The 58,623-nt window shown below is 34.5% G+C and overlaps 1 protein-coding gene, 1 long non-coding RNA gene and 2 pseudogenes across 2 annotated transcripts; 3 read left to right on the top strand and 1 right to left on the bottom strand.

Annotated features, from left to right (window-relative positions):
- The first annotated feature begins 27,654 nt into the window (after nucleotides 1-27,654).
- On the top strand, nucleotides 27,655-42,319 carry LOC131631460 (equilibrative nucleotide transporter 3-like; annotated as a pseudogene).
- LOC131631462 (uncharacterized) lies at nucleotides 30,497-32,104 on the top strand. Its single transcript, XR_009292710.1, has 2 exons — nucleotides 30,497-30,655; nucleotides 31,251-32,104. It is a non-coding gene; the product is annotated as an uncharacterized LOC131631462 (long non-coding RNA).
- Nucleotides 36,246-41,842, bottom strand: LOC131631461 (probable protein phosphatase 2C 2; annotated as a pseudogene).
- A 2,235-nt stretch (nucleotides 42,320-44,554) lies between the features above and the next one.
- On the top strand, nucleotides 44,555-46,070 carry LOC131631453 (protein FAR1-RELATED SEQUENCE 5-like). Its single transcript, XM_058902250.1, has 2 exons — nucleotides 44,555-44,840; nucleotides 45,532-46,070. Exons 1-2 carry the CDS (start codon nucleotides 44,555-44,557, stop codon nucleotides 46,068-46,070), a joined length of 825 nt encoding a protein of 274 aa, XP_058758233.1.
- The last annotated feature ends 12,553 nt before the right edge of the window (nucleotides 46,071-58,623 follow it).

The raw sequence follows: 58,623 nt of genomic DNA, 5'->3' as shown, positions 1-58,623 counted from the left end.
TGTTGCATGCTGAACCCTTTTGAGACAAAGCTTCTGAGCGCTGAATTTATGCATACTCTTTATATATTTCCTGAAAAGGAAATTGCATTGGATTAGAGTACCATATTATCTTAAGCAAAATTCATATTATTGTTATCATCAAAACTAAGATAATTGATCAGAACAAATCTTGTTCTAACAATCTCCCCCTTTTTGATGATGACAAAAACATATATAAATGATATGAATTTGCGATCAGAAAGAGCAGACGGCAAAAGACAAATTACACAGCTATAGCATAAGCATATGAATATGTCTCCCCCTGAGATTAACAATCTCCCCCTGAGATAAATAATCTCCCCCTGAAATAAATACTCGAAGAACTTTAATAAAAGACTTCCCTGATTATTTCGGTAGAGACGATCACATAAGCTTCTGTCTTCAGAGAATTCATAGCTTCTGACTTCTGCTTCCATTGGACAGCTTCAGAACTAGAATTTCTTTAGATCCTTAGAACACTCACAGCTTCTGATTCCTGCTTCCATCTAGGACAGCTTCAGAACTTGAATTTCTTTGATCTTCAGAACATTCACAGCTTCTGATTTCTGCTTCCATTTAGGACAGCTTCAGAACTTGAATTTCTTTGATCTTCAGAACATTCACAGCTTCTGATTTCTGCTTCCATTTAGGACAGCTTCAGAACTTGAGTTTTCTGGATCTTTAGAACATTCACAGCTTCTGATTTCTGCTTCCCTCGGATAGCTTCAGAGCTTGAATTTCTACCAACATCACTTCATGCTAGATTTGTATCAGAACATTGTTGAATGTACCAGAGCATCATCAGAGCATCTCTACATCCTGAAATGTTACAGAACAAAAACTAAACGACAAAAGTCAGCATGAACGAGTCAAAACATAAAATGTATATGAGAACACATGATATGTATCAGAGCCATATAGGCTAAAATAATGTATCAGAGCAAATAGAATTTTGTCAAAGCCAATAGACAAATATGGATCAAATTCTATTATCAGTGCTTCTGATTCATTCTTCTTTCTTGCTTCTGATTTCTGAAGCTTGACAGCACTCAGCTTGCTTCAGTTTCCATGAGCTTATTCTGTTTACAGAATAACACTTCTTATGGTTTTGCTTCTGTGTTTGCTTTGAAGATTCTCTTCACTTCTTTATACCTGCAAAACACTTGAACCATATAGAACTTGCAGTTCTTGTTAGAAAATGTGTGGGAGCTTTACCCAGCAACTGATAGATTAATCAAATCATTTATCATTTATCTTCTCCCCCTTTTTGTCATAACATCAAAAAGAATATTTCAAAAGATTCAGATGAATAAAACGACAAATAAAATCACTGGAGTGTAAAACAAAGAAACTTTTCATTGATAATCAAAAAAGATTACAAGAGAGGAATGCAGGAAAACAGATGCAACAAGGAAAGAAAACTACAAAGACAAAAGGACTAAGATCCTAGCCTACGCAAAATCCGCGCCAGAACATCATGAATCCCGTCAGTGCTTGTAGCTTGCCTTGCCATGAAGGAGCGAAACTCAGCATTTGCTACTTCTTGCGCGTCCAAATGAGAAGCCAGCATAGCTTGATTCTGATGAAGGACTTCCAAGGTCTCCATCAGAGCTGAGGTTTCACCAGAAGAAGAGGCACCTGAATTTCTGCCAAAAGAGACAGCAATCTCAGCAGGGTGATCTTCTGGGAGATCTCCAGCTTGTGCATCTTCCATTTCCTCATCTGAGTCTGACTCAGAATTAGCCTTAGCATATTCTGGTTCAGGCAGCTCAGAAGTTCCATCTTCCAACGCTTGAAGAATAGCTGCAAGGTTTGTTGGAGGAGTAGGACCAGCAACTTCAGCAGGATAAACCACTACTGGAAAGACCATGTGAGGTGCTTTTTCAGACGGGTTCATTCTGAACCAGTTAAACAACCACTGAAAATCTCCAGTCAGCACAGGAAACCATGGTTTCCACACCACGATGTCTCTGCAGAGATTTTCTTCTTCCAACTCATCTGCAGGTATCTTCTTCTCAAGAACACTTCTGTTCCTGATGAGATGGTGATAGCTGCTTTCACCAGCTTCCAACCGAAGACCACGAATACCAGGAGCTTCAGACATGATCCTTCTCTGAGTGTCTGTAGCCCTAACCAGAAAATCCTGACGAAAGGTATCCCAAAGGTTGCTTGTAGCATACTCATCCAGATGGTTAAGGTGAGCAGCACCTAGAATCTCCAACCAGCCATTTACATCAGAATGTAAAAGCTCCAGATATGATTGAGTGGTAGGGGTTGGAGGGTTGACAGTGAACCTGGAGTCGGGAAGAACAACACTATAGGGATTAGGTGTTCTGGTGGGAAAAGGGTGTGAGAGAGATGAAGAAATATCTGATGGATGGGTTGAAGGAGAGGAGATATCAGATGGTGAAGACGGTGGTTCCGAGAGGATGAATGAGGAGGAAGAGGTGGTGGAGGTCTATGAAGAGGAAGTGATCCTTACTCTTTTTGGTTTGGTTTCTGGTTCAGCAGTTGCCTTTCTCTTTTGTTTCCGATCATTATCTTGATTCCCAGAGCTTGACGATGGATTCATGATGAAGTTGCAGATATTGGAAACTGCTAGGGTTTATGATATGAATGTAAAGAGAGAGAACGAAAAAGAAACTGAATGCAAAGTGAGAGAGATATAAGAGGGAAAAGAAACGTTTGAATAATATAAAAAGAAAACTGAAAGAGAGTAAATGATGAAAAGCATTTAATGTTACGTGACGTGAGGAGAGATAGTAATGACACAAGACGTGATTTGCACAGTTACCTAAGTAGACGTCCCCTCAACTGCACGCACGCTTGTCCAGGAATAGTGAACACGTGTTTACCATCTGGATAGCCAGTTACAGCTGTTTTGCTTTTAAAGAGATTCTGAATCAACTTAGACAATGAAACGTTAGTAATAACTGAATCACAATTCTAATTGATTTCAATCAGAGCTTCTTAAAAAAAAAATTCATTTCAGAAGATACCCATACATAAGAATTTCTCATCTTCTCATTCTGGGCTTGTTTCTGAAGACCCATTTTGTACCTATTATATTGAATCCATCTGGTCTAGGAACAAGATCCCAAACATCATTCCTTGTAAACTGATTCAGTTCTTCTTGCATAGCAATTATCCAGTCTGGATCTTCTAGAGCATGATCAACAGAAGTTGGCTCGATCAAAGATACAAGGCCTAATTGACAGTCTGCATTGTTCTTAAGGAATGCTCTTGTTCTGATTGGATCATCCTTCTTTCCAAGAATGACATCTTCTGAATGATCAGAGATGAGTCTGGATGATCTTCTGACAGATGGTTCTTCAGAAATGCTTAGATTCTCCAGAGAAGCTGATACTTGATCTTCAGATTCTTTGCTTCTGAGAAGCTCTGCTTCTGATGCGTTGCTTCTTGGCTCAACAACTTCTGATATATCAATATCCCAATCTGCAAAATTATCAAACTGCTTTGGTTTTTCAGAACCAAGCTTATCATCAAACCTGATATTGATTGATTCTTCTACAATCAATGTTTCAGTATTGTATACTCTGTAGCCTTTTGAGCGTTCAGAATATCCAAGAAGGAAACATTTTTGTGCTTTGGAATCAAACTTACCAAGATGATCTTTAGTGTTCAGAATAAAGCATACACATCCAAAAGGATGGAAATATGAGATGTTGGGCTTTTTATTCTTCCACAATTCATAAGGAGTCTTATTTAGAATAGGTCTGATAGAGATTCTATTCTGAATATAGCATGCAGTGTTTATTGCTTCTGCCCAGAAATGCTTAGCCATATTGGTTTCATTGATCATGGTTCTGGCCATTTCTTGCAGAGTCCTATTCTTTCGTTCTACAACTCCATTTTGCTGTGGAGTTCTAGGACAAGAGAAATCATGGGCAATACCATTTTCTTTGAAGAATTCTTCAAAGAATCTGTTCTCAAATTCACCACCATGATCACTTCTAACCTTTATGATTTTACACTCTTTTTCAGATTGAATCTGAATGCAGAAATCAAAGAACACTGAATGAGACTCATCCTTGTGTTTCAAGAATTTTACCCACGTCCAGCGGCTATAATCATCTACGATGACTAATCCATATTTCTTCCCTCTGACAGATGCTGTTTTGACTGGGCCAAACAGATCAATGTGCAAGAGTTCTAATGGCCTTGAGGTAGAAACAACATTCTTGGACTTGAATGCAGGTTTGGAGAACTTGCCCTTCTGACATGCTTCACAAAGAGCATCTGATTTGAATTTCAGATTAGGGAGTCCTCTGACAAGATCCAGTTTGTTAATCTGAGAAATCTTTCTCAAACTAGCATGACCTAATCTTCTGTGCCAGACCCACTGCTCTTCAGAAACAGACATAAGACAAGTCACCTTCTGACTCATAAGATCTTGCAGATCTGTCTTATAAATGTTGTTCTTCCTCTTGCCTGTAAATAGGATTGAGCCATCCTTCTGATTTACAGCCTTGCAAGACTCTTGATTAAAGATTATATCATAACCATTGTCACTCAATTGACTGATAGATAAGAGGTTATGTGTTAATCCTTTCTACAAGAAGTACATTAGAAATGGAAGGAGAGTTACCAGACTTTATAGTTCCAGAGCCAATTATCTTGCCCTTCTGATCTCCTCCAAACTTGACTTCTCCTTCAGACTTAAGCACCAGGTCTTGGAACATAGACCTTCTTCCTGTCATGTGTCGTGAGCATCCAGAGTCCAGGTACCACGACATGTTGTGCTTTGTCCTTTTTGCAGCCAAGGATATCTGCAATAGGAATAATCTTATCCTTAGGTACCCACATTTTCTTGGGTCCTTTCTTGTTAGATTTTCTCAAGTTCTGATTGAACTTGGGTTTAACATTGTAAGCAATAGGAGGAACAGCATGATAATTTTTAATGTGAGTTTCATGATATTTCCTAGGTTGTGTCACATGCTTTTTGGTGTGTGTTATGTGAAAACTTTGAGCATGTGAAGTGTGCCTAATATCATGGGAGTGGCCATACTTGAACTGATCATACAATGGCTTGTATGTGAATTTCATTTCATCAACAGGTTCAAGTTTGTATGGGGTTTCACCCTCAAAACCAATGCCGACTCTTTTGTTTCCAGACACAGCATATATCATAGAAGCTAGCTGACTTCTGCCAATACTTCTAGATAAGAACTTCCTGAAACTTAAATCATATTCTTTCAGAATATGGTTTAGACTAGGAGTGGATTTTTCTGAATCAGAAGGAGATCCAACATTATTGGATAATTTTAAAAGTTTTTCTTTTAATTCAGAATTCTCCATCTCAAGCTTCTTTGTTTCAAATTCAAATAGCTTTTTCAGCTCTTTGTATTTGAGACTAATCTGAGACTTGAATTCCAGAAGTTCAGTTAGACCGGAAACTAACTCATCTCTAGTAAGTTCAGAAAATACCTCTTCAGAATCTGATTCTGATGTAGATTCTGATCCGTCATCTTCTGTCGCCATCAGCGCACAGTTAGCCTGCTCATCTTCAGAGTCTGAATCATCTTCTGACTCATCCCAGGTTGCCATAAGACCTTTCTTCTTATGAAACTTCTTCTTGGGATTTTCCTTCTGAAGTTTTGGACATTCATTCTTGAAGTGTCCAGGCTCATTGCATTCATAGCACATGACCTTCTTCTTGTCAAATCTTCTGTCATCAGAAGATTCTCCACGTTCAAATTTCTTTGAACTTCTGACGCCTCTGAACTTCCTTTGCTTGTTCTTCTAGAGTTGATTTAGCCTTCTGGAGATCAAGGACAGTTCATCTTCTTCTTCAGATTCTGATTCTTCAGGATCTTCTTCTCTAGCCTGAAAAGCGTTAGTGCATTTCTTGATATTGGATTTTAATGCAATAGACTTACCTTTCTTTTGAGGCTCATTTGCGTCCAGCTCTATTTCATGGCTTCTCAAAGCACTGATAAGCTCTTCCAGAGAAACTTCATTCAGATTCTTTGCAATCTTAAATGCAGTCACCATAGGACCCCATCTTCTGGGTAAGCTTCTGATGATCTTCTTTACATGATCAGCCTTGGTGTATCCCTTGTCAAGAACTCTCAATCCAGCAGTAAGAGTTTGAAATCTTGAAAACATCTTTTCAATGTCTTCATCATCCTCCATCTTGAAGGCTTCATACTTCTGGATTAAAGCGAGAGCTTTAGTCTCCTTGACTTGAGCATTTCCTTCATGAGTCATTTTCAAGGACTCATATATGTCATAGGTCGTTTCCCTGTTAGATATCTTCTCATACTCAGCATGAGAGATAGCATTCAGCAAAACAGTTCTGCATTTATGATGATTCCTGAAAAGCTTCTTCTGATCATCATTCATTTCTTGCCTTGTCAGCTTTACGCCACTGGCATTTACTGGATGTTTGTAACCATCCATCAGAAGATCCCATAGATCACCATCTAGACCAAGAAAGTAACTTTCCAGTTTATCTTTCCAGTATTCAAAGTTTTCACCATCAAATACCGGCGGTCTAGTATAACCATTGTTACCGTTGTGTTGCTCAGCAGAGCCAGATGTAGATGCAGGTGTAGACTTTGCAGATTCATCAGCCATCTTTTACTGAAGCGTTTTTCTCTTCCTGAATCTTTTCTAAACACGGTTAAGTGCTTGCACCTTAGAACCGGCGCTCTGATGCCAATTGAAGGATAGAAAAACACTTAGAAAGGGGGGGTTTGAATAAGTGTAGCTTTAAAAAACTTGACAGATAAAAATAAATTGCACAGTTATTTTTATCCTGGTTCGTTGTTAACTAAACTACTCCAGTCCACCCCCGCAGAGATGATTTACCTCAACTGAGGATTTAATCCACTAATCGCACGGATTACAATGGTTCTCCACTTAGTCAGCAACTAAGTCTTCCAGAGTCTTCTGATCACACACTGATCACTCCAGGAACAACTGCTTAGATACCCTCTAAGACTTTTCTAGAGTATTCTGATCCACACGATCACTCTAGTTACAACCTGCTTAGATAACCTCTAAGACTTCCTAGAGTATTCTGATCCACACGATCACTCTAGTTCCTTACAACTTAATGTAATCAATTCTAAGAGTATTACAATTGCTTCTTACAAGCTATAATCACAAACTGTGATATTTCTCTTATCGTTTAAGCTTAATCTCACTAATATATTACAACAGCAATGTAGTGAGCTTTGATGAAGATGAAGATTCTGAGCTTTGAATAGAACAGAGTTTCAGCAAGTTAATAGGCGTTGTTTTTGTTTAGAATCGTTAACCTTGCTTCTCATCAGAACTTCATATTTATAGGCGTTGGAGAAGATGACCATTGAGTGCATTTAATGCTTTGCGTGTTCCGTACAGCATCGCATTTAATGTTATACGCTTTTGTCAACTACCTCGAGCCTTGTTCACGCTGTGTCTACTGACGTTGCCTATAATAGCTTTTAACGTTCCTTTTGTCAGTCAGCGTAGCTTGCCACTTGTACTTCCTTCTGATCTGATGTTTGTGAATACAACGTTTGAATATCATCAGAGTCAAACAGCTTGGTGCAAAGCATCTTCTGATCTTCTGACCTTGAAGTGCTTTTGAGCGTGATACCATCAGAACTTCAGTGCTTCTGGTCTCATGTTCTTCTGATGCTTCCATAGACCCATGTTCTGATTCTGCTTCGACCATGTTCTGATGTCTTGCCAGACCATGTTCTGATGTTGCATGCTGAACCCTTTTGAGACAAAGCTTCTGAGCGCTGAATTTATGCATACTCTTTATATATTTCCTGAAAAGGAAATTGCATTGGATTAGAGTACCATATTATCTTAAGCAAAATTCATATTATTGTTATCATCAAAACTAAGATAATTGATCAGAACAAATCTTGTTCTAACATTATACTCCATTCATTCTGAAGCATCATGATACCATGACTAGTGAAGTAACAGATGAAGAGCATATTGCATTTCTGGCACTTTGGCTCTCGAGATGTTGGAAAGAAATTAAATTTAAGCCAGCTAATTTTAGGGTACCTTTATGAAAATCTTGGCGAAGCAACAGATCTCGTCAAAGATTACAAAACTGGATCTCTTCTCTTCGCTGGACCCTTCTGGCTACTACAGCCATGGCTCAACGCCACCTTTGAAGCTTATCTTCCACGTAAAGGCATTATGGATGAAGAAGATACGGCCATTCGAAATCGAACAGTCGAAGGGACTAGACTAGCCCGTCTAACTCCCATAGAAGAACCAGGAAAACTGCGTGAAACTTTTCGAGCATACATGATGATGTTTGCTAAACGTTATCACTTCAGTCCTTCTATGGCTCCATTTGTGAAAACAGAGGTGGGTCCTGAATGGTTCATACGAGAATTTCCTGCAACCTCTCCAGATCAACAAGCTGAATCTATGATTATCTGGGAGGCTTTCTTGACGCCTAAACTGTTGTACCATCGACTATGGTCCCCAAAGAGTCACTATTGTCTTCTTTGTTATCAACCTAATCTCGTATCAAGACAATTTGGGTTGGTTCAACTCAAACCTAAATGTATGTACGAAAAGAGGATTCACATCTGTCTGCACACTATGAACTCGTCTGAAAAAGATTACGAGTCTAAAATCTCCAAATATGTTGGCATCACGACTCTCTCTCCCATTTCCTTCGAACCTGCTTTCTATTCCACTATAGATTTCCATCAGTGGTGGACAGAATACTATAACAAGTAAATCTTCGATGCTGATAGTCTTTTGCAAGAACTAACTAAAGCTTTTGCTGATGTGCAGGCGAACTTCAAAAAAGGTACTTCAACTCATATTAAAGAAATTCAAGATTTTCAATTTTTTTTGAAACTATCTATAGGCCTGATGATCTTAGTCGAACCGTTCGTGAAGCTGCGGTCACTTTGCGTAAAAATTTTTCCAACAAACTAGATAAGCTGAAATTGCCCACGTATGTTCGACCTAAACAACGTTATGAAGTGGCTTTTAAGCTCTATCCTCCAAAATTCCCTCCATTACCTAGTGCTGAGTTTGGTGTGGCTTTAAGCCCTCCTTTCCCATACTGGTTTGTGTGTGGGAATGTCCCTTAAATCCTTTGTGAACAATCCAAAAAACGCGCTGAATGAGAGGTTCCGACTAAGCATACCTTGGATAATTTCAAAGGACATCTTCATATAAGTCTCGAGCACATTCGTGTTTTGACTCAAATACCTGAAGGTTGGGGCTTGGATAATCTTTCGATTAAAATCCTTTCTTCGTCTGTGTACTGACTTTTATTTTGTTCACAGCTCAAGGTCGAAAGAAAGTTATCAAGGAGGCGACTGCATAAAAGGATGTTGAAGCTTCGAGAAGCAACAAGGCAAGTGGGGATGATTCTGTCACCACTGGCAAGAAACCAACAGTATATACTCTCACACTTTAACTTGTACTTTTATTTTGAACATTACTCAAGTTCTTTATTATAAATATTTCCAGAGTTCGAAACCCCCACAAACTCCCAAGCGGAAACCTTCAACTACTAGTGCTACCAACGCTTCAGATGATGAAGACAGATCTCCCCCTCATACCAGACAAGCTACAAAGAAAAGATAGAAGGCCACCATTTCTTCAGCTAAGGGAAGAGGATTTGGGACTTCAAAGCCCACCTCATCAAGTGATAAAGTACTTTCCGAAGAACAACTTATGAAGACCACTGGTAACGCCCCTGTTGTCGAAAGTCATAATTCGAGCCCAGATAATGTCCCACCCAAGGTATCGAATCTTGGACTCTAACAATCCATTATGCTTAACTTTTAATGCTAAGTCTATATCTTACCTGGCGTTGTAGGACGATGCAGGCACAGCTACTTCTGATCTCAAGGCTTCAGATCTCAACCTTGACCTTGATAATCCCCAAGGTATATCTTTATATGCCTTGAATCTATCAATAATTTCTTCGTAGCTTTTATCTTAATGTATCTTGATTTTGTAACAGGCGTTTCTCAACGAAAATCGCCCATCCTTTCTCCAATTCTCGAGGATGATGAACCTAACACCAAAGCTCCTTCCCCTGAGCCCACTGAAGATACTCGTTCGAATGATGCATCCCCCGTTATCAATCAGGACGAAGATATGGAGGATATTCCTCAACATTCTAACACTGGTGAGGTCTCTGAGCAATCTACCAGGAGTGAGGATACTAACCTTGGGAATGAAACTATGGACGAAGTCTATAGTTTACATAAATCAGGCAATATTGAAGCTTCGACCTTTGGTACTATTGTCGCTCCTGCAACCACTTCGACCAAGACTTCCTCTGAACTCACTCCAGCCGAATTAGAGCAACTCAAGAATACCGATCCTGTAAGCTTCCTCAGAGCCATGATGAGTTCCAAAAGCGTTTTGTCCATCATGGTTGAAACTTCCTCGAGCGTCTTGGTGGAAAGTGGCACGGGATTCGATGCTCCAAACCTTCTTCACCAGATAAAGGAGAAGTTCTTTGAGACTGACCTTATTGAAATTCTGAGGAAAGATTCCACCAGCTGCTTTGGACTAAAAAATCTTCTAAAGAAGGTGGATCTACTCCAAGTCTCTGATGCAGCTTCGCAAGTGATTGTTTCATTAAGTTCTCTACTTGATCAGCTTCAAGCTGATAACCTTCGAAAGCAAGAAGTTGATCAAAAACTCAACACGAAAGTTGCTACACATAGTTCTTCGTGGAAAGCTGCTAACGAATCAAATGCTAGAGTTGGTGCCCTCGAACTTGAGCACGCGAAGCGCCAAAAAGAGTATGAAACTTGCGGGGCGAATATCAAATCTTGGGAAAAAGAAATTGAACGCCTCCAAGATTAAGTGAAAGCTGCCAAGTCTCGCCAGGAAGAGATCAAGCAATCCAAGCAAAAATAAATGGATGAAGTGGTACAAGCGGGGATTCAACACATCGAAACGACGCAAAAATTGGTGCCAGAGATCGAAGAGTTGAAGAAGCAACAGGCCACAATTGAACGCCGCTTGTCATTATGGGCCTCTCAATATTCCACAATGAAAAACAATCTTCCTGAAGACTTTGATTAATTATGATAGTCTTTGTAATGCCTTTTTCGTTTTTCATTTGTCCTTCTTTTTGTAATAGAACTGGCTAATGAATATATATGTATTATTTGTTTTTTTTTACTATACATATATTCTGCCATGCGATGTCACAAATGACATTTTTTAACAATTTAATTGTCAAAACCTACTCTTTCAATCATCATAATGACCTCGATAGCTTATGCGCGTGACATGATTACTCTTCGCAGCCATTTAGTTTTTTGACTTGACGTTTCCACTCTACTAGCCGTAACAGTAAGTTAATCATGACCTCACTTTTTCCAAAATGTCTAATTAAGACGTGCGTGTATCAGTTTCTATCATGATTACACTTCAACTTACACTTCAACTTCCAAGACTAGAAACGACGGACTCCATATCTTCCCTCGGGGATCCCACACGCGGTCCAATCAGATTTCAAAGCGTAACCACTCTTCAAGACAAACACCCTCTATATAAGCCTTACCATTTTTATCATTTCTTCATCCTCTCCACATCTTCAACAAGGTTTCCTCTTTCTTATATCTCTCTCTTGCAACGATGACACCTCTAACTTATAACAACATTATCTCTGCCATCCAGAAAGAGTTTAAACCTTCTGCTAAAGAGTTTCACCAACATGGCATTGATCTTGATGAAATATTTTCCACCCATAACTTAAAGGTTTATCTCGGAATCTTAGAAGGGTCTGTCTACCCGAACATGCTGGCTGATTTCTGGATGTTTGCATCCATCCAAATGGACTCATAGGGGAAAACCACAATCGTTTCTCGAGTCTACGGGTCTCGCATTATCATTTCTCCAACACTTATTTCTGAAGTGATGAGATGTGATAACACTGGTATTGTTTGTGACGACTCTTTTGCCAAGAGCACCTCTGATGTTTTAGCGAGCATTTTCGCTAATGATCCTTTCAGCGCACTCCTATGCAGAATTTGGCATCAATTCCTGGTGGGTAACTTTCGCCCACGAAAGGAAGATCAGGAAAGCATAATGGTGTGGGACCTGGAGTTCATGCTCTATGCTCTCTAGAAAAGGAAGATCAACATTCCACTGATGATCTTCAAACATCTCACCGAAGCTGTTGCCATTTCTCGCCAAGGCAAACCCTCTTGTCTTCCTTACGGAAGAATGCTATCTCATATGTTTGTCAAACTAGGGATAGTACAAAAGTTGCGCAGGGATGGATCCCTTGACTCTTTCGAGGCGGAAAGCTTGCCCCAGCTAAGCTTAGAGGATTTGCAGCATAGAGTTAAATGAAGGGTGTTTGATGGTTTCGTGGGCTTGTTCTTTTGTCTTCTTATCCTTAATATTTAGTACTTATTTTGTTTAGTATTACTTATTGAAATTTTTGGTTTGCATATATTGCAACCTATTTTGGATGCATGTATCCCTAGTCTTTTGCAGTAATGAAATATATTTCGACCATGATTATCTTCTTATTTTACATTACATACCTTGTCTAAGGATAAGGCTATTTTGGCGAATGTTTGCCATTTTAGCCCACGCCATATATCTTAATATCTACGTTTTTGCAATCTTTACTTCGTGCTTGACTGGCTTGTATCTTTTTAGATACTTTCCGTTCACTCTTAAGATCCTACGATCTTCTGCCAGTTCTTCTATCTCATAGGCATTATTTGAGAATACCTTTAAGATCCGAAAATGACCTTCCCAGTGTGGAGACCATTTGCCTAAAGCTTGGTTCTTTCGATCTATAGGCAAAATAACTTTCCAAACTAAATCATTATTAACAAATGCTTTACCTTTCACCTTTTTGTTATATGCTCTTGATACCCTTTCTTTTTGCCTTTTTATCATCTCCAATGCTTGAAGCCTTTCTTCATCCAGATCAACTAACTCATTCCTCATCATTTCCCAATATATATTTGGGGGAATTTCTTCTTGTTTCTGAATCCTGACTGATTGCAAGTATATTTCGACTGGAAGTACTGCATCGTGTCCAAACGTCAATTGGAATGGTGTAGTATTGGTAGCTTCTTTTGGTGATGTTCGACAAGCCCAAAGTGCCTGGTCCAAAGTCTTATGCCAATTCTTAGGTTTCTTCCCTACGTGCTTCTTTATCAGCCCAATAATGACTTTATTAGCTGCTTTGACTTATCTGTTTGCTTGAGCATAATAAGGTGTGGAAGTGAATAACTTGAATCCCATCTCTTTCGCAAAATCTTGCATCTTTCGACCGGTAAATACTGATCCTTGGTATGTGGTTATGCTTTCTGGGATTCCAAATCTATACAATATATGTATTTGAATAAACTCAATCACAGCCTCTTGGTCTACATTGGCTAGTGGTATTGTTTCAACCCACTTTGTGAAATAGTCTATTCCTACTAATATATATCTCTGGCCTTTGGATGATGTAGGGCGGATTTCTCCAATTAAGTCTAGTGTTCAACCTCTGAAAGGCCATGGTTTAATAATTGAATCAACTCGTTTGCAGGTGCATGTTGAATGCTTGCGTGTTCCTGACACTCCTGACAACCCTTGGCGAACTCTATGCAATCTTTTAGCATAGTAGGCCAATACATTCCATATCGGAACAAAAGCCATTTCATTTTGTGCCCCGCTTGATGAGCACCACATGCCCCACTGTGCACATTCAAGAGTGCCAAGTAAGCTCCGGCTTCGCCTAGACATTTTAGTAAGACTCCCTCAGGGGTTTTCTTGAACAATTCATTTCCCATCAAGAAGTATGATAAGGCTCTATATTTTACCTTTCTGTCCGTATCTGTCGAAGGATCTCTCAAGTAGTTTACAATTGGACTCCTCCAATCTGTATCTACTAAAGAATCTGTATTTAACACTTCGAATTCTTCTTCATTAGCGAAGCCTAATTGTGCATTCTCCTGGTCACTTGGAGACAATTTTGTGGCCACTGGCTTGCCTCTTACCTCAATCAACTCTTCTAATTTTTCCTTTGATACTTTGTATCCCGAGGCTAACTGTGCCAAATCATTTGCTTCTTGATTGTTTACTCTTGAGACGTGTTTCAAATCCACGTATTTGAATTTTTTGAGCAACCTATTCGTCATGACGAAATACATGATCAAATTCTCTTTGAAGCATTTGTACTCTTTTGTCAGTTGCTTTATCACTAATTCTGAATCTCCTTTAAGGCTTTATCACTAATTCCAACAAGGCTTCAAGTCCTGCAAGTAATGCTTCGTACTCAGCTTCATTGTTGGAGCATAGAGGGCCTTCGATTTTATACTTGAGCTTTGTTGGAATTCCATCAGGAGAAATTATAAGAATACCAACTCCCCTTCCCTCTTTGTGTGTTGAACCATCGAAGTACAACTTCCAAGGCTTCAAATCAACATATTGCTGAGGGTTCTCAACCACTGCACGATCTACAATGAAATCGGATATAATTTGTCCCTTCATTTCCTTAAGAGGTTGAAAGATTAAAGAATACTCAGTAAGGGCCAAAGCCCATTTGCCAATTCGACTATGCAATATTGGTTTGGATAGCATGTGTTTAATAACATCAAAATGAGATGAAACGTAAACATCAACTGGCTTTATATAATACTTAAGTTTTATACAAGAGAAATATAAACAAAGGTAGAGTTTTTCTATGGCACTGTACCTAGTCTCTGCATCATTGAGTACTCTACTTAAACAATAAATGGCTCTTTCGATGCCATTTTCATCTTCTTGTGCTAACATGCTACCTATTGTAGTGTCAGAAGCTGAGATATAAAGACGCATATGCTTCTTTCCATTTGGGGGGGGGGACAGAATGGGTGGGTGCATCAAATATTGCTTTATTTTCTCAAAAGCTTCTTGATGTTCAACTTGCCATTCGAACCTTCCTTTCTTCAGGCGAAGTAAGGGGGAAAAAGCTTGCGTACGCCCACTCAAATTAGAAATAAATATTCTTAAGAAGTTTATCTTTCCCAATAGTGACTGCAACTCTTTCTCCGTGGATGGAGGCTTTGTTTCCATAATATCCTTCGTTTTATTCTGATTAATTTCTATTCCCTTCTTATGGACTACGAAGCCTAGAAAATATCCAGTCTGCACAAAGAAAGCACACATAAGGGGATTCATCTTCAAGCCATGTTTTCTCATTCTTCCGAATGATTGGCTAAGATGATCAAGATGATTGTTATCTGAAACAGATTTTATAACAATATCATCTATGTACATCTGCATGAATGTTTCTAAAAAATCATGAAATATAGAATTCATTGCTCTCTGATAAGTTACCCCAGCATTTTTCAAACCAAAAGGCATTACAACCCACTCGTAGGTGCCTATGGCCCCAGGACAACGAAAAACTGTTTTGGACACATCTTCCTCTGCAATGAAGATTCGATTGTATCCTGAATATTCATCTAGCATACTTAGATATTCGAAGCCTGCGGCTGAGTCTACTAACATTTCTGCCATAGGCATAGGATATTCATCTTTAGGGGTCGCTGCATTTTGATCACGAAAATCTATACATACCCTTAAAGAACCATTCTTTTTAATAACAGGTACAATATTAGCAATCCATTCGACATACCTCGTAGTCCTAATGAATTTGCAACGAAGAAGTCTTTCGACCTCTACTTTAATCTTCGAGAGGATTTCTGGTGCGAATCTTCTAGGAGTTTGCTTGATGGGCTTCTTCCCTTCTTTTATTGGCAACCTCAATTCGACCAAGTCTCTCCCTAAACCAGGCATCTCATCATAGTCCCAGGCGAAACAATCTTTATTTTCTTTTAGTAACGTGATGACTTTTAACTTTAGGGCTGGGTCCAATTTTGCACTGATATATGTCACCCTTTTCCGACTCTCGTCTCCAAGATTTACTTCTTCGAGTGGATCTTGAGCTAACATCTTTATATTTGGTGCCATTGGATCTTTTTCAAACCCCAAAGGTTCTTCATCATAGATTGCGTCTAATCTTTGACCTTCTTCGTTGCCTGAAACCTGTTTGTTATGGATTATATCGTCAGGTGGTTGTGGGATAATGTGTATCCCAGGGCCTGGTACTTCGGATTCTTTTTGTGTGGCTTCGACAACCATGTTTGATAGTTCGGCTTCAAGAGCCGCTTTCCTTTTATTTTCGGCTATGTAAGCCAAAATCTTTTCGAAGAAAGATGACTCAGACATAATCAACGTCTTCGTCCCAGTCGGTTGGCCGTATTTCTGGTAATCTTTCGACAAGTTCTCTTTCTTCTGGACCGTCCATTATTTCTCTGTTCCACTGGAATCCATTGGGGTGTAAGGATAAATAATACATAGCATTTTTATTTGGAGAGTATGTGTCTTCTGTTGCATGGCATGGCCCTATGTTGGCTAGATTTCTGTCGAAACTGGTTTTGTTGACTTGGTTTTCAACTATTCCATCTTCTCTCCAAATAGTTAACCTTTGATGCATAGTCGAAGGTACAGCAGTAACCCCATGAATCCACTCTTTTCCCAAAAAAAGGTTATAATTCGCCTTTGCTGGTATTACCATAAACATAGTTGGCCTTGTGACTGAACCCACAGTTAGGTTTACTTGGATAACTTCCAAGGTATGTCCTACTTTTCCTTCATAGTTGGACAAGACCATATTATGTGGCCTTATGTCAGTGTCAAACATACCAATCCTTTTCAACATATATTGGGGCATTAGATTTACTGCTGCCCCTCTATCAACAAGGACCTTGTTAATGCCTACATTTTAAATTTTGGCTCTTATGTAAAGGGGTTTGAGATGATTCCTCATACCTTGGTCAGGTCTTTCGAAGAATGCATTCTGCTCTTCGACAGCCCCATTATTCAGCACATAATAACACACTGGTCTGTGTTTCGCCATTTCTTCTTCGTCAGCTTCCTCGCAATCTTCGACTTCAGTCTCTTGGTAAAATTCGTGAGGAAGAACTAACACCATGTTGCAGTTGAAGTTTATGGATGATACTCCGTCTGAATCGAAATCATTAGTCATCCTGTCATCTTCTTTCCAAGGACTAGAATGCATCTTTTCCCCTTCTTTTTCATTTTCAGAACTAAACAATTTGCGTTCTACCGGAGGTTTGCTTGATTTTGCCCCCTGCATTTGGGACTTTGGTGCTGCTGGATTCTCCAACATCCTTCGCCTTGGATTCCTTCTGGGCTTTCTTCATTCTCTGGTGTCTCCTCCATTGAGATCTGGACATTGGGTTCCTACCTTTGTAATTCTCAAGCCTGTACATCTCTCGATTTGACGTCTGGAACTGCTTTCTATAAGCCATTGCAGTTCGTCCGCCTTGGTCCGAGCTTCGCCATTTGTTATTCCCTGCGCCAGCTTGTGTCCATCTATCCATGGGTACTTCTGCAGGGAGTCGGAATGTCACTCTGCGAGCCTTGGGATGAGGGCTTTCAGGCCTTCTCAATGGTGTTCGATTGTCAAACACGTACATATTGGGATTGACCCCTTGAACATCCCAACCTGTAGAGAATGATATCCTTTCGAATGATTCCGCCATCAGATTATCATATACTGCCCCACACCGGGGACACATAATGATTTCTGTCTTTGCTTTATGACATCGAACCAGGAAGCTTACAAGACTTTCTCCAGGGCTTGGATAAACCTTCAGCAACTGGTTTCCTTGCCTCCACTGCCCCTGCATCTTGTTTCGTTCGGCCCTTTCGTAGTTAGCCTGGACCCTTCGATTCAGCATAATCGAGCACCTTGGACACATTAGCATTCGTCCAACATTTTTCTTGTGACACCTCCAAAGATAATCTTTCAAGCTTTCATCTGCCCGTGGGTTTCCATAGTTTCCTTTTTCTCTTTCTTTCACCAGGCACTTCTCTAGTTCCTCGATTTCAGATAAAGGTTGCCCAACGTTCACCATATTGACGCCTGTTGGGGGAACTTCAGAAATTCTTATCTGTTGGAGCTTCACCCTGAGGTCTTCAGTGGCCTCACTAGTTTTCTCCTTAAGACCTTCAATGATCTTTGTCTCGAATGACTCTTCAACATTAGTATTGAAGATTACATTGTTGTTTAGGCTCTTAGTAGCCTGCTTTCTTGTCGACTGGTTCAGCATAATTGGTGTCAGCGACATTGAGGGGATCAGCATCGACCTTCATGTGATTCTTTCCTTTATCAGTGAACTTCAAACGACCATCCTTAATAGCATTTTGAATTAGATCCCTGAAAAGAAAGCATTGTGAGGTTTTATGGCCTAAAAATCCATGATACTTACAAAAACCTCGTTTCTTCCGTTGTTCCAATGGAGGAACTTTGGAATTGGGAGGCACTATCATCTAGCCATCTTTTACTAATAAATCAAAGATTTCGTCACATTTAGTGACGTCAAAAGTGTATGTTTTCTTTGGAAACTTATCATTCTTGTCATTTTCGACAGGATTTTTTCCATTTGAAGGTGTAAGCAGTTTACAAGAGTAGTGGGGTGCTTCTTTTAATTCAGCTAAGTCTATTTCGACCTCTTCGAAACTGTATGAATCTTCGAAGGCTTCACCTTCAGCATCCTCAGCCTCAATATATGCTACTCTCTCCTTCTTGTAATTCTTGTTTGCTCTAGCCTTTTCAGCTTTCAATCGTTCGACTTGTCGAACTCTATCTGCCAGTTGGGCCATATCTCTCAAATATTGAGTATCCAATTTCTTTCTAATTGAATAGTCCAAACCGCCTGCAGCCATTTCGACTAATTCATGTTCCGGAACGACTTTGAAGCATCTTGATTTCAGCAAACGGAACCTATTCAGGTAGTCATCTATGGGTTCCGTGAATTTCCTCTTGATGCTAGACAACTCTTTCAAACTAATTTTGGTTTGTCCCATGTAGAATTGTTCATGAAACATCCTCTCCAAGTGTGCCCAAGCATCTATGGAATTTTGAGGTAAGGTGGCGAACCATGTGAAAGCATTTTTTGTTAGCGAACTAGGAAAATATTTAATTCTCAAATTCTCGTTGCCCGCTAAATCACCATCCTCTGTCAAATATCGGACTACGTGTTCTACAGTCAATTCACTAGTACCCCCTAAAAATTTTGTGAATTTGGGTACTTTGGTACCTCTTGGTAATTCAGTTTGCAGAATATACTCCGCTACAGGGGAAGTGTAATTTGGACGTCGAAGTCCAGTATTGAGGCCATTATTGGCCATAATTCTTTCTATCAGGGTGGTTAGGTTATTTTCTGTCACCATATTGTCTCTCCTAACCCTGTGTAATACTTCATTTGGATGTTCGTCCCTATTAACTAACACTAGCCTAGGCTGTTCTTCGAGAACTTCTTGTTGACCAGTATTGGTCCTTCGGTTCTGATTTTCTAAATCTATCACTTGGTTTCTTTTGACGGGCCTTTGCCTCGGTGGTTGAACTAAATCTTGAACAGGTTCTAAGACTGGTTCGCCTTCTCGAAAGGTAGCCTGGTTATTTCTTCGCCTAGTAGATGTTTGAGGGGCTCCAAAGAAATCTGCCATACGACCTATCTGTGAAGATATCTTCTGGTACGTTTCTACATTATCCTGGTTAGTCGTGGTAATGTTTGTTATTAAGGGAGAAAAAATCGAACCCATTTCTCGAGCAAGGACACCCACAATATCGTGATTGCTAGCATCCATTTCGTGCCTAAATGCTGCCTGATTATTTATAGTTAGGGTAGGCATTTGGCCTGATGGTCTTGGGTTTTGTACACTTCGACCTACTGAACCAAGGTCATGTACCTTGTAATCTTGCCATATACGATGGTGGCATTCCATAAGGGAACCAAGGTCTCCAACTCTCGAATGATGATGATGGCCTTGGGGTATGTAATTGACTTGCAGAATTTGTCGAAAAATGTGGTATTTCTGTTGTTCCTGTAAAGGGAGGCACGATAGTCGAACTAGAGACTGGCATTGTCCCTGTTGGCCCCGATGTATTTTCGGGCATGGCCTGAGAACTACTCACGATCGCAGAGTCTGTCGAAGTTGGTATCTCCTGTGACGCTGGCATAGAAGTCGAAACATTTGTAGTATTTGCTGCTACAGTTCCTGACCCTTGTGGGGGATCTTGATTTCCCTTTCCACTGGTCGAATAGACCATTTTCTTGTTGTACCTTCCTTTAGGAATCGGTTGCTCACTGTTGGTTAATTTACCGCTCCTAAGGTTCATACAAGGTCTTGATATATTCTAAACAAAAACAAACAACAAATTAATGACAAACTGTTTGACACTGTCCCACTGGGCGTGCCAATTTCTTTACGGTGATTTCCGGTAAACAACCGCTAGTCCTCCAAACTATAAATATACTTTGGTTACTCGCAGGATCGACTAGATTGATCCTAGGACATAGTCAAATAGTTGTCTTTCGAGATAATTTGGTTCATGTTCGTTGGTCATTTGTTTTACTTCGAAAACTTGGTTATGGTATGAACATATAAATAAATTGCAATATAAACTAACAAAATGAACAGCCAAAAATATACTGGTGATAAATGTAAATGTAACTTTGACAAAAAATGTAAAAGAAATGTAAATTTCAGAAATGTAATGTGCAAGCATGTAAAGACTTATCGAAGAAAATAAAGAAACTTGAAACAAAGGAAAGACTAGACAAAAAAGTAAAGGAAATTTAAAGACATTCCGATTCTGTAAATAGAAATACAAACATATTTAAAGTGTGGGTGTCATACGTACATTTCTCAGCGAACTCTTTCTCTTAACACTTGATGCTTGAGTGATTTGTGAGTGATTTGTACAAAATGAACACACTGGATCCTGATACTAAGACCCTTATTTATACTTATTCGACCCTAACGGTCCTACACTAGCGAAATGCCACGTTGCTCACATGCATGCATTTCGAATCCCCGATGTGCCATATGTCCTCGTTGAGTTATACAGAATATTTCGAATTTCAAATCCTCCCGCCTGAATCCTCTTTTCGATACGTGGCAACGTGTTCTTTAGTGAGAATGCAACGAAATACTACAAGTTTCAGTACTTTCGTATTTCAGAAAAACATTTAAGTCTAAAAGACAACCTATCCCGATTCAGCTTCGATTTTAGGCATCTTCACCATAAATAACATTCTCGGGAATGGCCATTGAAAGCCATTTTTCTTCGAACTCTAATTCTTCAAGAAACATATTCTTCAATCGAAATCTCAAGCTAACAACTGGTCATCAAACCGGTGAGGATATTGAATCACTGGTTTATTAGTTAAACCACAGGGTTACTGGTCGAACCGCATGACTAAATCAGATTAAATCGGATAACTCGATTGAATAAATCGGTCTCTATTGCAATACTATATATTTATTAAATCGGTTAAACTGGATGACTTAGTCTCTAAAAAATATCACAACACCTACAAAATTTTAAAATTTTAAATTATCATAATTTCACATGTTTATTCTTTACATTCAATTTCTAAATGTAACCATCACTCACGATAAAATAACACAAAATATAAATTTAAATAAATTTCAAACCAGGTCTAATTGCAAACAGGAAAAAATTGTTCCAAATAAGGTTTGAATAAAGTTTAATTATATATTTTTAAAAAAAATCATGAAAACGGCGTCATTTTGTATGATGAAAAAAGCATGCATTTGAACCACTGGTTTTCTAAAACCGCCGATTCAACGATTTTTTCCAGTTTTGACTGGTTTTGCCCGATTTTCACCGGTTCAATAGCATACCTGATCCATCAATCAGACCAGATTGGTGACCCTTCCGGTTTTCTGGTGTGACCGGTCCAACCGACTGATTCGATCCGATTTTTAAAACACAGGTTCCAATAATTGATATTTCATTTTTATTGCATATTTAATCAATTAAAATAAAAACAAAGCGAATAAGAAAATTTTAACTATAATATTTTGTTACAATTTTTTGTACTGATTTTATTTTTTAATTCTTTTGGGTGATAAAATATCTATTTATAATTTTTATTTAGATCTCTTTATATTTATTGTTATACACTAATTTAGTTTTTTTAGGGGATATAATTTAATTTTCCACAGTAGTGACATCTCCATTGATTAAATTTCCTCCTAGTATGATTCATCCTTCTGTTCTTACGATGTTGTGTCATTGGTCTTGACATCCGACCTGGCATGTGCACTTCAGGTTTTGGGCTCTTGAGTCCTAAGATGGATTCTGATCTTCCCACAAATCCTATTCAAGACATGTCTCCTGATCTCTGTCCAATTTGCAGTATTTCTTCCAGGGAGTCAGCTCCAGAATTCAACATTCTGACAGATTTTAAAATTTGATCCATCTTGGAGTTTAGCATGCTGATTTCACCATTGAGTGACTCTATGGTTGCAAGATGTTCTTTATTTTCAGTTTCCAATTCCTTTATGAGCCTTTTTGCTTCTCCACTTGTTTACATACTTCATTGCTTTTGGCATATAGCTCTTTGTAGGAGGTTGCAAGCTCATCAAAGGTCAGTTCATCTTCACTGGAATCATCATCAGATTCACAAGCACTCGTTAGTGTTGTGATATATTGTGCAGTCTCTTCTTTATTTTTGTTCATAGTACCAGAATTTTGTTGTCCCTAGATCTCACCCAGATATAAACAAGCAGGGTGCCTGCTCTGATGCCAATTGAAAATTCTTGTAACACACGCTCGATGTCTTACTGGATGTTATGACATCCACAATTACACAACACATATAATTATAACAGAACAACATAAAGACAATAAAGAACACACATAATTGTTTACCCAGTTCGGTTCAAACAACCTACTCTGGGGGCTACCAAGCCACGAAGGGAATCCAATATAAGCAAAATTAATTCAGAGTTAAACTCCCCCATTTACAAGCCCTCACTTAAAACCTACCCAATGCAATTCCAATCTATTCCTAGACCTGAGTATCTCCACTCACTCCCCCTCAATCACAGCAGTGATTACAAATAAACATATAACAATTACAGAGAGAAGACACTCTTCAAAAACACACATTGATCTGCTTAAAAGATTCAATCAAGAGACACACACTTGTGCTTAAAAGCTTAGAGTGACAATAAACAAACACAACCTATTCCAACACAATCATCAAGGACAATTGCTTGGATCATAAGAAACAACTATAGAACTACGGTTCTTCACAATACACAAACATCTTAAAGAAGAACTACTCCAAAGCAATAATCTACTTGATAATTGTTTGTATCACAAGTAACACTCACACAGTGGAAACACAGTGAGTATAAAGATCTTTTCGCTTAACAACTCTACCTCTGAGAGTAGGATTTGCAGTCGTTTTATAGTCAGCAGGCAGAAGGACTTGGGCCATGGGCCTTCCACACATAAATTAGGGTTAACCATGTTAACCTAATTTCCACATCATCAGGGTGTTCACATAAGCTGTAATTCGAGATATTTTAGCGTAAATCAAACAACACACAATATATAGTTTCCTAAATAGAGACCTGAGATAAATAAGGAAACCTCACAACTGAAAAGTAACAGCTACTACTGTTAGACACAAATATCATGACACCGAGCATGACATCCATTGAATAATTGTACTAGCTCAACCATACAATCCCGCATAATTCCACACACATACACCAGGAATGTTTTACCACAAAATACAGCCAATTTAAAACATCTACATTTTGGACCAATCTAGAATTTCATTCACCAACACAACCCCGTCCATCATGTTCCTTCCCGGTACAAATGCGGTTTGATTAGGGGACACCAACTTGCCAATCACCTTCTTGATTCTAGCGGCCATCACTTTTGCTATAATTTTATAAAGACTCCCTACCAAGCAAATTGGGCGGTATTCACTCAAATCTTGAGGATTATTAGATTTGGGAATAAGATCTATGAATGAGGACTTAATAGACTTCATAAGCTTTCCTTTGGAGTGGAAATCCAAAAAGAATCTCATAATGTCTTCCTTAAGCAAGTTCCAAAACGACTTGAAGAACTCCAACGTATATCCGTCTGGACCCGGGCTTTTGTTCCCATCACAAGACCAAATAGCCTCCTTCACTTCCACCTCAAGGAACTGACCATTTAACTCCTCCCTGTCCATTCTAGGCAACTTGGCAAAACCTAATCCATTAGGTTTTGGTCTACAACCCTCCGCCTCTTTAAAGAATCCTCTAAAGTAATCAAATATATAGTTTTTTACATCGTCCACCTCCTCCAATCTACCCCTATTGGACTCAAGAGAGCACAAAGAACTTCACCCCTTTCTACTTCTCAAGGAATTATGAAAGAAACGAGAGTTACTATCACCTTCGGTTAACCAAGTTTGTATATACTTTAGACGAAGTAATCCTTCTTTTTTATTAAGACTTTCCCAAAAAACTTCCACCTCCTTGGCCCTTTTTTTAAATACCTCATCCGGAGCATTGCCTGCAATAACTTGAGCACCCACTTTCCAATCCACGATGAGACTATCCGAAAGCAAGAATCTATCAATTCTGCTCATAGCTTTTCCATTGCTATTAAACCAAGTAAACTTGCCCCCTATCGTGGGAGGGTCCACAAGATCCATGTCCTCCAAAAAGCTCTTAAAACAATTAATCTCAATTCTATAATTCCTGGTTGAAACCCCTATCCTCTCTTCGGAATGAGCAATAGAATTAAAGTCACCCCCCACACACCATGAACCCGGGAGATTGTTATTTTTGAAATCAATGATTTTCCTCCATGTCCTTCTTCTAACTAAAATGTTACACGAAGCGTAGACATTAACCAAATAAATCATCTTACCATTCAAGGACACACACATGCCTAAATACCCCTCACCCCTGAAGCTGAACAGCGGGTTAAACAAGTTCTTTTTCCACATTATTAAAATGCCTCCTGAAGCACCAATGGCGTCTGACGATGACCACTCCACCTTGTCGTTTCCCCACAACTCCTTAACAACACCTAACTCCATCTCCCTAAGCTTAGATTCCTGAATGAAACACACATCAGCCCCTTCTTTCTGAATTAAGTACCCTACTCTCTTTCTCTTGATCCTACTCCCTCCTCCTCTTATGTTGTAAGAAACTATAATCATGAGAACCTAATTCCTGCCCCCTTCATATCAGCTTTGCCTTTAGATTTCTTTCTCTCTAAAACTTCTAGCCTAGCCACAAGATCACACTCCTTCGTAACTATAGAAATTCCCAGGTTAGTCATTGATCTCCATAAACCCTCAGAGATATTGCCCATCTCACCGTTCGCAATTCTAGCGTTGCAATTTCTGATATCCGAGTGAGCTAAAGAATCGCACGACAGGGGAACTCCACCTGACAAAAAATTGCTTTTAAGAAATAACGATTTCGTACCTGGTACAAAAGGAGGCGGTTCATGATAAAGACACGAACGGTTACCCACCGGAAGCACAAAATCCTCTACCTTCTCTCCTAACTGAAGAACATCCCGCATCTTCCTCCTCACCAATTTGGAATTTTTCAATCGTTTACATTGTTCATCGAAAGAAACATCTCCATTTGGTCTGCCTTGCTTCTGGAATATGCTAACGTTACACTCCGGTTTGGTCTTACCCGAATTAAAGAATGGGTCACTAATAGCCAAAGGCCCAAATTTACCACCTGGCCCAAACCCACTAAACACCTCCGTATTGACTTTGTCCTTGTTTGTATTTGCATTGATTAAAATACCACCCGGCCGGGCCCAGTTTCTGTGCCACCTCACCATCTGAGCTTAGACTTTTAATAGGTTCTAGTGTACAGGCCACCTTTTTTGAAGAATAAGGCGAAATACTGTCTGAACAACTAAAAGTTGTGTTTTTCAATACAAATTTATCCGAAATCATGCAATTGCATTTAATGATTTCTGTACCCTCCCTACTTTCACCGACCTTTTCCAAAACCTCTGCATGAAACTTGGACAAGTCACCATCACCCGCGGCCGTCGCTTGGGGTACTGAGCCGCTGAAAGAGCCTTTCATCTTCTCAAACACCTCCGGCCTAATACTACTCTCCGATGATACTGAACGCAAATCAGTTTCACTGTCAATTATTTCCAAGAAGATTATTTATATATTTATAGTTAAAAATGTCTAGTGTTTTCTTTTTAATATTTTTACTACTCTATTTAATAAAAATTAGTTTTAATATTTAAATATATTATTTAAATGTAATTTTCTCAAATATATAAATTGTCACAACACCACCGTATATAATATTTAACATATAATTAAGTCAGCCTAAAATTTTTAGTAACTTACACCATTACGTCAACATCATAAATAAAAAGACGAAGAATATTTGGTAGGGAAATAAATAATCGAAAGGAAATGAGTCCAATATATATATATATATTTGGAATAAATTTGGAAGTATGCTTCTGAAAGTATTTTCTACACTAATTGGTTAGGGCTGGTTGTCTTCTTTTCCGGAAGTGTTTTCTGCACTCCTTGGACTAATTGTTTCAGGCTGGTTGTCTTCTTGCACTTCTTTATGAAATCAACAGTTATTGCACATGGTGTTCATATGTTGACGATATCCCTTTCACAAGCTGGTATTGCAAAGACAAGGAAATTTTTTGTGAGGGATACAGCTTACTTTTGGCATTTTTCAAAATTTAAATACCTAACAAAATTTATATCACTTGCTTGGATGAGTTTACAAATTACAACTTAGGTGTTAATAAATTCAGATTTTACAAAAATCATGTTATATTGTTTTTGACAAACACATGCTTATGCTGGTTAAATATGTACTACAACCGCAGACAATGGTGAGTAATGCTCACTTAAGGATGGGAATGGCAACTTTTAGGTTTATCATTACACCAACATCCCTCGAGCAAGAATAATGATTTAGTGCATAAACCACTCACCGAAATATACTTTCTGATAAATATGAAAATATATTTTTGAAATGATACATATTCACCGACATTATAAAATTATTTGACACAATCAACTAATTAACATTAAGAATTCGGCCACATTATACTGTAAATTTTAAGAATGTAAAACTATTTTAATTTTATGATCAAATTTAAGATTAATCCTTTTTTTTCCAAATGTAATATTAATTTTATACTTTTATTGATATACAATATAAAATTATTCTATAATTTATAAAAATATATAAATATTCTAAAAAGTATTCTAATATCATAAGATATATTATATTTTAAAAAATAAAAGTAAATTTCATAAGAACATTTCGATTCCAATTTGATCCGATTAGTCGTTTAAATCCTAAACCCTCGTCTATATCGATTCAATGATTCTGCATGCACGATTTTAATTGTTTAGGTATTATTAATATATTCCATCTATCACTTCTTAAATTCAAATATAATTATGAATAAACCAAGACTAGAGTAAACTTTGCAATCCATATATTTAGTAAGAAAGTAAAATATAATGATTTAGACTATGATTTTATTATTTTAAATAAAATTTTATGATAAAATATAAAAACTATTTTCAATTATTGGGTATTGAGAAAATTGAAGGGACATCAAATTATTACATAAAATTTCATTTTTGAACAATAAAATACTACTACTTTCGGAAAAAAAAGTATAAATAAATTTATTGATGTTTGATTTTTTTTAATTTATAATTTCTTTTATAAATAGAGAGTGGGAGCAAAAACATTAAGAAATCAACAATACGAATTCTCTTCTCTTCTCTTCCATCAAAATGTGACAGTCTCTTCAATACCTCAAAGACTCTTCCTGGTAATGTTATTTTTTCCTTTTTATTTTCTTCTTTCTCGAAACACTCACCTTTATTTTTATGATTATTTTCTTTGTAAAAACAGTACGATCAAATCAATTATAACATTAATTTTTCTGGAAAATCTTTCTACCCTACTTCAGTTGTACTAGAATTTATGTTCTTCATGCAGAAACTCATACTTCACTTCAAATATTGTTATACTACTTATGTATCTTTTTCTTGCAATCTTCAATTTTTTATCACTTAACTCAAACATTCAATTTCCACCGCTAATTTGAACTGAATTTTGAACTGAATATTGTTATACTACTTGTGTTACTTACTACTGAACTATGCTAAATGTGACAGAGAATTAGTTCAGTATGACTCATCCTGTTGAAAGCCGTGAGGCACCAAGAAAGATGCAGGTATACTATGAATTATTTTTCTTTTCATCGGTAACTTTTTTTATTATGTTTAAAAAAAATTAAACACTTTTTTTTAGGGAAAAGTCCAAGCTATGGTGATATGTTTTATCCTCGGTGTTGGTTCTCTTATTACATTGAACATCACTTGGGCAATGGGAGACTACTACTACAAAATGTTTCCGGTTAGAATCTCATTATATTTTAGTGTTTTTTATTGCTTTCATGGTTATTGATGTTGCAAAAGATGTGTTTTGGAGAAAAATTTATGTGCGCTGCTTCATCATGTATACATGATCTTATATGTGGTTATAAGGTTATGAGTCTTACAATTTTTTTTTTCTTTTTTGAAGAAATATCATCCTTTGCAAGCTTTCACTATAGTTTATCAACCATTCGCTCTTGTAGCGACAATGATTTTGGCACACTATGGGTCAGTTTGTTTCAGCTTTAAAAAAAATGGATTTTTTCATTGTATTTTTGAAAATAGATTTTTTAAAACCGTTTTAGAAAATATTGCAAGTTTTTTTATATTCGTTTTTTCTAAAATGAAACACTTAATTTGACATCATATAACATAAACATACATAATTGAAGACCAAAACTTAGTCAAAATCATAATTTTTTCAAAAAGTTGTATTTCAAAAATGATTTTTATGAAAATCTATTTGAAATAGCTTCAAAATTAAGTGGTTTTTTTAAATTTTGATATCCAAATTTTTTCCCCATAAATAGATGAAATACCTAAAATCACATTTTAAGAATAACTATTCAAACAAATTTTTCATTTGAAGCTTTTTATAAAAAATTTCTTTGTAAAAATTTTTTTCACAAAATTTGGTAATACTATAAAAATCATTTTTAAAAAAAACCAAAACAAACGGGCTCTATGAGTCAAGAATCAGTACCAGGATGAGAAATTTATTTGGATACACACTTTTCTTCGTTTGTTCTTTGCTAGTTCTTGTTGTAAGTACATCTAAATTCACTTAATATTGCTTTATTATACTTACTACTGATATTGATCTTCCATGTATTTTGTTCGGTCTAGCATATTAGAGCATCTCCAATGGTGCAACTTATATTTGAGTTCTTTATGGGACCCACTAAGCCACATCATATTAAAAGAATTTATTTAATTTTAACTTTAATAAAAATCTGATATGGGTCCCACAACTTTACCTCATAACTTGATTTGATTGGGTACTACAATCTTTTAGTTGTTGCATTGCAATGCAACTCTATTATGACATGGCAAATTTTTTAAATATTTAATTATTAAATTAATGGTACATGTGGAGAACCCAATAGAAGAAACTACCATTGGAGATGGTCTTATAACTTCAAAATATTTCATTTTATAGTTGGATATAGCAACTTCAGGGGCAGGGGGAATCGGGCCTTACATTGGTTTATGCATTCTTTTTGCTTTTTTTGGAATCGCCCATGCTCTTGTCCAAGGTGGAATCTCTGGAGACCTTTCTTTTATGTGTCCTGAGTTTATTTAGGTGTGTCTTCCTAATAAGTTATTTTTAATTTTCTGTTGTATAGACTAATTGAAACCTCTTTGAGGTTTTACTATGTTGAAATAGATACTTATTTCTATAGTCTACTATCTACCCATATCTACCCATTATTATTAGATTGACCAAACTACCTAATATACCCTTCTCACAAAAATAAATTACATTACTAATTGGACATTTTTGTAACTAACAAAATAACTCTTTACTTTATCCTTTGATTCCCCAAGTGTTCAATTCTCATTGGTCAGAATTAAAATATACTTTTTTCTTACTATCTACCCATTATTATTAGATTGACCAAACTACCTAATATACCCTTCTCACAAAAATAAATTACACTACTAATTGGACATTTTTGTAACTAACAAAATAACTCTTTACTTTATCCTTTGATTCCCCAAGTGTTCAATTCTCATTGGTCAGAATTAAAATATACTTTTTTCCTCCAACATAACTCATTCTTTTCTCTTTTCACGGATGCTCTCTTCTTTCTTTTCTCCCCAAACCCTAGCGCAGCCGCTGCTTTCATCACCTTCTTCAAGTTCCTTCTGCATCAGCTTCAGGCATCTTCCTCCAACTCATTACTTTTTGTTATCAAAGCTTGAAAGTTTTCGTTGGTTTGGGGTCGTTTTCCGTATTTCAACATCAAATTCAACTTCATGACAATTAATTGCTTTTTGTTGTTCATCTTCCATGAAAACACCGAAATAATATTTCACCTTTATGTTCTTCTTCTTCTCTTTCAGTCAGAGCACAACGAAAACAATGAAACAATGAAATAAAGTTTTGATTTTTTTAGGATTTTTGGTTATTTCTATTTTTTAATTGTTTTTCTTTTGTTGCAGAAAGTGTTTTCAAGAGGTTTTCTGGAAATGAGTTGCTTGGGTATGATGATGGTGATGTGGGTTCAGCTAGGTTTGACAAACCTATAAGCTTTGCTGTTGATGTGAGACTTGGACCAAAGTGTCACGGGTCTCTCTAATTGTTCTCTCCATTATTTCATTCGGTAATTTTCACTACTTATTATTAGATTATTAGATCTTATTGTTTAATGGGGAAAATATAATTGATTGATTAATAGCATATTAGGGTAGGTTAGTTCACCATTCCAGTGAAATGCTATGGGTTTGTTTTCCAAATGCCAAGTTTCTTTTCCTTCTTCTTTCTATTATGAGGTAAATTTAAGTAAAGATTTGTGTGAGAAAAGGGTCCAATATTGATTTCTTTAGAAAAGAGTTATTTATCTAAAAATGTATGATTTGCGGGTCTGTTATGATTTTAGAAATTGAAACATGTTTTTTTTTAATATTGATATTGATGGTGTATGCGGTTTAAACGAGAAAATTAGAATGCTTAGTAACAATGAATTGTTTGTAACTGTGTTGTCTTTTCCTACAAATGAAATATCATTGATTTACATGAACATTTTGATAATGCAATGCTATGAATTTTTACCTTCCTGTCACATTTCGTTTGTTATGATGCAGAAAGTGAATGGGAAGGAAGTTCTAATACAACTTACTAGATTCATGGAAAAAATACAGCTTCAAATAATGGTCCTTTGTTTTTTTTTCTCATTCTACTTTTTCCTTCTTTTTTAGATGTTATAGGATGCTTATATGAAGTTATAAGAACACAGAGACCTGATAATGGCAAAAAAGCGTTGCAAACATTGCTCTAAGTGATGCAGCTGGAAATACCATTGAATGTACTCTATGGGATCATTATGGTTCCCAACTAATGAATTACACCCCCTGACAGTGTTGTTGGCCCAAATATTGTGATCCTTACTCATGCTTTATGCAGACCAAACACAGGTATATTCAGTCAATACATCCATATTTATCTGATAGGTCTTACTGTTATGATATTTGGAAGGTAGGCCCATCTATCTTTTCACTCCACTACCTTATGTTTGTCTCTTTTCTACATTTGTTATAGCTCTAATGTATGGTTACTACTAGCTTGACATATTGGTGCAAAAATTTAGAAGTTGAAAGAGGATAGCGAAAGTTATATCTCAAACTGTTATTAAGAATTTGAGTTTAATGAATTTCGTTTCACTAAACATGTTTCATTAGATATGATCACTATGAATATTGTGAGCATGCTTAGATGATGAATGAGTTATCATGTATTACACCTCATAAAAGACATGGAGAGCTGAATTGCGCAACAAAAGAAGAGGATTTTTAGATTAAGCTATGATGCATCATCGAATATTCTCATCCATGTTAGCAACACCTCTGGTTCTGGCCATGAGATTTCCACCAATGGAAACAGCATCTGAGCAAGCATGACATCATGGATATTTTGGACCAACTTAGCTTTCATATCAAGAATGTATCATGTAGACCTGCCTTTCAGTGAAAATAAATGTTCTCTAGATCTATTTGTTGGTGTAAAATTCTTTAAGCTTTGAGGTATTAGAGAAAATGTTTGAGTGAGAAATGAATTTTCCATCTTTAAGCTTTGAGGTATTAGAGAAAATGTTTAACTTCTTTTCACTTCTGCAATTCCGTTGTTTTCATGAGCCTTTTGAAACTGTGAATAGAATCAGTATTTAAGTTATAATTAGTTTTGCCAATAAGTGTTTTTTTTTTGGTTTGTGGTTCAACTATTTTGAAGTTTAATGGTTTAATAATGTTTGTCTGTGAAACTGATTTTGGTTTAAATGTTGTTCTTTACAAACATTTACAACAGGAAGTTTTTTTTTAAAGTTTTAATTAGAACTTAGCTTTAGCTTTACATGATAAAGTTGAACTTAGCTTATCATTTCCTGTTTTTTTTTTCTTTTAAATGAACTTCTTTTACTAAACCAAGTTATATCCAGTTTATGGTGCTATTTAATGAAATATTTTGGAACTTACGTTTGCAACATGGAACTTATTTTCAAAGTTTAAGTTGGAATTTAGTTTTACACAAGTAAGTTGGTGATGTTAAGCTTTATTATTTTTAACAATTAGTTCAATATCAACTCTAACAAGTTGTTTTTATTTATTTGACAACCGATAACCGTGTAGGAAATTTTGAAGGATTTTCAATATAACAAATTAGATTTGAAAGAGTAAGAGTATGGGTGGACATTTCTCCGATCCGGGTCGAAAATATCAATTTCCAATCACTTTTGTAGTGTCTCAGTCTTTATTAAAATTTCTCTTAAAAGAACTATTGTGAAAGAGAATAAGTAATCTATGAAGCTTTTTTAAATTGATAATGGAGATGATAAAAGGTTGGAAATGAAAAGAGATTAGAAAGATAAAGTGAAAAACGTATGCTATACAAAAGAAGAAAAAAATCACTTTATGTACTTGTCTTTGAAAATGTGATTTATTTTAGTTTTGTTATTTTGTGAGTTCCAAGAGTAAGAGTAAAAGTAGATGTGATTATATAATCTATAAACATAATAGGTATACCAACTTTTCAAACATAATGTGTGTTGTAGAGAGATAGGAGGAGTCATGGAAAAGTCATTCAAAAATTTTGAACAATGTCTTTTTCTGACATTAATTGCTTCCAACAGCCATATTTGATGGGATTTTGCTCAAAAAGTCTTGTATTTTTAAGCTTTTATTTTAAAAAACATATGAAAACCAGCAAATCCGTCAAATACTAGCATGTACTTTGCATAGAAAATTGTTACATTTTATTAAGCAAAGAGAAACTTTTATGGCATTAGCTGGCAAAAGCAATTTTGCATTATATCATATTTTAAACACAATGGTTTTCCAACATAAGCTGCAGCATGGATGTCCATTACTGTGATGTTTGAGTGCATCGTAAAGTAATCTCTAGCATTTTCTTCACTTCTTCGTTATTAGGGTCTAAGGCCTTGTCCATGAGCTCAAGTGCACTCTCATTTGACTTTTTTACAATATTAATATTATTAATCTTTAATGTTTTTCATTTGACTTTTCATTTTACATCTATTAATTTATCATCTAATCTACTCATAATTAATAATTTTATATTTTTATATTTTTTTAAAACTATAAATCCATTAATAAATTAATATTTATAAATATATTATAGAAAAGTAATTATTTATATCATTTTAAGGTTTATGGATCACTATCCCCACAATATTTTTACGGGTCACTATCCCCACAATATTTTTTTTATTTCAATCAACAAAACTTTTGTACATATTTATAGTTATCAGTGATATTTGTAAATATTTATAGTTATTAGTCATATTTATAAATATTTATAGTTATCTTTTATCATGTTGGTGATTTAATATTTTCAATTTTATTAATTTTATAATAACAATTATATATCATAACATTGTCGAATAATCTAAGATAAAAATGAACTTACCCGTGCGGACGCACGGGTCTTCTACTAGTATTATACTAATAATAAATGGTAAAGTCTTAAAGAAAATTGGAACAGGGGTAAGATTAGGTTATGTAGAACAGTCAAACTAAAGTCCAGATAATTCTATATCTAGAAGGATCTTTAAAATCCTACAAATATGCAAAACTTGTGTGCAATTGTATTTAAACCTTTCACATATGGGTTTTGCTAGTGTTGTAAATCAACAACTATAGGGTACAATACCATTATAACATATATAGAGGAATTTAGTATTCTTTAAGTTCATATGAGTTGTAACTAATCTTACAAATGTGATGTTTTGCAGTCCTTTATTGGTGGTATAACAGCCTCGGGTGTTATAGCTTGTTGTGCAAGACTTTTCACCAAATTCTATTTTGAGAAATCTGAGAACGGTCTTCGCAAAGGGGCTTGTGCGTTATTGTTATTTATTCACTAATGCACATATATTTATTTACCCTAACAATTACTATTACTTGTGTTTTATAACTCCTTGTTTGAATTTTCCAGTACTAAGCTTAGGCATCTCTACATTCTTTGAGCTTCTGAGTATTATCATGTATGCTATTTACTTTCCAAAGTTATCAATTGTAAAATACTACCGTTCAAAGGCTGCCTTCCAAGGAGCAGAAACAGTTTCAGCTGATCTTGCTGCTGCTGGCATTCAGAATTTTGAGACAAATCATCAAGTAATAAATTTGAACTTCAACTTTGTCAATTTGATTAAATATTTTGCGAGATATAATAGATGATATGTATTGTTAGTATAAACTAGTAATAATCGCCATATTAATAAATAAAAAATTGATTCTAATCACAATATTTTTTTATACTTGTTTCAAAATTAAACTCTATGCTATATTCAATATGTATGTTATAATTATAAGATTATGAATATTGATTACAGGTTGGATTTTCTACTAATCTGCAAGAACGCTTAAGCAATAAGTCACTATTTCTGCAAAACATTGATTATGCAGCTAGCTTATTCATGACTTATGTAATAACTATATCTATTATGCCTGGATTCTTATATGAAGATACTGGATCACACAAGCTAGGAACATGGTAATTATTTATCATTTTGCTAACATTTTTTATGCTTCTAAGTTTCAAAATGAATTTTGACAAGAAACATTTTGTGAATTTATGTTCAGGTATCCACTTGTTTTGATCACAACTAGTAGAAGACCCGTGCGTCCGCACGGGTAAATCAAATCTTAAGATGAATAATGTATTACAAACGAAAAAAATTAAAAATTTGAATGAGTAATGTTAATTTAAGATTAAAAAAATATAATATAGATGAAATGTAAAAAAATAACATGGAAATACAATATCATTTATATCTTAGGTCATTCGATAAGGCTGGATTATTGATGATATATAATTGTTATTATAAAATTACTACTAATTGAAAATATTTAAAAAGAAATATTTATCAAATCAACAACATGATAAATTTAATATCTCTAATAATTATAAATATGACTATAACTATACATATTTACAAATATCACTAATGACTATAAATATGTATTTGTTATTAAAATAAAAAAATTATGATAATAATGACCCGTAAAAATAGTGAATTTTAATAATAAAATTCATTTGTTAAAATTTATAAATAACACCCTCATTCTTTCCTTAGAATTATGAAACTAATAATATAAAAATAATCACAACCATTCTAAAAGATTATTTGGTGAGGTGTTTGAAAACTTATTTTATTATAAAATCTTAAAACTTCGCCTTGTATTTTTTTTCATTATTCTATAGGTGTTCACATTCTAGCATGAATGATAAAATATATTCATATCGATCAAATTTTTTTCAAGAGTAAATACTAATTTTGTTTCCGTTTTTCATATTTTCTTTTAATATATTAATGATAAAATTCATATCTCAATAAGTTTTTAAAAAAATAAAATTATATTAGAAGAAAAATAAAAGAGTACACAGTGCTAAAGAGTTGAGTAGTTACAAATGAGAATCATGACCATGTTTTATCATCACATGTTAAACAACCCTCTTGTACAATTTTTGTACTCTGAATATCAGAATCATTTATCATCCCATTTTTTCAATCAATTGGTAGAATCATCTTTGCCCAAATCCATTTTCCATCATGATATAACCATAACCATGTAACCATTAACCTTATTTGTAATATCCCTTGTATATTCACATATGTGTCCCACACTACACCATGATTTCAACTTAAATAATTCCACTATGAAGATCCAATCTATTATTAATGAATAAGCCACAAAAACCAATGGTTAATTATTACTACGTATTTTTTGATGAATTTATTTAACATACATTAATGATTCTTCGACACCTACTATCTTTGTTTGGCCACCTTAATACAAAAATTTAATTGCTAAATCCTCTGTTTTTTTTTTCTTGATTCTTCGACACGAACATCCTAATTCTATTTGATATAGAAATGTCACCAGATTGTTTCAAAAATGGGAATGCCAACACCTTTCGAATACGTATAAGCCATTAACAGTGATCAAATAATATATACTGAGATATACAATTATAATCCATGGCATCCTATTTAGAAGTCAGAACAAATAAATATTAATGCTCACAAATTGGAAATTAAGCTTTTTTGGATTATGTAGAGATCCTCAGAATCCATAATTTTTATCTAAATATACACTGTTTTCCTAGCATGACTTGTAATTATTTGAAAAAATTAATGAACCAGATAAATATCATATAAAAGTCTTCACAGACATTCTATTTAGAAATAATTTCAGAGATGAGTTGTCATGTAACTTATGTAACTTACGTAACTTATATGGTTAATTTGTATATATTATTCTTTTTCCATTACTTCATCATAAAATCAAGCCATGCTTGAGGATTCTTTGTGAGAGCATTCACAACAGATTCATACCAGTCTCTGGTACATCAATGATTTCTTCTTATTCCCTTTTCGATTCTCAATTGTAATGATCAGCTTCACTTTTTGCTGCCAAATAACTGCACAACGCAAATGCAATGTTTGTTTCAATTCAAGTTAATAAACACTATATCATATTAGTATACAAGTTTACGTATTTATCTGGGTCGTCAATTGTCATGCCTCCTCAAACCTTTACGTGCAAGGATAACGGCATGCTGGCTTGACATCACATCCCAGATGCCATCACATTCTATGATGAGGAATTTGTCGTCATCTGTTAGAACCATTTGACGGAACTCGGGCTATGCAATCAAAGGTGAGGGAACACCCCTAGGTAACTTCATGTCCCAGTCTCCTAATGCTCTAGTAACTGATAAAACGCCATTTAGGTAACCATCGTCTACATAGCCGCCCAATTCTTCAACTTGTCTATGCTCTAATGGATAAATAGGCCGGTGATCTTAAGACATATCAATGGCCTCTCCTTTTTGACTGAGAACTACTCGACAGTCCCCAGCATTAACTACCATTAGAACTCTGAAAGAAGCATATTATAAATCAGTCAAACAAACATTCAAGAAGGCTATCTCTTTCTCCATAACTAATGCAACAATAATATCCTATCATGAATCATATCTAATGAAACACATGTTTAGTGAAATGAAATTCATTAAACTCAAATTCTTAATAACAGTTTGAGATATAGCTTTCGCTATCCTCTTTCAACTTCTAAATTTTTGCACCAATATGTCAAGCTAATGGTAACCATACATTAGAGCTATAACGAATGTAGAAAAAAGACAAACATAAGATAGTGGAGTGAAAAGATAAATGGACCTACCTTCCAAATATCATAGCAGATCAAGCTATGGCCCTTGAAGAAGTACTCACACTGCAATCATCAGCCATAGCCGAGTCTGCCAAAAGAAAATCCTTTTTAAGGGAATTCTCTACCTCCTATAAAAATATGTTATCAACTTCAGATGTCTAAGGAAAATTGACGTCTTCAAAGAAGAATTTTATAACATTTTTTCTTATATAAGCTGCTGCTTCGGGTCCTCCATGACCATCAAACACCTGAGACATTTGTCAAAGCTCGATTAGATTTAGAATGAGATTAACTAAAAACAAAGGACCTACGTGAAAAAGATAATTACCGCATAAAAGGCAATTGGCTTAGGAAATTTATATAGTGATCCTAGATGATAAGTCAAATCATTTATCCTTATTAGAACCGTCACAACACCTGCAGCCATGATTAACATCAGCCCTCTATCCTTGTTCAGGAGCTATCAAGTGAGGTTGATATCCATCAACTTGAGTTATAAGCTTCCGCACATTATCTATTGAAAGATTCCTGTCAAACTGCAACCTTTTTAAAGCGGCAGGGAGTTGATTATCAAATACATTATATACTTCATCACCACCTGGTCACCTGCGGAAATAGCCGGATAGGAGAGCAAATTCAGTTAAAAAGGCAATAGAATTCAAACGATCACCATCTAGTGGTTACTATAAATACACCCCATTAAAAGTATGGCAGGTTTCCATAATCATGTACAACTTTCCCTGCGAAATTCAATAAGGGAAGCACCTTAAGAAAATCACTACCGAGCATATTCAGTCACTAAGAAACTTCAAAACTTCCTAATTAAGAACAAATATAGTACCCTCCAGAAATCAAAACTTCCTAATTAAGAACAAATATAGCACCCTCCAAAAATCCAAGTCAGGATGACTGAACAAAGAGCTTTATCCAATGCACATATACAGTAAGCAAACTAAGGAAAAAGTAATTGGAGTAAACGAAGGAAAGACAGAGATGGAACATAAAATATAAAAAAGTAAAGATACTTACTCCTACATCATTTGCAATGGACTTTCCAATTCTGCTCAGCCCAGTTTCTAGCTCAATTATAGTTTTGTTGATAAGTGACTGAAGGCCGGGGATTCGGGATTAAAATAAAATTTCAATGTCGGGACCTAAGTTGTTGATGTCTTAATTCTGAGCAAGCCAAGTTAGTATTGAAGGGCTAATTCTTCTCATGTTAAAGCTGGTTAAAGGGCTAATTCCTCTCAAGTTAGTATTGAAGGGTCTACTGAAAAGTGCACCTGATGAATATGATGGCAATTTGAGGAGCTGTCATTTTCATACATAGTTTAAACTTCTGCAATACAAAAGAAAATGAGACCTATAAACATGAGTTCCATAAAAAGTCACACCTTATTGAGTTTCAGATCGATAAGTTTGTTTCGAAAGTAATACGAATTGAAGGAAATACATAGTGTTTACTGATTAAAGCTTCAAATGGTGCAGAGATCAAGCTTCAAACTGCATCTTGGAACATTAATTGAATTGAATAATAAAAGCAATTCAAACCAATACTATAGCAGAATGATAATACATGATAATACTTATAGCACGGGTCTTCACATGATAATACAAGCAATTCAAACCAATACTATGAAACTTTTAAGGATGCAAAAAGGCAAGATAACCGTGCTATCATGGGCTTAGTCTTTGGCACTTTAGGAATAATAGCTAGCTCCATACTTGTATCAAATGTACTATGATAGCCTTCAAGATCATCTTTGGTTATGAGAACTATGTCTCCAGAAGGAGAAGGTCTTTGATTGTTATAACTTTGAATAGTCTGTGGTAAAGGAGAAGGTCTTTGATTGTTATAACTTTGAACAGTCTGTGGTAAAGGAGAAGGTCTCGAAACAAAGCACAATTGTTGTATCCTTAAAAGGGTTATAAACAAAAAAGGGTTATAAACAAAAATAAACATAGCAAAGACCTCAAAGTATCCTTAAAAGCAAAAAGTATCCTTAAAAGAAATTCATATTTACAATAGCAGACTCATCAGCCCCCAACTTGATAGCCTCTTTGCTTGCTCTTATGAGTCTCGAAACAGCTTCTGTCACATAATCATAAGCTTCCTTCACATTCATCTTCTTACTCATTTCATTCGGGAAACTGCTCAAGAAGTGGTCTCCATTTAGAACAGGTGCCAACTGAACTACCTCACTCTGAAACTTAGAGAGGCTGCCATTTTCTTTCGCTTCAGTGATCCTTAAAGGTGTCACGTCCGGCAAAGTCACTGAAATACACACATAAAGCCAGCTCAATAGAGAAGTAGCTTAGTCCATGATGATAATTGATATTCACCCTTGATTTGTGTTTTTCATGTTTTAATTCATGTTCAGTATATATGATTATCAAAGAATTCATACCTGTGCAATCAGTTCCGGGTAAAGTTAACTCGCCAACGACATCCTCGAACGTTCCAACCCATGCATCTGTGAGTCAAAAATTTAAACGAAAGGTTGAACATCTTCTTTATGGTGGCGGGAATTGATGAGTGCTTGAACTCAGAGTTTGCAGCTAGTCCTTTGGGCGCAGTGGTCACATAAACATTTATTTCCTTCGGCATTATACGCTCAAAAACGCCACCACTATCGCAAGCTTCAACATATATAACCTATAAAAAGGAATACCTCCATAATTTAACATAAATCAACATTAAAACATCCTATTATTGCCAGAAGAAGTGTAAACCTATATCAACAGCCTGTGCAAGTAAGTCACATCCAGATTTTGAAATGTTTGTGATGACTAACTGAAGCCATCAATCCAGTAACTTTGGATACTGCCAAGGTAAATACAAGGAAAAGATAGAGAAATATGGCATTGATGGATAACACTTTGATGTTGGAAATGTATTGACTATTTACTGTTTTTACACATTTATAGCTAAGAAAAAGAAACGAATTGATATAAACTTGTTTTTTTAGGGAATGACAATAATCAAATGTACATGTGAACCCAAATATTCTCCAGATTAAGGTTGTTAGTCTATCGTTACTTCAAAGAAAAATACAGTTGTTTGAGGTCCATTAAAACTGAAGCATATTAACAAATAGACATAGGCAAACACCAAATTCAAAGCTTATCAGTTGACAACCCTGTAACTCCTTGTAGCCCTACAATAGCATCTTTGAGACTTTGCAGCTCTACCAGCATCAATAAAGAAACAAACTAATGTTCAAATCTAGCAAATCAAATACAGAATGCTGAAAGCACCATGAATTCCAAGATTACCAAATAACCAAAATAATTCAAAAACAATAAATTACCTTCGCATCCAGAAGACCGTGTATGCAGATGATAAGCACTTCATCTTCACACCCAAAAGGCTCAGTCCCTTTTATGGAGATCCAAGGCCTCATTACTTCAATATTCACATTTGTCATACGACTTAGCTTTCATTTTGTCCAAAAGCTTATACGAATAAGTGAGAAAAAATGGTGAGATTAGCCAAGAGGGAATATATAAAAAAGAACGATTTTGAAGATGACACTGAATGATGCATCTTTCTGTTACATCATCACCACCATTGCTTAGCTGTATTTGTCCCAACAGATCCCTCTCCGTCCTTAGCATTTCTCTTCCTTTCTACTCCATTTCGTCCGATCTCGGGTTTCAATTTCACCTTCGTCACTCCCATTTACTCTTTGTATCCTTAGCCCTAGATCTGCAAGATTCAAACTCTTTGTATCCTTAGCCCTAGATCTGCAAGATTCAAAGAAAAGTTAATGAGAGGGACAGAGAGAAAAGAGGAAAAACCAGAGAGATAGTGAGTTATGACAAAAGTGTGGAAAGAGGGCAGACAAAGGAGAATGAGAGGGAAAGAGGAATTTGAAAAATTGAATGCCACTTGTACAAAAGGACTTTTTTTTATTGGTTGGAATTAATTCAATTAGTAAATTACGATTAGGGGCAATTCTTAGTGTTAATTAAAATGTAAGGACGGATAATTTAGACGGTTTGGTGGCATATTTCATTCTTAGTTAGGTAGTTGATGTACAACATCATGGATATGATATCATCCTATATTCCTCTCATCAAATGCTTGAAGATGGAATCTAGAAAGGGACTGTTAGTTACAACTCTTTCTCGATTCTTATTGATCCCCGCGTTTTACTTCACAGCTAAGTATGGTGACCAAGGTTGGATGATTATGCTGGTATCATACTTGGGACTAACCAATGGTTATCTCACTGTTTGTGTGTACACAGCGGTACCTAAAGGATACAAGGTCAGTGTCTTGCTTAACACTCCTACTGAAAAATCTTGAGGTTCATGAATAATAATAATATACAAGAATTCAATATGAATTATTATATTTATTATAGAAAAGTAAATAAAATTATGCTTGTTTAGGGTTTTGTAGGGTCCTGAACAAAATACATTAGGTAATATGCTTGCACTGTGGCTTCTAAGTGGTATATTTACTGGAGTTGCTTTTGGATGGTTATGGCTGATTGGAAAACCACAACAATTCTAATGGGGAATTGACAAGTACAAATCATGAATATTTTTTTATGTATTTCCTAAGACAAATAATCTAGTGATGTGGCGACTCTATATTTGTCACACAATATATTAAATATATCTTTAATGTTTAGTAGTGTGAAATGAGGTATTTTGTTATGTATTTGGCTTTGATAAGTTTAGTATGACTATGAGAATTAATTCAGCAATATTGCTTTACACATACTATTAGTTATATTTCAGCAATACCTCTAACACATTTTTTAATAATGCACTTTTACACTGATGTAAAATTGAAGTTTTTTGTGTTGGGATTTATACACACTGCTGAGAAATTGTGGAATTATTGGTAGTCTATATTTTAATATAAAAGTTAAAAGCTATAATAAAAGTTAAAAGCTATAAGATTATTTATAAAACTAGTAACAAACCCGTGCATACGCACGGGTTTTATTCTGTTACACGAATTTGGATACATCATTTATTCTAAATAAAAATATATAAAAAGAAAAAAAATTAGATAAATAATTGATTATTTCGTATATAAAAATATTTAGATCAATAATAAATTTTTTCCCGTATACCATTTTTGGATTAAAAATATTTAATCATAAATACCATTTCTCGTATAAAAAAATATTTTAGATCAATAAAAGATTTTTTTTCTTATACAGACTTCATTTTTGTTTAGGTATCATTTACAAAAATATTTGGATCAATACTAAATTTCGTATATAAAAATATTTAGATCAATAATAAATTTTTTCCTGTATACCAATTTTGAATAAAAAATATTTGGGTCATAAATACCATTTTTCGTAAATAATAGATTTTTTACGTATACAAATATTATTTTTGTTTAGGTATCATTTACAAAAATATTTGGATCAATATTAAATTTTCGTATATAAAAATATTTAGATCAATAATAGATTTTTTGAATAAATTTTTCTCGTATATCATTTTTGACTAAAAAATATTTTGATTATACATATCATTTTTCGTATATAAAATAATATATATCAATAATAGTTTTTTTTTGTGGAAGAAAGAAGTGAGAAAGTGATGAAAGAGAAAAAAAAATAGAGAATGGAGAGAGATTTGATAAGTTTGATAAAATATAAGAGTTGTATTATTTTAATAATAAAATTAAGAACTTTATGGTGCAAAGACCAAAAAATCACAATTTTAATATGGTGGCAAAATATCAAATAAGGGTATTTTTGACTTTTCCACAACTATTAGTTTTCTTATATTATAGATGTATGAGAAAATAATAATGTTCATAATAAATTGCGTTGAATAGCATTGTAGGACATGAATGTTTCTTTAAACATTGCTTAATATTAAAAGCTACAGTGTAAAGGAAAATTCTACGGTGAAGTCATTAAAATGACTTTTCTGAAAAAGTTATATTCTAACCTATCAGAATTATGCCCTCAGTTCTAAAATGCCACATAAGACTGTATCATTTATGTCACTTACTGTGGTAACTTTTTAGTTATGAATATTGCAATTAAGTCCCTAACATATTAAAATTGTTTTTATATTATTATGTTTAAAATGAAAATCAATTAAAATGCAATTAACTAGAACAACTTTAATTTAATCTTCCTCACTACATCTACATCATATTCATCTTCACTATCTAACCTGAAACCCTAATTTTGTTTTCGTCCCCATTTTTGAACAAAAGTGTTTGTCCGCCATTTTTTGACATCAACACAATATTCATCTTCATATTCATATTCATCTTCAGCTTCATATTTATCTTCATCTTCATATTCTTTGCCAACACTGCAGACGAACATCAACACAACATTCATCGTCTTCGTCCCTATTCCTTTGAGGTTGTCCCATTCAATAGCTCACCAAACATAACACGATCAAAAATCTGATTGTGTTCGTATTGCTAAGGTAAATTCGAAAATGTGTGTTATATTTATTTGAAATTAATGACTAAGATTAACTGATTTCAAATAAAGTATAAATGGAAATGTTAAAATTTGATTTCAAATATGGGAATTAGGGTTTATGCCTGAATTTGTTTTATTTACATGAATTTAGGGTTTAGGGATTTCGAATTTTCAAATTTGGTGGTTACCTTTGAATCAGTTCCCTTGATTTAATTAAGAAATAAGGAATTGAGATTGATGTTGAGTTTTATTGTGTTAAAAATTGTGATAATTCAGATTTTGTGTTAAATTTGATTTAGATTTTATGAACTAAGGTCTATGCATTAAATTAGGTTATGTGATTTATGTTGGTTTTTGGTGTGTTAACAAATTTGTTAATTCAGGTTTAACATGGAAAACTACGACCATTATTGTTCCAACGACGTTCGTTGTCGTGATAGTGATACATCTGATGCTGAATCGGATTATGCTCAAGATGACAGCAATTCGGTGTCCAGTGCGTTCCAAAGTTCAGATGATGGGGATGGCGATGCTAATAGTCACAACGATGATTTTGGTGAATTAGATGCAGCTGTAGGTGATAGAAAGGTGAATATTAACGCCCTTACTGCTGATGAAATTCGTGCTATGGAATTCGGTACGGTTGATGAAGCATATGAATTTTATTTTAACTATGGTAAATGAAAAGGGTTTGCCATTAGGAAAAATGATGTTAGGACAAGAGGGACTGAGGGTGGTAAAATAACAGTAATGAGGCAGTTTGTATGCAATAAGCATGGTCTAAGAGAGATGAAACACTTTAGGAGGGTTGATAGGAAAAGAGAACACAGACCTACGACCCGCACGAAATGTCCCGCTAGGCTTCGTGTGCATTACAAAGCCGACAAGAATATATATGTAGTGACGTTTTTTTAAGAGGCTCACAACCATGAATTAACCCTTACTAGGTTTATACACTTACACCCTATTTATCGTGACATTTCTGAAGCAGATAGAGCTCAGATTAACGGTCTTCAGTCACATGGAATTAGAACTTGTCATATAATGGGGTACGTGGTTTCTCAGAAGGGTGGATAGGACCGTGTTGGGTTTACAAAGAAGGATTTGTACAATTGTTTTGATAAAAAAATGCGTGCTACTATTAAAGATGGGGACGTTGCCGCTGCTTTTAATTATCTACATGTGAAGACATCTACTGATCCCATGCTATATGCTAAATATGCCGTCACTAGTGATGGGTGAATGAAGTCTCTTTTTTGGGCTGATGGGAGCAGTAGATCTGACTTTTTTTTGTTTCGGCGATGTGGTTACATTCGACACGACTTACAAAAAGAACAAATAAAACTACCCATTGGTGATATTTTCAGGGTGCAACCACCACTCTCAGACGACAGATACGTATAAGTGGTTGTTGGAGTGTTTTTTAGAGTGCATGAATGATAAGTACCTAGAAGCAGTTGTAACAGACGGAGATGAGGCGATGAGGGGAGCTATAAAACAAGTGTTTCCGGATGCGACACATCGTTTATGCACTTGGCATTTGAATAAGAATGCAGGTGAGAATGTAAAGAACTCAGGATTTTTGCAAGGTTTTCAAAAAGCCATGTACTCTAATTTTACAAAGGATGAGTTTGAAGATTTTTTGTCAGAGCTAATTAAAGACAACGAACCTGAAGGAAATCCTTGGGTTGTAAAAACGTACGAGAACAAGTCACTGTGGGAAACTGCATATCTACGTGAGAGGTTTTTTGGAGGTATAAGAACTACGTCTCAATATGAAGCCGTCAATGCAATCATCAAGAGTTATGTTAGGAAAAAAGGCCGCATTTTTGAATTTATGCACAATTTTGAGCAGGCTTTGAGATCTTATAGAAACAATGAACTGGTCTCCAATTTTAAATCATAGTTTTCAGAACCTGTGATGTCTACTTACCTGCATGAGATTGAGAGGCATGCCGCGCAGATTTATACCGCGAAGATTTTCAAAGAAGTCAAAGATGAAATAATGAAGGTTGGATCATTGATTGTTAAGGCAAAATTAGAGCGCGACGATTTTAAGATTTATAAACTTACAAAATATCGTCGTGACAACTATCAAGTAGAGGTTTTTTATGATGGTAGCACACTTCAATGTGAGTGTATGTTATGGGATTCTCGTGGGATTCCATGTACTCATTTGTTTTGTGTCATGAAAGAATAACACATTGATTGTATTCCCGAAGCTTTGATTTTGCCGCGATGAACGAAGGATGCAAAAAAATCAATATTTGAACATGAATTGTGATGGTGCTGTTGATTCTAATATGATTGAGCAGGCTCAGTTTGGTGCATATTGTTCTGCTTTTACTACTTTTTGTAAAGAAGCTTCAAAAAAGGAAGGTGTTTATGGTGAAATAATGGATGACATTCTGAATTTACAAAAAACGTACAGCAATACGGACGATCCTAATGGGGCATCGAAGTCAGCCGTAGGTGATCCAAATACTGTGAGGAGCAAATGTGCTCCAAAGAAAAAAAGAATGACACGAAAGCTATTAGGCGATGTTCTAAATGCAACAGTAGAACTCATAATGCAAGTGTCGCGGCCGGCCAAACATCACACCACGAGCACATCGCACGCTCGAAGATACAATAGAGTCGCCACCAAATTTTATTTATTCCGAGAAGGAAAGGGAAAATATCGATAAAACCCACAAAAGAAAAGAAATGGATAAGATGGTCGTCGCAACCAAATTAGGGTTCGGGAGTCGGTTAAGCAAGGGGAAGGTATTAGCACCCCTCACATCCATCGTACTCGATGGGACCCATTTAGTTTTATTTGTGTTTGTGTGTAAGTATGTTTGATTGTGTTCTTCTACTTATTATGCGAGAAAAGAGAAAAGAAAGAGATTTTTGTTTTTTATTATTGTGCTCGCCAAGACATCGCGTCTTGTGCCTACGTATTCCCTCGTGCAATTGAAAAGTTAGAGCATTCGTAGTTCGGGGACTACAAAATTAGGTTTTTTATTAGTGTTCTCGCCAAGGCATCGCGTCTTGTGCCTACATATCTTCAGTGAAGAACCAGAGCGATTGTAGTTGTAACACTCGAATTCGACCCAAGCATTTAGGTACAAATATCAGAGTATAAAAATTAAATTCACATAAACAATTAGGGCATTACACTTAAGTAACCTCATCACAAAAATATAACATACTCACAAAAGATGCGTAACACAAATAATCAAAGAGGAAAGATTCTCACAAACACTTGATAGTATTCATACTTATATATATGCATCAGTAAGCAGAATATCCACAACATTCCTCCAAAATACAACGTATGATAAGGTATCCAAAATACATAATATGAATACATCCAAACGATCAAATATACATCAAAAGGATCCTATAAGCATCATCTACAAAATAAGTGTTCGATCCCCCCTAGGTGTTACGTATCACGAGCGGACGACACCAAAACGGACGACTACTAAAAGAGCACCTACACTTGCGGATCACCTGCATATTACCCACGAGTAGGTAACATTAAAGCAGAAGGGTGAGAATATAATTTATAATGAAAAAGCATGATAAATATAGTAATGTCAACAAGTATCATCATGAATCATACAACAAAGTAATCCACTAAGTCAACCATAATCAATATATAAGTAATGCGACACATGAATGATAACATAAATTATAAAGACAGACGATGATGAATGAGACTCGACTATGCATATGCATGTGGTACCAAATCCGGAGTAAACTCCTCCTTGTCATTATGACAAATACACCTTGCCGAGCATTATGCTGGGACTTTATTCCACTCATGAAGCCCGCAGGCTATTGTCATCAAGCATGTAGCTCCCACTGATGACCTCTTGCCACTCAGGCTAATATACCGTTACCGAGCTTTAAGCTCCTACTAGTAACCAATGCCCGCAGGCCATCTGTTAACAGCATTCCGCCATTAACGTATTGAAATGTTATGTTGTGCACACAAACGACTCGATTACATAACAACAACAACAACAATAATATAACTCGGTCACATATCCACATCACACCGGTCATATTAATCCACACGGATACATCACCAAAATTGTCACTCAGGCGTTCATATTCACACAGCACGCATATACCGTCAAAACATACTTGATTAGCAAATATCATTTCATAAAATATATTTATGAAAAATCATTCAACCACCAACACACTCCTCTTTATCATAAAGAATACTCAATAAGCTTCATAACGCTTCAAACGGCGTCAAAAACGGAGTTACGGATCAAAAGTTATGACCGTTACAAAATCTGGCAAAAATTGGAAAAAGCAGTAGGTCGACGCATGGAAATCATAGGTCGACGCATTTAACTCCTGCCACCCTCGGGTATGCGCACGCTGACCCAATAGGTCGACGCATTCATCAGAAAACCCAGATTTTTGCCTTTTAGGTTGCACAGGTCGACGCAAACCTCTGTGTAGGTCGACCTAAGCTTCGTAGAAACCTAAAAATCACCATTTTCAACACCCAGACTCTTATAAACCTTATTCTAACACATATACATCATTCTAAACATCCACAAATCACAAACACAACATAAAAGTGTGATCATGCAACATAAACAACCAACTTTGCATGGTTGACATCATTAAACTTCTGATAACCTAGTTTTTCCTTCTAATGCAAGAAAACATGGAGAAATGGAAAAACAAACATGATCAATGAAGACATCTATCATCATACTACACATACACACCATAAAATCTTGTTCATAACTTCAAAGCTCACAAAACTCATAATCTACCATTGTTGGTCAAGCATAGGATGAACAAGAACAAGAACAAAAACACAACAAAACTATAGGAACCATACATTCAAGATAAATTAGATTCACCCCCTTACCTTGGTTAATCTTGATTCTAGCTTGGTTTGGATTTCTATAATTCTCTTCTTCTTTTTGTTTTTCTCTTCTTTCTCTTCTCTTCACAAGTTTTCTCTCTTTTCTCTCTAAAATATCTCTTTTTCTCTTCTATTCTAAGACATCATATATTTTACCTCTCTATAACTCTTTCTATTTCTCTCCTTCTCATTTTCACCCACTCAACTCTCATAAATTCCAATTTTGGCCCAAATGTTACTAAACATTAATTCTAACTAATTAACACCAAAACATAATAATTACACACGTGGAAAGTAATAAGTAAAATATTAACATAATTAATATTTACCGACTGACACGACTAAAAAACGGTAAAATTTAGGAAAATACAACAAACATCACAACTAAACAGAAAAACACATTTACGGGCGTTACAGTAGTTCGGACGAACTACTAGTTTGTTGGTTGATTTTAGAGAGAGGTACTCGATCGCGTTCAAATAGAAATAATACTACGCGTACATGGATAAGAGATTTGTTTGCATCACTACAAGAATGGATAACTAAATCAAGATTAAAACAAGATTTTGGCCATCATCGCATTCGAGTGGAAAACATTCGATCTTCACATGTGGAAGTATGTTTGCATTTGAAATTGACTAAGCGTCTCATTTATGAAAAAGGATTTAAAAGGAAAAGCCAAGATGGCAAAAAGATTTGAATGAAATTGAGGTGATAGAGTATGAGTGTTGAACACTTGAGTCCTGACAACTCATATATTCAACACTTAGGAAGAGACTAGAACTGAACTTCCATCTTTCTGTTTAACTCTTTTATTAAGAAGAAATGAAGTGAGTTTAAAAGGATTTTTATTGAGTAAGAGTATTAAACATTTGAGTCCTAACAACTCACGTATTCAACACTTAGGAAGAGATTAGAACTGAACTTCTATCTTTCCTATTTAAAAAAAGCGAGAAGAATTTAAAGTTGACTTTATTGAGTATGAGTGTTGAACATTTGAGTCCTAACAACTCACGTATTCAACGCTTAGGAAAAGATTAGAACTGAACTTATATCTTTCCTATTTAAACTCTTTTATTAAAAAGAAATAAGACGAGTTTGTTTTGACTCATCATGGACAAGTGAGAGATATGAGAACTAAACTTCTCACTTTCTCGTTTTATCGTTTTTTAGTCAAACCATCCTCTATTTATTAAAAAGGATTTTGATCGGATTGTAACTATTCGGAGACAGGAACTGAACTTTCCACTCCTCTATTCAATCATATTTGATAAAAAGATTTTTGAAAAAGAAAACTCGACTTTGGATCGAGAAATTATTGAAGAATGAAAATCGTTTTTGAAGTTTTGACTTTATTGATGAAATTGTTTAATAACTAAAGTATATTTGTAATTATTTAAATTAATAAAAAACTAATTGATTAAAATAAATTTAATTCATTAATTGATATCATTAAAATTTAATTAATAAGATTAATAAAATATTTGTAATTAACAAAGAAAAGAGTGTTTTTTTGTAGAAAAAAAGAATTTGAATGGGCCAGGGGTGCATGGTATGAATCGGGTTAGGCCTAAGAAGCCTCAGAGCCCTAAACTGCTGACCAAACAACATTGAGACAAACACAGAGTACCAAAATTTTCTCTCTGCTCATCTCTCGTTTCTCTCATGTTTATGCTTTGTTATCAAGGAAAACACGAATTGGCTCTCCAATTTTTTCTCTTATGCCCTCTCTCATGTGTAATGCTAAACCATTAGATTAATCCAATAGTTAAAATGTAAGAAAGAGAAAAACATAATATTTAAAGATGAAAGAAAAACCTACTTTAATTTTAATTTTTCTTTTAGTTTTTATTATTAACCTAATATTAAAGAGCAAAGATAAGTAAATTTAAAAATAAAACGTTTCACATTTTTGTTTTTAGTTTTTATAATTTTTGTGGTATTCCTTGTCAGCATTATTGCTATAACAATTAATTCAAATTGATTGTGGCTAAATGAAAAATATTTCAAAATTAATTAAAGATCAAAATAATCATCTCCACAGTAAATAAAAATTAAAAGTTTCATAAAAAATAAAATCTATTTTCAATACAGTAAAAGACTAATGTGTCTCATTATAATGGTATATTATGAAAAAACAATTATTTTAATTAATTCTTTAGTTACAATATTTATTCTGTGTATATTTTAATAATACATTATAATTAACATATCATAAATATTTTCGTTTTTAATTCAAAAATATATAATATTTGATTAATTAATTAATTATGATTTATGACAAACAAACAAAATTTCAATGTGTAAGTTGTAAAATATCTTTAAAAATGTAAAGTTTGAAAAAATAGGAGTTGATATATCATAATTTCTTTTTATTTTTATGTTGACAAAATGAAAAAAAAAAGACAATAATTTTCTTCTTTAGCCACAAATACGTATTTTATGTATAATTTTATAATATATTAAAACAATTTTTTTTTATTTAAAAGATAGAAAAAAGTTAAAATTGACTCATTACATTAGTGACAAATAGTTTTTTCATATATAAATTGTACTTTTTAACGTCTATTTTTAGTAGGGATGTCAATGGGCGGGGCGGGGACGGGAGATACATTCCCATCACAATCTCCGCTATTGAATCTATTCCCCATCCCCACTTCGGATCCCCGCTTCGGGAGGATTTTGTCCCCCATCCCCGTCCCCGCGGATCCCCGCGGGTCCCCACGGATCCCTACCGTTCATGCGGAGATCTATAAATATAATTTTTTTATATATAATTTTAAACCAAATTAATAGTAAAAACTTCAAAAACTAACCAATAAATATATTTTTCTTACAATATTTAATCTATAATATCGAACAAAATTTTCAAACTAAAAAAAATGAAAAAATCATTTATATCACTCTTTTACTAACAATAAATATATATTTTAAATTTGTGTATAAGATTAATTATATAAAATGTCAAATAAACTTACATAATAATTTAAAATTATATATAAATTAAGGACATTATGCTATTTTATTCGGGGCGGGGACTCCACGGGGCGGGGGATATTTACGCCACCCCTGTCCCCGAAGTGCCTTCGGGGAGCTTTTGATCCCCATCCCCGCGGGGAGAAAATTCCCCATCTTTGGGGCCCCAAACGGAGAATCCCCACGAAGATCCCGCCTATCATTTTCAAAAATTAACTTTTAATCAATAAAGTATAATAAATTATAATTGACTTATTATAATTGTTTTTTATATTGACATTATTATAAAATATTAATTTTATAAAGTTTTTACTTACATATAATTTTTCTATGATGTTTATAATAAATTATTATTATTTTGATTATTCTCGTTTTTATTAAATATAAAAATTAATTTTAATTGTTTGATTAAATATATTAAAAAATAATTTAATTATCATCAAATAAAATGTATAAAAATATTTATTAGGTCAAGAATATTAAACTAAAAAAAAACGTATTTTTTGCAACAAATTATATAGGATGATGTGGTCTTTTTGATAAGTAGCATTTTGTACATGAAAAAATAAAAGAAAAATTAAAATTAAAGTATATTATATATATGTTTTTCTCTTTCTTGTATTTTAACTTTTAAATTAATCCAATGGTTTAGAGGGCATAAGAGAAAAAATTGGAGAGGATCCAATTCGTTTTGGGGGCAAGAGTCACCTACCAATATACATGTCTATGACTAGAGCTGTCAAATGGGCCGGCCCGGCCCAGCCCGCTTCGGCCCGGTGGGCCAACGTGTTTTAATGGGCTGGCCCGGCCCAGCCCAATTGCTTAATGGGCCACATAAAATGAGCCCGGCCCATATTTCAAAGGCCCGTGCGGCCCGATGGGCCAGCCCGGCCCGTACTTCAATATTATAATTTTAATTTATAAAAAGGATGTAATGGATAAATGCAATACAATTTAAGTAGAGAGTCATCATAAACGTATATAAGTGGTGTTTAAAATATTTATCCATAAATATATATGAATACCACAAAATCATCCATGTCAAACTATAAAGTAACTTAATATTATCACCAATAGTTATCAAATTTTCTCTCCATCTCACAATCATTTCTTTGATCACATCATCTTGAAAATATATCTTGATCCTCTTTAACTTTTCTTTATGACTTGAAAACACATTTATGAAATCATATCTCATATCAATCTTTTTTCTCCAAATTTTACCGAAATCTTTTTCTAATGGGCCAGCCCGAAGCCCTCTTGGCCCGGCCCGGCCCAGCCCATAAAAAACATAGGCCCGGTGGGCTGGCCCAAAAAGACAGGGTCGTGTTTTTTTAAGGTATTTTGCGGCCCGGCCCGGGCTAAATTGGAGGGCTTATGGGCCGGCCCGATGGGCCGAGCCCATTTTGACAGCTCTATCTATGACTGAAAGTTATTAATTATTAATGATGTAAAAGATGTTTGTTTATTATTTTATATATATATATATATATATATATATATATATATATATATATATATATATATATATATATATATATATATATATATATATATATATATATATATATGATCTGCGTATGAGTCTTTGCTTTTATAAATTTTGGGGGCAAGAGTCACCTTCCAATATACATGTCTATGATTGAAAGTTATTAATCATCTAAAAGATGTTTGTTTATTTTATATATATATATATATATATATATATATATATATATATATATATATATATATATATATATATATATATATATATATATATATATATATATATATATATATATGCCCCGGGTCTTTTTTGATTTTATTTGTATCACAATGTAGATATTATGGCCGACCATCCAGACCTCAAAATACATGGGAGGATGCACAACATGCATCCGTGCAACGTGAACGGATGCATGTATTATCACAGGTGACTTATGGAGATGTCGTTCCAGCAGATGTACCAGCTACAATTCTTCCAACAGCGCCTTCTCTATCCGTTCTAGTTAAAGGGCCTTCTCCATGTACTACTTCATCACGGAGGCTTCGGGATGATGCTGAGGGTTCCTCACAGATGCCCTCTGCCCGCAGACGTCGACGGGGGAATTCTTCTACTCCAGTGCTTCTGCTACTTATTACTTTTTTTCTCCGGTTTCTGATTAATTGTATAACTTTGCTTATTAATAACAAGGTTTTTTTTTGGAAAATTTCAGGATAGGGAACCCCAAAAGTTCTACAACCACGGTTGGAAGATTGTCGCTCTCGCGCAGCCTAACGAGGTGTGGTTTGAGGGACCTCTGTCAGGTTGGGTTCTAGACGATACATAATGGGATGCTGATGGAATTTGCAGAGAGATGGCATCCAGAGACATCATTATTTCATCTTCCTCACGGTGAGATTACCATCTCTCTTGACGACATTATATGCCTCTTGCATATACCTATCAAGGATACCCTCCTTAGTCACATTAGGCTGACGAAGGAGGAAGCGAGGGAGATGCTGATTGAGGAGATGGGGGTTGATCTTGAGGACACGCTTGAGGAGGTTGAAAAGACCCGCGGGGCGCACGTCAGGTTTCACTTCTTGAGGCAACAATACAATGTCGAGCTCCTTGCGACACAAGTTGTTGCTGGTGACGATGATGAGGTGGATATACACAGGCACTGGGAGCTGAGATGTTATTTTCTATATTTGTAAGGCACCCAACTATTTATGGACACGAGCTCGTCGTACACAGACGTTGTTTACCTGACGTACTTATCGGATATTGCACGTGTACGAGAGTACAACTGGGGAGCAGCTACACTGGCGTACACCTACCACAGACTCGTAGAGGGATGCCTTTGGAAGGAAAGGACTCTGGAAGGCAGTTGTACCCTTATAGTAGTAACAATCTGATACATTGGTTATTCGAAAGTAAAATAATTTCTCTTAGCCGATGACATCTAAATATTTAACTATCACAATTAGAGGAGCAAAGAATTCATGTAATATCTATTGGGAGAAAAAAGATATCTAAATAACATAGGGGACATGACAATTGGGATTTCATACTATAACACAAATTTTCTTATAATCATTGACATGAAAACTATTAAACCATGACATATAAAAATCCAGATAATAATTAAGAAAATAAATGTTAGACATTATCAATAAGATGAAATATATAGATTTATAATTTTAATTATGAAATAATTTATACTCTAACAAATTTAATAAGTTTTTAACATAGTCAAATGCTAGAAAATTACAATAATTCAAAAATATAGTTATCCTTCTAGGATGTGTTTGACTCACCCATGTCATTTTTCTGGAATCACAAACATTTTATGAGTATAATACAATTTTTTTACATTGAAACACACAAATTTCTTTGTGAAATCCTTCTGGAATACATCACTATTATTGATCCAATCCATCTAGAAATCTATAATATAGCTGATGCAATCATTTTTCAAATTTTTAATATAACAGATGCAAGCCTTCTGGGATAGGTTATTAGTATAGATGCAATCCTTCTGGGATAGGTTATTAGTATAGATCTAATCCTTCTGTGATTCATTAATATCATGATGAAATTCTTCTAATATTATAGATACAACATTTTAAGGTGTGAGAAATCCTTATTTTAAAACTTTAACTCTTCGGAAATTATATATCACAAATGATCTTCGTAGTGATAAAAAGAAACAATTATTTGCACAATTCTTCTAGGAAGCTCGAAAAAAAAACCCTCAAAATCATGTCAGAAATATTCACATCGATTAAGAAAAATAATTCTTTAAGCAATTCTCCTGAGATATCTTAACACCAGTCATGTAATCCTTCTAGGATACACGCTATTCATGCAATTCTTCAGGGATGCATAAAAATTACAATTAATATTTTCATAAAAATTGAACAATCATTCTTTGAGCAATCCTCCAAGGATGCTTCAAGAACTCATCGATGATAGGCAACCTTAAAAATATATTTATGTTAACTAAACAAAATTTCCAATAGAATTTTATATAAAAACATAATAGAATAACACACTAAAATTTAATCTATAAGATAAGAAAAAATATTAAAAACTTACTCGAAAGAGAAGAAACATAATTATGCAAATTGATCATAAAATCACTCACACAGTAGAGTCTCGTGCTGATAACGTGTTATGAAATTAACGAAAACAATATAGAGATGAAGTAGAGAAAGTAAGAGAGAAAGTGGTATTCTATTATCTTCTTCAAGAAGTTCTTCTTTACATTGCAATATGGTCCTTATTTGTAGGACATTAAGAAGTTAAAAAATCATAATCTTACTATACCACTTAATAGAGAATATGAAGATGAAAGATAAGAATATATATGGACATCCACAATAATATTTATTCATAACAATTTGACTTTAAAACCGTATAATTCATAGGATCAATTTCATCATTTATGTGTGGGAATTCTATTTAAAACCAGAGAAATTATTACCTCTAACAACAAAAGTCTTTAGCAATGATTAATTTTTAAGTGATTATCTACTATTTTATTTATATTATATTAAAGCAAATGATAACATGTGTCGGTGCACAAGATAATAAATTATTTGTAGATATATTTTTTTAAAATGCGTGTATTTTATTATTTTAAATTTTAAATATGATTTTATTCAACTCAAATTTTCTAATTAAAGTAATTTTAACATTTGTTTTTGGGTACAAGTTAACAGATCCTAATATCAAATTAAAAGCATATACCTTCTCATTAACATTTTAATTTAAATACTGTCACATCACTCATATTCTTACATAATAACTCCCAAAATTTATCTTCACTTTTCATAAGACAAAGTCATATATTGAATATTAATTGAAACTCAGAGATTCAGCTCCTAACAAATACAAAAATATATTAACTTAACAATTTTATATATATTATTTTTATAAAACTTATAAATACTATTTTCATTTTTCTTGCAATTTTTTTTAATTATAAAAATTAAAGAAATAAATTTTGACATATGTTTTCAATAATTTGAAATATTTAGATTGTTTTTACTTCAAAAAAATTGGAATATTTTAGTACTTTTCATCTTTCTAATTACAATAAAAAATACTCCCGTTAGAAATTGTTTGTTGATTTTAATATTTGATTTTAATATATTGTAAAAAATTTAACTATGATATAATACATATATTATACATAAAGAAGTAAACGAAAAACAAGTTGTGCCACTGTTCCTTTTTGGATGACAAAAGAAATCATCTTAAAAATTACATTTATCGTCTTAAGAGACACAACATGCTATAGATAAACTTTTGCATTCTCTATAAAAGATTAACTGTTTCTGTGCTAAAATATCAAAGATAAATGACACTATAAAATTATGTTGGCCGTCGGAACACGCTTTCTCAAAATGAAAAGAGATGTAGGAATTTAGACACTATTTTTTTCTCCTTAAATCATAACAACAAAAATAACAATTGAAAAAAATATATTTAACCCAAAATAGTTATTATACAACTTTTAAAGATGATTCACTCTTAATTGATCTTAAAATATGATAGATAGAACAATTTTTACAGTACTTATATATATATATATATATATATATATATATATATATATATATATATATATATATATATATATATATATATATATATATATATATATATATATATATATATATATATATATATATATATATATATATATATATTTATTGGGTTGTTTCAAGTGGAATTTGATGAGTATGTTAGATCTATTGGGTTGTGTCAAAGTTTTTCTTTAATCAACATCTCAATGCTATCATATGAGATCACTGGGGTGCACCTCTAAAACATTGTAATGACCATGTTTCATGGTAATCTTTTTTGTTAATGTATTAAACTAAGTTGCAGTTTGGAACAAGACATAATTAAAAATGCAAATAATATGGTTACTCACAAGACAAACATAACAATCACATCAGAGGTTATAAGAATTTAACCTCTCACCTCATATTTTATATTTGACACCTCAGACATTCTCATACATTATGTCAAATGACTATGTTACTCTTCTCAACTTTAAAATTATTATTTTAAATCTGCTCATAAATTTTGAATATCACAAACCTTATTAGGCGATATCGAAAATTTCAAAGCTTATATTGGAATTTTGATGGAAAGTAATTTTTTTTTAAGTTACATGGTTTTTTACTGGGAATGTTATAATATCCAATAAAAAATAATAACTTTCATAAGTTTATATTAAAATTTTCAAAATTACTGATAAAACTCATGTATTCATACTTTTAATTTTAAAAATTCCAATATAAATATGAGTTTTTACCGAGGATTCCAACATTTTTGATGTTTACTCATGCTCTTATAGCAAAATTTCTAAAAATGCCGGTAGTGTAAATTTTTAATTTAGTATCGAATATTCTGAAATCTAGATTACACAAAATGGTTGGTGCAATCACAGCCATACCAAACTATTGGCTAAATCATAACCGTTGGAAATTTCAACAAACAAAAAAATTTTATGATTAAAATACCCGTATCATTTCAAAGATACCGGGTATTTTAAAAAAATTGATATAAATTTATATCGACAATTTTAAAATAACCTACCAAAAATTTTAAATG

Source organism: Vicia villosa, unplaced genomic scaffold, assembly GCF_029867415.1.
Source record: "Vicia villosa cultivar HV-30 ecotype Madison, WI unplaced genomic scaffold, Vvil1.0 ctg.000828F_1_1, whole genome shotgun sequence".
In the NCBI taxonomy this organism is placed as follows: Eukaryota; Viridiplantae; Streptophyta; class Magnoliopsida; order Fabales; family Fabaceae; genus Vicia; species Vicia villosa.
The sequence above is the reverse complement of the archived record's forward strand: the minus strand, read 5'-3'. Positions and strand labels throughout refer to the sequence as shown.

Excerpts from the sequence above, each read along its gene's own strand:
- LOC131631453 (XM_058902250.1), top strand. The coding sequence starts at position 44,555 with ATGGAAAACTACGACCATTATTGTTCCAACGACGTTCGTTGTCGTGAT. Across the intron at positions 44,841-45,531 it reads TGAATTTTATTTTAACTATG|GGTGCAACCACCACTCTCAG; the intron begins GTAAATGAAAAG and ends TGATATTTTCAG.